This window comes from Thermobia domestica, chromosome 1 (assembly GCF_964235325.1).
Source record: "Thermobia domestica chromosome 1, izTheDome1.hap1.1, whole genome shotgun sequence".
NCBI lineage: Eukaryota > Metazoa > Arthropoda > Insecta > Zygentoma > Lepismatidae > Thermobia > Thermobia domestica.
Genome location: NC_137454.1, coordinates 92337935 through 92410023, shown reverse-complemented (window position 1 = coordinate 92410023; position 72089 = coordinate 92337935). Strand labels below are relative to the sequence as shown.

General features: G+C 36.4%; 1 protein-coding gene across 2 annotated transcripts; it reads left to right on the top strand.

Annotated features, from left to right (window-relative positions):
• The first annotated feature begins 17626 nt into the window (after window positions 1-17626).
• Window positions 17627-70913, top strand: LOC145666306 (uncharacterized). 2 transcript variants are annotated; one of them, XR_014127712.1, is made up of 2 exons: window positions 17627-17801; window positions 70799-70913. XR_014127712.1 is itself a non-coding variant. In XM_081733396.1 (2 exons), the coding sequence occupies exon 2, from the start codon at window positions 59486-59488 to the stop codon at window positions 61493-61495; it is 2010 nt and encodes a 669-aa protein (XP_081589522.1). In that variant the 5' UTR covers window positions 17627-17801; window positions 59464-59485; the 3' UTR covers window positions 61496-61682. The 2 variants fall into 2 exon arrangements, 1 of the variants encoding a protein (XP_081589522.1); XM_081733396.1 differs by lacking the exon at window positions 70799-70913 and adding an exon at window positions 59464-61682.
• The last annotated feature ends 1176 nt before the right edge of the window (window positions 70914-72089 follow it).

Sequence of the window (72089 nt, the reverse complement as noted above, 5' to 3'; positions counted from 1 at the left end):
GGGCTCGCCCCCTTGCCTCCCCCTCTGGCGTCGTCACTGTTGTGGAATTAATTAGATAATAACTAATTATCAGCAGCTAACAAAAAATGAAATATTTGAAAACATTACTAAAAATATATGAGCGCTCAAATCTGTCACTGACAGGATTTATAATTACTCTCAGCATCGGATTCCAACTCGTTTTATTAGCATTTTCTTACTTTTAAACATAATTTCATTTACAACTAGTTTCCTTTTTACTTTCACTTTTATAGTTCTATACTTCTGGTCACCTTTCGTAAATGGAAGTATGTTACGTCTTAGTCAAATCATGGTAACACTCTACTGTACCGATGACCGCCTCAATCATCCACCGCCCGAAACAGAGAGTAAAAACAGGTTACATTTGTTTTTCATAAGACTTTCAGCCCTTTGCACTGTCGTCTGCGGAGTGGGGAGGCCTAGGAGGGAAAACAGTGCAGCCACTACATCCAATATTGCAAACGTCCTAATGACGTTGCTCAGTAATTAGACATATTCCAATATAATCACATAGATTAGAAAATAATAATATAAATTAGGAAATTTTAGCGATTCGAAAGGTTTTTGTACCCAATGTACGTAAATACGGGACATTTTGGCGTCCCGAGAGAAGTTTTCGGGACACCGGGAATAGTAGTGAAAAAACGGGACAATCCCGTTTTTACGGGACGGTTGGTCACCCTAGCTAGATGAAATGGTGGAAGCGACAGGCAGGCGCTCAGGCGGCGGCCGCTTGTCTCATTTGGCTAAATAAACTGGGATACGGGCAAACTCATTGGCTAAACAGGAAAACTGTCCAACTCATTTGGCTATACACCCACTGGTCGACCAATTTTTTTTTCTGGGGGCACAAGCGGGTCTGGGCGGGGAGGGCACAAGCGCATGGTCCTTTTTGCAGTGTTTTGAAGGTGAACTTTGTGCCTTCTTTACGGCTCTTTTGAGGCTTTCGGATCCAGGTCTGGAACCGGTTCCTAAGATCCGGTTTTGGAGCCAAGTTTTCGGATCCAGGTCTGGAACCGGTTCCTAAGGGTTAGCTCAATACGGTTGCCTTTTGAACATCTTAGGCAAAATATTTGAAAAAATAATAGCCAAAAGAATTTCAGACAAAAGAGGAAATTTAGATAATTGCAAATTACAATTCGGCTTCAGGAAAAGCAAAGGAACAAATGAGGCAATTAACACACTTTTGGAACACGTTGAGAAGACGAAAGATGTGGGAGAGAAATATACCATTGCCATTTTCGTGGACATTTCAGGCGCCTTTGATAATTTGTGGTGGCCGAAAATGTTCCATGAACTACAAGAATTAAAGGTGGATAAAGAGATTCTTATGTTAATTAAAGATTACTGCACAAATAGGATTGTTATTTACAAAGATCAAGACAATGTTGTCACCAAAAACATTTCTAAAGGGTGCCCACAGGGCTCAGTTTTGGGGCCACTTCTGTGGGATGTAACATTGCAACCTGGGCTAGGAAAACTAAATAACCTAGAAGACACTACTGGAATTGTAGCCTATGCGGATGATTTGGCCTTAGTAGTCAACGCAAAATCCAGATCAAAACTCGAAGAAAAAGCCAACCGAGTAATGCAAGAATTAGCAAATTGGACACATTCAGCTAAACTAGAAATCTCTTCAACTAAAACCAAATACGTGCTCGTTAAGGGAAAACTGGAAAGAGATCCTATCATTAAAATACAGAACGACAATATCAGAAGAGAAGAGGTCTTCAAATATCTTGGCGTATGGTTAGATGAGTCGTTGAAATTCGAGACGCATATATCTAAGCAAAAGGAGAAAATTATTGGCCTCGCTAATAAAATATTTTATGTCATGGCAAAAGAATACAGACTGACGCCCAGACATTGTCAAACATATTATAAGGCAATTTTTCTAGCCATAGCAGCGTATGGCTCAAGCGCTTGGGACCACAGACTTAATGAAAATATTAAACTCAGAAATAAAATTGACAGTGCACAGAGGCTAATACTTCTGAGAATGTCTGGAGCCATGGCCACAACATCAGTAGAGGCTCTTCAAGTTTTACTAGGAATAGAACCCCTACACCTATCAGTTTTACGACAAACTGGTAAGTATTGGCTTAAAAAAGGAGACCAACAAAAATTAGTGAAACTTTTTAAGAGAAGAATACAATCAATGGATGAAATAGATATCTTGCTCCATGAGAAATGGCAAAGCAACTGGAATAATAGTAATAAAGCAAGAAGAGTCTATGAAATATTTCCCAACATTAGGCATAGACTTGAATTGGGCCAACTTAATTTAAACAGACACGCCATTCAATTCTTAAGTGGCCATGGCCCTTTTCGCACCACTTTTAATAAAATAGGCCTCCTAGATTATACTTACTGCGACTGTGGAGAAGACCAAACGCCAGACCACTTAGTGTTTGACTGTCCGAATATTCACCTCCAACAAGAAGATTTGGAATTAAGACAAAGACTACGCCAGGCCAAGAATCAGCATGGCATGATAAATATTTTGTGTAACGATGATAAAATTAGCAACTTTAATAGATTATGTACGGAAATACTAGAAATAAATAAGGTACAGATTAGTATAGACTTAAGTAGAAGAAGAAGAAATAACTAGGATTTTCCACCCGATATCATGATAATTCATTTTAAAAAATATAACTAATATTATATAACAATTTTATAAAAGATTTTTAAAGCACCTTAAATGTAGTTAATCTCGTGTTGTGTTGTGTATCGTGTTGTACGTGTTGTTTGTGTTGTGATATTAAAAGGATATGGGTCAAATAATGGAGTCTATTGGAGGACCGCAGACTCAATATTCTCAAGAATTTTAAAATACGACGTATTTGTAGTTTTAATTTTGTAAGAGTATAGATAATATTAATCTGTGTCGGAGGACCGCACAATCACACTGGTGGAAACCAAAACAGGTGAAAACCAAGTTAAAAATAATTATAAAAATAAACAAATGAAAAAAAACAGGAAAGAATGAAAACTAGGTGAGAAACCAGCACTTTACTGCACAGGTGAAAATCCATGAAATGTTGGTTAAAATTAAGTGAAGAATTTCGTGGTTATACAGGGGAAAACCATATCCAAAACTATTTTAGGTTTAAACGAAAAAAAAAAATTAGTTTTATATTTGCAGACTCTTAAGAAATTTTAAGTAGTAAGGAGTTGTTACTGTATGTTTGTGTGTGCTTTGTGTTTTGTATAATTTTGTTGTGTAAATGTAATATTCAGTTTTTTTTATTTCATTTTAGATTTGAAAATAAAGAAGAAAAAAACAGAAGCAAAACAGGGCCTGATATAATAATCAGGAATCAGGCTAATAAATAAGCCCCACCCCTTGCTTTGGGTAATAAGAACGAAAAGAGAGGAAGAGATAATAAATTAAAGAGAGAGATTAAAAAGAGTCAGGGGCAGATGCGTCTGCCAATAAGACCATAAGAATTGGCATAGGCAGGGGTAGTGGAGGAATTAAAAAAAAAAAAGGGTTAGCGTACGCGCCTTTGGTGTGGAAAACCCGGCGAGGTCAAGTGGTTCGGATTCCACGTTAATCAGTAGGTCCCGTCTCATATAGCCTCGCTGCTGAAAGGGAAGTTAAACTCAAAATCAACTCAATTCAACTCAAAACCGGAAGTGGTAGAAATCTTCTATTATTTCCAGTTTCAATATCTACTAAGAAAATATCACGCTATTCAAACAATTTTTTTTTTCAATTGGCACTTCTACTCGTCAGTTTCTAAGTAACTGAATAATATTTCAACTAATATTTGTCCCGGGTTCGATTCCCGGTGGGGTCACTCGGTCGAAAAGTTGTAACAGCTTTTTCAGGCCAGCCACCCTGAATGAGGTTTTCCTGGGTTTTCCTCATTCACACCAGGCAAATACCGGGGTGGTACCTAACTTAAAGGTCCCAGGTCGCTTCCTTCCTTCCCTTTTCCCGGATTGTGTGCTCGCCGAGGGACGCCATCCCTCACATCGTGAAGGGCTAAATGGCCTTAGATGCCGAAAGCCCAGAAATCCAAATCCTAAAATCCCTAAACTAATATTTGTTCAGTCTCTCTAAAATTTCAGTACTGCATGTTCGTTCAAGATTCTCCGCCTTGCGATTTGAGCATCTTTGCTACTATAGGCATCGACTACGTAGGTGCTCCGGAGTTCAAACACCCATTTTAGATATTTAATGCGTGCTGAGAACCAATTGAATGTTTGAGTCTGAATTAACTTCGAAATTACACTTTCATACGTTAGGAAAAAAATTCTGGATCTAAATTGAAAAACATCAGAAAGTACACGTTCTTTATGTTTTCACTATTTTTATTGAGCTTCCTCGTGGTTAAATTGTTAGTGTACTTGTCTTTGGCGTAGGAGACCCAGGTTCGATTTCCCGTAGGAGATCATGTAGAATTTCACGCTAAGCAGTAGGTTCATATCTCATAGCTTCGCTGCTGAAAGGGACGCTAAACTGAAACGAAAATCAAATCAGTTTTTTAATCCTTCAACATCTATGCTCAAAAGGATATTGACTTGCATAATATAGGGTGTCCAATATACAATGCAACCCGAAGTTTGAGATAGTAGAACTTTTGAACCGGAAGCGGTACACAAATAATGGTTATAACAAAAACGAAACATTATCCATGTATATATTTTTAAACTAAAAAGCAACGATTGAAATACAGTAGGAACCACACAGTGTTGCCAGATGTAATCGAAGATGTAAATCAATTTTTTTTACAAGACACGTAAATTGACTCATACGTATGGATGTTTTGTCATTAATTTTCAGTTTGTATAGTTGTAGTAGCGTGGAAACTATGGAATGGAAAAAAAGAAGTTTGCTTTCATCACGAACTGAATTGTCAGTTCTACGGCAGATTCTGTAAGTGCTCCCGAAGCTCTTCCGTGGCTAAGCGGTTAGCGTACGCGCCTTTGGCGCGGGAGACCCAGGTTCGATTCCCCGCGGGAGCTCATGTGGTTCGGATTCCACGTTAATTAGTAGGTCCACGTCTCATATAGCCTCGCTGCTGAACGGGACGTTGAACACAAAATCAAGTCAAGTCAAGTCTAAGTGCTCCCGTTTTGATTCAATGAATAGTAGTATTGCCGGGTGCATGTAAGTAAAAGTTTTATCATGGTGATTTCAAAGTTTCTTTTTCATTCTTTTCAGGAATTGCATAATGCACACAGATCTTTATCACACCTTTTGATGCACTGAAACATCAGTACTGTTGCCAATTCAGAATGTTAATTTATGAAAACCACGTTTTTCCTAGTAACCCCTTACAGAGGCCTCATCCGATTAGTTATCGGTGGAAATGAAAAATTCTTTTTTTTCCATTCCATAGTTTCCACGCTACTGCAACTATACAAACTAAAAATTAACGTCAGAACATCAATACATATGAGTTATGTGTCAATTTACGTGACTTGTAAAAAAAAATTGATTTACACCTTCTGTTACATCTGGTAACACTGTGTGGTTCCTACTGTACTTCAATCGTTGCTTCCTAGTTTAAAAATATATGCATGAACAAGGCTTCATATTGGTATAACCATTATTTGTGTACCGCTTTTGGTTCACAAGTTCTATTATCCCAAATTCCGGGTTGCATTGTATATTGAACACCCTGTATTATAGCCTAAGCCATACTTAAAATCTTATTTTTAATAAGGTAGGTGCAGGTAAATACGCAATGTTAAGGGTGTTGGATTTTTTGGGACTTAATTTTCATGAAAACACAAAGAACAAGACATGTGTGCTGCAGAGTAGCCTTTTCTGTGTCTAGAAAAAAATGTGGCAATGATGGCACTCACTTATATTTTGTACCCAAAGTAAAAGAAAAAAATGTTACAAAGTAGCGTATTTACCAACACATGCAGGTAATTACACCAAGTCTAGGATACTACTAGAAATCTGTAATAAATCTTCCATCTGCTTACATCGTTTCTATTATATGAACTCAAATATTACTACACAACATGGCTGAAGCAAAAAATAGAATAATCAAAGTGCAAGATGAAGATAAAAAGATAAAATGCGAAAACGATAATCTCCAAAGTCGAAACGAAGTTCCAAACTGAAAAGTTTTAATACACAAGAAGATAAACAGTGTCACTGTACTGTGACTTAAAAATTTTAAACCGTTATTACATGGAACATGCGGGACAAATGAAAAATCTTTGTCTTCTGCAGTCTGTCCTGCACAAGAACTCGCGTATTTCGTTGCACCATGCTTTGTATTGATTTAGTAGCCATGGAACCAGAAATACTGAAATTACACTTACAAAACAAAGTGTTCCTAGACAGACACGAAATAAGAAGTAAATTGCTGTAAACAATCGGCAATGTTCTTAGTTAGCAAGGCACTAATAACGGATTCTTACCGCCGCTGAAATAATAACGTCTTTTCACGGAACCTTCCCGAAGCAAACAACACTGCACAGCATGGCGGTCTCAGCGCTGTCTCCCAGAGTACTAATCAAATCGGACTTGTCCAAGACCATGGCACATATTGGAGGCGTATTTCAGCACCCAGCAAACTGCCAACGAATGAAACTGGAAATTCTAGTGAGGGAAAAAGTGCAGTTTTGTTCCAGAATTTATTGCAACACACTTTGCGTTAATTTCGGAAACACAAAGAAAATGGCTAATTCCACTGCAACTTTAACTTTAGAAGGATAAGGTAAAATATCGAATCCAGAAAATGATCAGAACATCCACATGGTCTTGGCCGCCATTTTCAGCAATGAAACGCCAAAGCAACCGAGTGTGCATCCGAAAAATATTTGTTGACATCAAGCAACACAGAAAAAGTGTTGTTCTATTGTCTTATACGTATATCTTACTTTTCAACACTTTGCAACATGTATATCCCATCGTCTTTAGTTCTAAATTCCCTGGAAACTCAACAAGGAGAAAAGGAATTCGAAGACGTGGCAAAAAATGAAGGACATCTGAATCCATCTGGAGTGAAGCACGAAATATTCTTGGAGGAAAGAATATGAATTAGAATCTATTGATATAGTCACCGACAATAGTCATAAAAGCAACAAAGGGTACAATCGCTTGGTGTTTTTCTGAAGAAGTTACTATCAATTACCAAGTTTTCCATTTTATCTTTTCGGTTAAATACAAAAGTAAAATATTTTCTGAAAAGGTCACAAAGAAATAAAGATTAAATAAGTGTCCAACACGCAGAGGTATATTTAACATTGGTAGCGTAGGAGCAACGTTACACCAATGCGATTAAATTCCAAGATAAGACAGGTGGCCAACTTATAGAGTGAGAAGTAATGTATGTCTTAGGGGAAAATGCAAGTTCCATAAGATTGAATTGATTTTTGAATTTAACGTCCTTTTTCAGCAGCGAGGTTATATGAGACGTAGACCTGAAGTTTAACATGGGATCCAAACCACATGAGCCAAAGGGAGGTACATCATCCACATTACTACGAGAAACCTCAGGTTTCATAGGATACAGATCAACATATGCAGGTCGCCAAGTTAATAGCTTTTACAGTAGTAATAATTGTAAGAGATTGGGAGGAACTGTTTTCGATATGTATCAAGCGTCAAAAGAACAAGATCCACTTCTGATATTATCCTTCTATTGTGATAGGAAGTTAAAACTTTAATACTTCCGGCTTTAATGTTGGATTCGCCTAGTTTCGAAGTCTACTGTAGTTCCTCAATGTTGTTACCTCAGAAGCTCACTTGCTACCTACAGTATAATAAAATTCATTTTCTTCACCTTTGTTTTACTTGTTTACTCAAGTCAAGACAACAGAGTCACAAAGACAAGAATTTCGAGAACAATTAAAACATTCCTGGTCTGAGTCACTTGACTACAAAACGATTCGAATTGAAGAATGGTTTGTTTCAAAAGAGGGCTTATTAATATTGTCGACCTACTTTTGAACCTAAAGAAAATATTCTATATCATATCGAAATGCTTTTGTTATCAAATTATTTGTTCCCTACTTTCTCTTAATAAAATAAAAAAAGGAAAGTTGTTGGGAATAGACGGCTTTCAATCTAAAATAATATATTTTTTTCAATCACACTAACCATTTGGGCTCCACACTGATAAGACACCCTGTGTAAAATATATAGGCCTGTGTAAAATATATAGGCCTATATAAAAACAACATTGTCAGTTCAGCAGGCTGTTTCCTTGGGCCCTCTCCGGAGGAACAATACAACCTTATTGGGAAACAGATTGTAGATATAAGACTCCCTCAGTTAACAGTGTGCATTTTTGTGTCCATACGTTCCGTTTAAACAGTCTGCTGAATTGGAAACATTGCTGCCTTTCCAGTCAGGAGCCCAAATGGCTCTTGCAATTGGAAAAGTTTCACTATTTCAGATTGAAAGCCACCTATTTTCTACAACTTTCCTACCTTTTCACTTTTTTCGTCTCTTTACGCATAACAGACGACCCTGGACTTTTGATACTATACTGTATATTTATGTGTGTGTTGGTATATGGTCACGCATAATTTCGACATATATTTGTTCATTTACGTTTTGTTTGAAAGAATATGTTGTTGTAGTGGCTTCATATGAATTTCATTACGATTTAATGATAAGTTTCCGTAGCTAGAACATGACACCAGAGATGGAATAGGCCGGTGGGTCAAGATTTGTGAGTGGGTCAGTGGGTCGTGGGTCAATAGGATGTGACCCACTGCGACTCACCACCCATCGTGACCCACTCTGACACACTGACCGACTCTGCTCACTGCATTGTAGACACTGAACACTGGTGAATTTGTCTACGTTTTACTTTAAAGGCCACTATATTTCTTCCTTTTTCATTTGTTTCTGTTTACTTAACTGAGATGAGTATATTTAAGTGAAAAAAGAACAAACTCTTTTGGATATTGTTATTTGTAATTGTAATAATAGCAATAGGACTTACATTGCTACTTGGCTTTCGAGACACACGGCCTGTGAGATTTTAGAGGAGCTAACTACCGGAAAAAAAATATTTTTGAATTATTATATACACAAAATTGAATGTATAGTTGTTTTCAAAGCTAAACCAACTTTTCTTATCAGCAGTAAAACTGTCATATGGATGTTAGCGGCCACGTGTGGTTTGTCAACCAGTTGGATGTTGCCGGTATTACAAAAGCTTAGCCACTCTCCCTGTCGCCAGGGTAAACAATAAAGTCTCAAACTATTCTCCTTTCTCAGTGTTGCAAACCAATAAGCAGATAAATAAAACAAGAATAACCATTTAAAATAGGAATAAAATACGTACAGGTCATTCAACAAGTAATTTTCTCTCCTATTAATATAATAATAATAATAATAATAATAATAATAATAATAATAATAATAATAATAATAATAATAATAATAATAATAATAATAATAATAGGATAGTTTTTACATCCGGGCTCGACACATTCCCGGCATAAACCGGAATGGAACTCCGGATGCGTCGGGTCGGAGTGAATTTGAGTTTCGGTGGCGGGACGTCGGGTTTCTTCAATAAACAAATATATAAGATCTCGTGGAAATAAATAACGATACGAATCAATTCGAAAGATAACGTGACCCTCCGTGACTCAGTTGCGTAGGCGCCATTTCCGATTTCGGTGCGATGGCGGTGGGACACAACTGACCAGGGCCCACATTAAGTGCTCTGAGTGGGTCCTGGGCCCCAACCCGTTGCTCGAGGGATCGAGGACGTACAAAACAACCGAGGAACATAAATTAGAAACAAAATCATCAAACATAAGATAAACAAGGGATTAGAGAAGAATACACGACAAGGGAATGTTATGAGTGTAATGAGTGTAGTGAAATAGTATCAAGTGGTGTTTTTCACACAGGAGTGAGATAGTGTGCTAGTGTTCAAACTACAAAAAATCAGTGTGGATAGTGCTAAATAGTGATAAGCGATGTGTGTGATTAGTGTTATAATTGGAGAATGTGGTAAATTCTCGCACAGGAGAGAGTCAAATTATACATACAGATGAAACCAAAACAAATCATACAGGGAAAACCTTGAACAAATCGGAAAAAAAGAAGAAGAGGAAATAGTACAGGAAAGGCTAAGTATAGATCAGAAGCAATGAATGATGAAAATGATAGGACTGACGTCAGAATCGAGTCAGAATCAAAGTAGATTAGCTAGATTATATAAAGGAAGACTCATCATTATTAGATAATAATTACTAGTTAGGATCTTGTTTTCTTTTCAAATTTTATTGTTTGTTTTCTTGTTTTCTTGTTCAACGTTGTGGTTTGTCAAATCCAACCTTGTCCTTGACCTTGTCCTTGTCCCCGTTCGTGAAATAAATATGAATGATGAAATAAAGGTTGAAGACTGATATTGCAATGATGATAGCCCGTTTCGGTTCAAATCTTCAGGTGCTGAAACCGAAGAGGCGCGTCTGAAAGAAGAAAAAAAAAAAGTTTTCACGTCCGAGCCGTTTCGGGCTACTGTGCATTTTCGGTAATGCTTGGAAAATAGAATCGATCCTGGACCGCCCGTTGGACCGATATTGTAATTTTACCCGTATGAATCGGGTTTGCCCGATTGAACCGTATGAATAGGGTTGGCTTGTAACCCTGTTTTTATGAAAACAAGCTTAATCTGTCATGATTATAAATGGTGTGTTGTTACACTTTATTATCGTGACACAAATTGTTCTAATTATTATTTACGAACTCATAACGAGTCTATCGGGTTAAACGATCCAAACAGGCCAAACACGGGGCAAACGGGTTTATCAGGTCTAAGGATTGAGTAAAGCAAGCGCAATGGGTATCGGGAAGGTACTGTTTACCCGAAAAGTTCAAGCACTAATTATAGGTTAAAATCATACTTAAGAGCTCTAATTGTTTGCATTCACTTTTTTTTTTTTTTTTTTGTTTTAGCCGACCAAAGAACTTGAGGATACATAAATATAAAGGCTCAAATCTAAATTATTGCATTATATTATTGCAATGAGCATGAACGTGATTTACTATTAGGAGTTAGCGTGATCCACTAATTTTAGTCTTTTATAAATAGCATTATTATTACTATTATTATTATTATTATTATTATTATTATTATTATTATTATTACTGTTGTTGTTGTTGTTGTTTATGCCCTTCATGCAACTTAGAATCAATCTCACGTAAAGCACTATATCAGACCTGATTGAATATTATTTTGAAAATTCTCACATAAATAGATAAAATAAACAACTGGAACTTAACACTCCAAGAGTTTAAAACGTGTTCCAGTTTTCGTTTTCATCACTTTCTGAGGACGATTGATCTATCTGGATGACAACATGAACATTGTCTCCATCAGAAACATTTTGCAAGACGATAACTTTGTTCAATGTCCTGGGAAAACATTATTATTATTATTATTATTATTATTATTATTATTATTATTATTATTATTATTCAACAGGCCATCTGTCTATAAGGCCAATTTAAAACTTTTTATTTTAAAAAAGAAATGATTAAAAACAGGGGTGTCATTTAGGGGGCAGGGAGGGGCATTTGCCCCCCCGAGTTTTATATATATATATATATATATATATATATATATATATATATATATATATATATATATATATATATATATATATATATATATATATATATATATTTCATCAATAGAATAGTAGTAAATCAGTGAACAACGCGAAATTTTACTTATATCAAGGGGTCTTGCCCCCCCCAAGCCAAATCTGAAATGACGCTCCTGATTAAAAAGCATGCTATTAAGTACCTAGATCATCATATTTATTAATATATGCGGGTTAACATCTGAGTAATAAAGCTACCATTATTAATTTCCTGTGTATAGTATCCTAATTTGTAGTTTGTCCAGTTTTTATACACGTGACGAATCATATTAGGAAGAAACTGATCAATGATTGACCTGTCTAACTATATCATAAAGTTAGAAATAATATACTTACGAGCAGAGCAAACAAACGGGCAGAATCTTTATTATGCCTATTACTAATATTATTATTATTAGCAATAATAATAATGATAACTAAATTCCTGGCCCTTAGAAGGCCTGGACTTATGGTACTCATTCCTGTGGGGTGATGTGTTGTCACTGATCGGCTACCCTCGCCGTTAATGCTGGCTTCCTGGACTGCAGGTCGCTACTTTTCTCTTTCAAGTAGCTTCCAATTGTCCTCACGACGCTGGGTGGACGCCGCAGCGCCAACACCGTCTGGTGGGTATGAATAGTCACTCGTGTGTTTCCTCTGACCAGACCCAGGACTGCTTGACTTCAATGATCTCATGGGGAGGATATTCCAGAGTGGCTAGGACGTTAGTAATAAAATAATAAATGCATATTGAAATAGCGAAAAAATTAGCTAGGAAATATAGATAAGTACTAAACTGATTCCCTGGAGCTACGCTCTATGAGGGGCTGTGCCTGCCCAATGTCACAATACAACAAGCATCAGCTACGCACTGAAAATATTCGAGATGGGAAGATCTCGGTTTTTAAACTGTGTTCCTATTCATTTACGCAGTGCTCGAAGTGGAAGATCTAAGAAAGTATACCCCGCATACTCCCCCTCTTCTATTTAGAGCATTGCCTTTACGTCATTTATGACGAAGAAAAAAGCATAATGCAAAGGCTTGGATCGGGAGTAGAGAAGATTTGCTCTATTCGATAACATTACATACTTCCCCTAATTAACATCAAAGTAATTTATGTTTTAAGGTGAACAGAGTAGAATAAAATAACTTTCATATATTGTGAAATGATGTGGGCTGATTGCAAAGCCTAGCTACCGAAATATACGTTCTTCGATCACGCTGTAAAAGTTACAGATGCCAGACGGAACAAATGCTGTACGATGCTATTATGATAACCGCAATGGGGTTAGCCATACTAAGAGCTTTATACAGTTCTACCTGAGCGTCAAAGCTGGAATCTAGTTATAATGAAGAATTTATGGTAGGGACAAGTAAAACCTTAGATCTTGACCTTCGAGGATAAAAATTGTTATGTTTTGTCGCGTACTATAACTATGTGTGTATCATCACCACGGCCAAATTGCAAAGTAAAATGAAAATACTTTAGTATACACTTAAGGCCCCAATCCCAACTGGAAAGTTATCATATTTCTTTCAATATAACACATATCCTAAGGGGAGAGTGGGGATCCGAATTTTGGCGAAAATGTTACGATGGCTGGTAGTGTGAATATCGTAATTAACCAACTTTAGTGTGTGCATATTTACGCACAACTTCAACATACCTTTAATGATTTGGATTATTCTTTTTTGATTTCAAAGAGTATACTTTCTCGCAGGATTCACATAAATGCTATCATAATCTGATGACAGTCTGAGGAGTTAGACCATGAAATTTCTCGAAACTTTACAGTAATAATACTATGAGTATGTTCACGTATGTATAATACTGTAACCCCTAGACTGATTAAGAAGAAAAACATACTATATATATTTGCCCACACATGTTTAGTAGGCCGATCAGTTCTATAGAAAGCAAGTGTCCTACGCTTAGTTTAAGCATTGAACTAAACTACTGGAGTAACGACACAGTCGACCGATATCAAACACACTGAAAAGCAGAAAATTAAAGCTAAAAAAAAAAAAACTAACCTACTTCAACAATAGCACTAAAAAGCAGACAATAATTGGTTACTACTGTCTATAAAAATTTTTCCAAGAAGAATTTTCTGTGCCAAGAAAAACAAATTTATGTGTTACTAGCAGCGTTCACCCCGCTTCGCTGCGGTCACCCCGGAACGCAATAAACTTTGTTACTTAGATAATTTTTACTTTTTCGCTTTCAAGTGATATGATAAAAACCATAGAAGATTGCAGTAAATGTTAACATTATATCGCCTGTCATTTATGTTAACCCGCCCCGCTTCGCTGCGGTCACCCCGGAACGCAATAAACTTTGTTACTTAGATAATTTTTACTTTTTCGCTTTCAAGTGATATGATAAAAACCATAGAAGATTGCAGTAAATGTTAACATTATATCGCCTGTCATTTATGTTAACCCGCCCCGCTTCGCTGCGGTCACCCCCGAACGCAATAAACTTTGTTACTTAGATAATTTTTACTTTTTCGCTTTCAAGTGATATGATAAAAACCATTATATCGCCTGTCATTTATGTTAACCCGCCGAGTGACACGGTCATGCGGGTTGCATATACATACGTTTATTTTTATACCTATGATGAACTAACAAAGGATTTGTACGTAATGGACACCTGAATGGTCAATTATCTCAAGACACTGGTAATTGAAAATTAAAGTGATATGATAAAAACCATCTAGGGTCCAAATCCTAATAACCCCCCAAAAATAAAAGAAATTGGTTCAGCCGTATTAGCGTGATGAGCGGACAAAGGATTTGTACGTTCTCTTTTATATATATAGATACTATCAGACATTAATTTGTTTAACTTGCCACAAGCTTAAAATTTTTTACATAGATAATAGGAATGAATTATTTCCTGTTCATATGCCCTCTGTTATTATTATATTCTGTTTTTTAACGCTTTTATTGTTTTCTGCTTCTTATATATTTTATTGTTTTATGCTTTTTAGAGCTTTTTATTGTTTCCTACTTTTTAAGAACTTTCATTGTTTTGTGCTTTTTAGAGCTTTTATAGTTTTCGGCTTTTTCGAGCTTTTATCGTTTCCTGCTTTTAAGAGCTTTTATTGTTTTCTGCTTTTTAGCGCTTTTATTGTTTAATGTTTTTTTTATCGCTTTTCTTGGAGTCGGTTAATAGTCTGCTTTTTAAAAGTTATTATAATGACTTTCAGAAGAACTAAGTTTTAATGTAAATATGTACAGACTTTTATATGTTTGTTAATAAAACGTGATGCTTATTTTATGTTACGTAACTCAGGGCAGGCCCTAGGTAATTTGCCGCCCCGTGCAGTGGCATTGTTTGCCTCCGTTTCTCCAGAAAGAACAAATCCAAAAAAACACGATTTTAAATATTTTACCCCATCATGAACAACGAAGGGGAGGGAAAGCGCACTTCATCACATAAAGGTTTAACACTAGAAGCACGGACATTTTTAACCCCCTAGAAGCACGAAGCAGTCAATTTGACTGCTTTCGGTTTTTAACTAAATAGAAAAGTACGGTGACACAGGATGACTATTTTATTGACATTCTCAGTGTGACACATCTAGACGTAAGCCTAGAAAGCGTATTATTTATTTTATTTTTATTTATAAACACTAAGGACATTAATATGTAATATTACAAATATTTATTAATATAATAAAGTTAATATCAGTATTTCTAAAATAATGGAATAAACAAAAGATTACTGTCACAGTTAGGTTTTAAATTTGATTGTAAAATAATATTTGCTATGATATCTTTCGAAAATATCTTCTTAGGAGAAGACCATCGCAAAGTCACCCACACTTGGAGCAGATAATTCGCTTTTGGGTCTCTGCAGTATACACTTTTCACAAACATACTTTCGACATCTGTATCATATGTCAGCAGTTTTCCTTTTTACACAATCGTTCTTGACAATTATTTTCGCTTGCGTGTAGAAGCGCAGTGACATTGACAATCAAATCTTCGGAAAAACGTTAGAGATATTGTCACCTACTGATTTTCTCTCCAGTAGCTTCTCTGTACATTTTCCAGGAATCAATAAGCACAATTCACTTTGTTTCTTCACCATTTGATCCACGATGTCTACACTAAATTTCATCTGATTGTAATACATTATAGTTTCGTTTTTTTTACTTATAGTGGCCTGGAAATTGACACTGACTCACGCATGTAACTCAACATAAAGACACTTTTGTTGCTTTTACATTTGTAGACAGCTAATTCATTACCACTCTCATCGCGGTAAACATCACAGTGATACAGGTCTTACAGCTAGTTTCCTTGTTGTGAAGGGGTTATTACATTTGTCACATTTATTCCTTTTCCAGTAAAAGGATTTATCAAACTATACACTAGAATTTCACCTGTATCCCAGCATGACGTTACAAATAATTGCTCAGATATGGAAAGCCATTGAGGATAGACTGATGGTATGTCGGCTAGTAAACAGATTTTGATGCCAAATTTATCGGGTTTATTTGGCATATATTGCAGAAATCGAACTCTGACTTTCGTAGGATAAAGTTGCTCGTCAAGTTCACGTTGTCATGTAGTTTGTAACATTTTATGCCGTTCTCAATAAACTCATATCACAATTCCGACTCGAGTGCGAATTTGTTCCCTTGACGTCATGCAGATCTTGTGCCTTTCCATCAAGTATCAACTACCGTTTTATTTCACAGAACCTCTCCCTATTCATTATTTTCCTATAAATTGTGGATCTGTTGATCTTTCCCACAAGACCCCACTGGGCATTGCCGAAACACCTCCATAAATAATAAGGCCCAAATAAGACTGTACTTTTGAAAGAGTTAAAAGTCCATGCTGCTGACTGCAGTTACCTATATGCTTTAGAAATGGCGCAGTTTAGGATATGCCTCTTCATAGATTAATCGAATAGTAAACGAAAAACACTAATACATTTTTCCTCAGACACTTGCCACTTGGCAAAATTTGTCGGTCCTGGAACTTCGCAAACAATATTCTGCTTAGATGTACGGCCAACGTCACCTTGTCCCAAATCCAATCTTTTCTACAATGTCCCATCTGGAGCAATAAAATTGTCACCAATACTGGCGTTGTCATCTTCATCGCTGTCTCCCTCTCCTTCATCACTTGAATATAAAATGTTCTCTTCAGGTTCAAAATCACTCCAGTTTCCATACCCTTCAGTTGAATCCTCAGACTCATCTTCTACGAGATTATGTAAAACTCGAAGATTTCTTGAGTTCTCATCGTAAAATGTCAATGTACACGGTTCAGCTCAAACAACTCCAAGTGCACAATAACATGTAGATATTGACCGCATGAAGTTATAGTTGGAACTATGTATCGCAATATACCCAATAAAACAATAAGCTATCTTAAATTTTTCTCTCTCAAATTACAATGAATAAAGGTTTCAATGTTTCTTTTGTCTAAAAATAAGAAGTACTTAATACTGCCGTATGTAACTTACAAACAAAAACACTAATTTCCTATACTCTTTATAAGGCAGTCAAAATGACTGCTTCGTGCTTCTAGGTATAACTGACAATAGCGCCCCTGTAAAAAGAGGCATGAACTTATTATTAATGTTATCAACAAGTGGGCACAAAAATATTAAAAGTCAATGAATTTCAGGGCCTTAGCGAAAACATTACAGAAGTGATACAAAATTATGTTTCTCGAAGCAGTCAAAATGACTGCTTCGTGCTTCTAGTGTTAAAAACTACAAATACAAACTCGTTCTACTTGTTTTTTCTTTAAATAACGATCTATTATGTTAGTGAAAGATAAAGCAAAAACATCTGCAGAGGAAAGATGGTGATCTTTTTTAAAGAATTCAATATCGAGCTTCAATCTGAATAAATCAGTTTGCAATTCCAGCACAATTAGTTCTTTTATCTTTATTTCTTGATTTTGCTTCTACGTCTGTTATTTTTTTTCTTTTTTTTAAAAAAAGAACTTGTTTCCACATTCAAAGATAAGGAACTGGTTTGTAACAAAGACTAGTTTTCATGTCAAAACCGTGACAACTAACTAAATGGAACAGGTGTTCGCTATTGTTAGAGAATTGAGTTCTTGCATTTGACTACAATTAAGCAATTCATGATGGGATTTGTTTGACAATTTGCTATAGCACTGTCCATGTGACCTTAAATTAATGCGACAGGTAAGCTTAGTTAATGTAACAACCACCATCATGAAGTCTGTTTCGAATATAAAAAAAAAAATATTTCTTTTAAATAACATAATTATGACAGATTTCGCCGCCCCGTGCAAATGCATGTGTAGCACATATATGGTAGAGCTGGTCCTGACTATTGACTAGCAATCTTGATTATTATATTTCTTTTCAACGCACGATAAAACGAGAATGTTTTAACTTTCATGTTTAACTTTGTAAGTTTCTTTCAGCTTAGCCTCAGACCAAACACTTCGCATTGTTTTGTGTAAATGTGTCAGTGCGTACGGTCACACGTTAGCTATTCTAATGCAAGCTGACACTACATCATTATTTTCACATGAATGTGAACATATTCATACGTTCACATCTTTAGATCTGTCTTCTGAGCGTTGCAAATTGTTGTCATGAGAAGCAAAAAAAAAAGAAAGAAAGAAAAAAAGACTGATCGATGGGGCGAGGCGTATTGACAACGTATCACATAGGAAAAGTACAAAAAACATATAGCTATCAGTGGTGTGTTCTAGCTTGACGGCTTGGGGCATCACTGATCTTAATAATGCATTAATAATACTAATAATAATACAGAAAATATGCCTAACAATGAACAAATAGTGGTTGAGATGGCTTTGTTATATATATATACTTGTAGAAATAGGTGGACACACGTCGAGTGCCTTTTGAAATTCCTGCTTAAAAGAGAAAAAGTGGCATTTTCTATATTTTTAGTTACATTCAAAGAGATGTTTTCTGTTGTTTGTGGTCATATCACTGGAAAACGAGGGAACAGTTTGAGGTTTATCTTTAAACACAGTTAGTACTTGTCTCAGGGGTAAGCATTTATTATATTCTTGCTGTACTGTACTGTGGGGTTACAACCACAGTTATTTGCTCTATTATCAGTTCTTTACTGAAAGAATGTGGGGATAGCACTTCGCATGGCAAGAGAGAAAGTATGTGGGGATCTGAGCAGTACAGCGCTGAAGTAATTAATTGGGGATGAGCGAAATGAAATGCATGTTTTCTAATAGAAGAAATCACAGAGACGCAAAGGTTAGGAAAGGAAAAGGTTTACTGTACCTCAGCCATTTCGATGTGATGAGCCTCTTCAAATATTGGGTGAAGCCTTATCCTCCAATCCGTTGAGTGGTTCCGTCTGGTATCGATCTTGGACCTCACGTTCGAGAGTGAAGAACCTCTCGATCTCAGGGCAACAGCTCCCAGATGTCCTGGCCTCTTTGGAATGACACCTCTGTCATGCAATGGATGGTGAGGGCCCAGGCGTGCCGACCGTCTCTCAATTGCTGCTACGACGACTCTTCTGAATAGGGTCCAAAGTGTGTTTCTGGCGGCTCCTGTCACACTTCTTACCTGGAGGGTCCCGTGTCCCCTGGTTTTATTCTACTTCCTAGCTTTCGCTTCTTCCTGGTGCTCCGCACGTGGATGACTAGCTCATCACAATTATGTTGGTTAATAGGGAAGTTTAATTGCTGAAACGGCGTGGCTGAGTTTGTTTTGGTGAAGTTACGGAAACTAGGAAGAGAATGGTAAGCATGAATTTGTATTGGGATGAGGTGACAACATAGGGAAGTCTCTTCTTTATTATTTAATAATTACAATTTCTTGTTTGAAGAACAATAACAACATACAGGGAGAATTCAAAATAGGCGCTAAGCCTGATATCCTCTACACTCCCTGCTCTATTTCTCCACGACGATTTTGAAAAAAATTCGGAGTGTTCTCCTGGAGAAGAGTGTTGATGACCCAAAGATGCTGTAGTAATTCTCCAATGTCCTTAAGATGGCGGTCAGGTATGAATTAATTATAATATGTTGTCGAAGGTTGCCCTCTGGCGGACGCTCCCATTACTACGTAGAAACTGAAGATGTAGAGGGATAGAATTCAAGGTTGCGCTGATTCAGATTTTTTTTTTTTTTTACATGAAAGAAAAATAAAACGAATTAGTTAATAGTAGTTCAGGAAGTGTGGTGTTATGCAATCTTAATGGGAGGTAAGTGTAATAATTCTAATATGGGATTATTAATATAGATTATGGCTGAGATACAAGTAAGGGGTTAAGTGGGAAGGAAAAAAATGACATTTGAAAGAAAAATTAATTGTAACTTGTTTATATACAATAATTATATGATTCCTTAACCAAATTGTGATATATAAAATAGATATATGAATATATGTAATATAATAAGATAAATTATAAATAATAAATAACATATAAGATAAATAATATATATTTTATACATATGCAAAGTAAAATCTCTCTAAGTTTAGGTATTCGTAAAAGTTTGTGTTAGTTAAAATTGATATTCGTGGGAGTGTTAGAATATGGGAGGATACAATTAGATTAACTAATTTGGTTAGTAGCATTTCCTCTACTAAGTGCCTGAAAAGTCCGATATACCGCGGACTACTCGGTAACGGTATATGAAGAGTAGCACTATTCCAGATTAGTTAAATGACTGGGATACCACGAGCTAAAATACGTTACACATAAGGGATATAATTGTTTAAATACGATGCTGAGATATTTCTCGGAGTAAGTTCCAGCGTGGAGTGATGCAAGTCCTCGCGTGTTTCTGTCGAGGCGTTGTTTCTAGCAGTAGCAGGCAAAAATCTTGGAAAAGTACGATGAAGAGATGATGGTTTCTTTTGTAATAATCGGAAGATTTTTATTAACACAAATAACATGAGAACTAGGGTTATAAAGATGAGCAGGTCAGTAATTCCTAAAAAGCTTTGAAACGCTGAAGATAATTCCATTGCTCTCACAGGCTTGGAGCAAAATGGCAGAATTAACATTTTGTTTTGTTTGAGAACGTAAATCACGTAAATGGTAAGTATTAATTGCCAAAGAAAAATGATTCCGGGAACAAACCATTCATGTTCAAAGATAGGACGTTCAAATGATGTTTCAACCAATGAAAAAGGTGTTACATTCATGTGGCTAACAGATGAAATCCATAAATCATTCACTAATGTATTGACATTAAAGAAAACATTGGGTTTGAATTTTTGTCCAACGAGAAATAAATCATTGTTTACAATCATTGCCGGAAATAAATGTAGAAGTTTAGGTTTTGATAAATCATTATCGAAGCAGGGAAAATTTGTTTTTACGAAGAGATGCTGAGTGACTTCCAATTTGATGTTACACGGTAGAGTTATCTGTACAGCACCAAAATTCAAGTGATCAGGTAATGAGAGGTTGGTTGGGATACTATTATTCCATAGGGTAACAAATTTTGGAGGGTGCGTTAATAAATATTGGTGGTCATCTAATTCCATTATTTGAACTGTTGTGACTGATTCACATCGAAAATCGCAAGTAGAAGTAATATCCTTTACAGTTTGTCCTCTATATCCGTGCGTAATACATTCTGTTTGGCGAGAATTTGTAATAACGTGGTTGGGAATTTTACATAAGCGAGTAGTTCGAAACTGGCAACCAAGTATATCAGATCCTATTATGGGAATTATAGTCTTTTTGTTTTGAACGGCTACAATGACAGGTTCCAAATTGACGACACATGTTTGGTTTCTAATTGCGAACGGTATACTTCTTACAGAAAAAATTTCAAAGCTAGAATCTTTTTCCAGGATAGGAATTTTCAGTTGCAAAAATATGTAATTTTCTGTTATAGAGCATGACAGCGTTGAAATAGTGTAATAAATTTCTAATAGGTTTCTATCAATGGCTAAAACGAACCCAGATTTAATAAGAGTAGATTCTAAAGCTAATAGTTGTGCATCAAGAACATCATATGGTATAGTATTGGCATTGAGTTTGCCATCTCTACAGCTTTCTACTAATAAATCATATTTATAAATTTCCAAAAATTTCAAAAATTGTGCCGTGATTTCATAAAATTCGGAGATAAAAGCATACGATTCAGCCGTCACTTTAGAATCTAGCGTGTTAAGAGATTTGCCTAATCTTTTTTCTTGTTCTACAATGTGTTGGGAAAAATTTCTAATTCTCTGAAAGTTGTTTTGAATTTGAGCCTGAAAATTTGAAAGTTCTTGAGATGAGTTCTGTAAAAATATGTTATTTTTCATTAATTGCTTTTGAACTTGCAATACAGTTTCTTCTAACTTGTCTTCCTTTTGATGCAAAGCATCTACAGTTGATGATTCAGCTACATCACAACAATATCCTAGAAGATTGCCAATAAAACCCAATAACGCTCTCTTAGATTTCTTAGGTGCCGGCTTATGAAACATAGGTTTCGGTATATGCAAAAAGTTTTTCAAAATGTGATCGTGTAATTGCTTAAGCGTATCTGCGGCTTTGCACACATCAATGTGATAATACTGTTGTGTATTGCAGTGTAAAAATTTATACAGCGTAGAAGAGTTTAATTTTTCCGGGAACACAAAACTAATATTGAAAGTTAATGGTACTGAGTGTTGATAGGTGATCATATTACTTAACTTTTTAAAATAAAATCCAGACGAAATACTGAATTCTAAAGTTGCTACAGTAGTGACAGCAGTTATCGTCACAAAAAGCAGAATGAGATATTTTGCCTGCAACAAAGTGAGAAAAGTGGCACATTAGAATAGAAATCATGCCTAGTTCTACAATTAAATATAGATTTGAAGCAGTATTCCTGTGTTTACTTCTTAACTTCATGGTGAAGAGCTATGAGCAATAATAAAACAATATTAAAATTATCTACTATATACAGCACTAGAAACATTTGAGTGCTTCTTTCCCTTATTTCGTCTAATATGTACATATATATTTTTATTTATTTATTTATTTACATGTTACTTGAAGGTTCACTGATAGTGAAAAAAACGACCAACAAAAAGGTCAGGAAAGAATATGAAACATATTCAAAGAACACTTGTCATGCAACCCACTACTCATACACAATAAATAATACTCAAAATAAAAGGATTATGAAAATATCCCACAGAAACTAAAAAGTAGTTTCAAAATTATCAAAAATAGAGTATCAATACTTCACTATACATTACTAACGTATCGTAATAATAAGATTAGCTTATTTACTCATATGCTCAAGCTCACTTTTTTTTTTTTTTTTTTTTTTACACCACAGGAAAATATTCATGCATCAAATGTTCATAGATTCGTTTATTCTGTACATCGTAAACACAAAATATAATTTTATCTATGGAATCCAAATTTTCCTCCAAGAAATTTCTCACAGTTCTTAAGGCTATGTGACATGCTGGTGTTTTAGGATATAAAAATGCACCTGTTGAAATGGTGGGCAATGCAACTGTACGTAAATCATTGTTTAAAACACTAAATAAGATTTTCTCGTAACAAGACTGTAATGATTTGCTCTTTTCACCTTTAGGTCCACAAGTGTGTATTACGTGTTTAGCTGGAAGATTGAAGCCTTCTGTAATTATGCACGAACCTTCTTTTAATTTCCCAATGCGTGCACATTCTTGAGTTAATTGTGGCCCTGCTGCTAAGTGTATTGCCCTGTCTGTGCCCCCTATGGGTAGTAAATCCGTGTTGCTTGGGTTTACAATGGCATCACCCTGGAGTTTTACAATGCTTCCATGGTACAAAGCTACCTTAGAATTGATCTCAGTATTCACACCAAATTTTGAAGGAACTTTAGGTGCATTATGTAGCGTACGTCTGGCTGTGACATCCCACGCTGGTAAATGGAGCATAGAAATGGCCTTAACAATATTTAGGCACGTGTAATTGTCAGTTTGATCATCTTTTTCTTCCTTTCCCTCTTTCCTTCCAGTGAATTCAATAATAAAGCTAGATGTTGGTAAGCCTGTTTCGTCTTCATCATTCCGTGGAGACAGCTGATTCCGGTCCTCCTCATCTTCTGTACAGTTCTCTTCAGGGGGTACGTTCTCTCCTTGAATGGCTGAGTCTCTGGCTTCAATATCGTCACTGGTGGGAGGCTTCTTGCGTTGATGGTCGTGATCTCCTAACTCGTCCAGAGGCGACGGAGGGTAATATTTCTTAAGACGGTCAACCGTAATGGAGTCTATCTTCTGTCTTCCTGTGCCAGTAGTGAATTTAACGAAGTAACTATTTTCGTTATTCTTGCCCTGTATCTCACCTGGTCCAATGTATTTCCCAGTGAAAGCACGTGTCTGGCCCCGTTTCATATTATCTACATATATCCAAACAAGATCTCCCTTCTGAAATTGCACTTGTTTATGACGCTTGTCATATGATTTTGCAGAAGTTTGGAACCTTTTGAATAATTTTTCAGCAGCCTGCTCTCGAATATCATTAAGATGAGATAGCCTGACTGCGTTGTCTTGAAATTGACACTGTGTGTCAAACATAGCTTGATGTATTAACCTTGGTTTAAAACCATGAAGTAATTCAAAACTGGAGTATCCCATACTTGTGTTAATAGAAATATTGTGACTGAATGTAACCTTGGGAAGTAACTCCACCCAGTTTCCTGAATTATCTGGGTCAATGTTGAGCTTCAATTTTTGTTCCAAATTACGTATTGTTACCTCAGCAAGCCCAATAGAAAAATGTGCTTTCACGTCTGCAAATTTCAACGTAACACCACAAATATTGCACAATTCCTTAAATATGGCGCTTGTAAAAGCAGCTGCCCTGTCTAGGCAGAGTTCATAAAATAACCCATATTTTAAAATGACGTCATTAAAAAGGAATGATGCCAAAGTATTGGCAGTGGTGTCTGGAATACTAGCTGTTATACAAAATCTTGTGGCTTCATCCACACAGACTACAAAATATTTGTGTTTCAAAATATTGTTAGTGCAATAAGGCCCAGCTACGTCCAAATAAAGCCGGTAAAAGGGCATAACACTAGGGTGAGTTTGCAGCTTACCATAACTCAAACCAACTCTTTTCTTTAACATTTGGCAGTGAAGACATTCTCTACAGCGTCTATATACAAAACGTTTCATGTCAGGAAAATATACACTGTTAACTAATAATTTATATGTTTTACTAAAAGCAGAGTGATTGGCTCCCAAAATCTCCTCATGACACTTCTTAAAAACTGTTTCCCGCAATGACAAAGGAATGGCAAGCAAGTAGTTCATACCCATAGGTGTTTTGTTTTTTCTGTAAAGAATGTTATTGCGCAATTCATAACAGGAAGCTTGTCTTTCATACTGATTGTCTTTAGATTTGCCCTCAAGCCAGTCAATAATGTGCTTAAGAACATTATCTTTTCTCTGAGCGTCGCTAATATTAATATCGGTGTTATCTTCTAGAAAAAAAACACAGGGGTCCTCTGAACTTAACTTTTCATCTTCGAGATCTCTTTTATTGGAAGCAAAACGACTGATATTATCGGCTTCTATATTGGCGGTTCCTGAGACATGGGATATTGTAAAGTCAAATTGCTCCAGTTGAGAAAGCCACCGAGCTAGCTTGCCACTAACATTTTTAGATTGTTTCAGAAATGTGATCGCTCTACAGTCTGTTTTTAGAAAAAAATGTCTTCCGATGAGCCAGTAACGAAAAGAACGTAGTGCATATAGCACCCCAAGAAGCTCAATCTCATATATTGAGTATTTTTTTTCTGTGGCGTTTAGAGACCGGGAACAATACCCAATAGGAACTAATTCACTGTTAGGGTTATCATCAATTGGTTGCTTAGCAACCGCCCCCACCCCAGATTTACATCCATCCGTGTACAGAAATAATGGTCTGTTGGGGTGATAGTTCATTAAAGTTGGTGAATTTATGATTGCTTCTTTGAGTTTTTCAAAAGCATCCTGTTGTGGCTTTTTCCAGCTATATTTAGCATCACGCTTAAGTAATTGTAAGAGAGGAGCTGAAATTTCACTGAAATTCTTTACAAAGCGTCTCACGAAACTACAAGTGCCGAAAAATGACTTGAGTTGTTTCTTAGTTTTAGGACGTTTGTAACATTTTATAGTGTCAATTACTTTGTCAGACACAGAAATACCATATTTATTCACTTTATGTCCAAGAACAACTACAGAAGTCTGTGCAAACTTGGTTTTCTTTGGAGACAATTTTAAACCTCGCTTGCGAAAAGCATCAAAAAGTAATGTGCATAATTCTAACATTTCCGGTATGGTGTCAGCTACTATAAAATAGTCATCTAGGTAATTCAATATATGGGGCGATGGAATATCGGCTAATGTCAGTTTTATGAGCCGGTTCAACGCCGCAGAAGAACAAAGTAATCCTTGAGGAACCACATTATAATGAAAGGATCCCTCCCCCGGAACAGAGAATGCTGTGATTGGTTTGCTATCTTCTGTAATGCGGATTTGGAAGAAGGCATCTTTTTGGTCACACATTGTAATGTATTTCTTTCCAGAAACGCGATTTAACACGTCCTCCATGCTAGGAATCGGAAAGGAATCCACCCTACAGTTTACATTTACAGCCCGAAAATCAGAAACAAAACGATAATCACCTGTTCGTTTTTTAACTAAAAGAATAGGTGAGTTCCATCGGGATATAGTTCTCGAAATGATCCCTCTTTGTAATAAATTATCCAGCTGTTTTTTAACTACAGCGCGCAAATGGTACGGTATAGGTAGGGCTGGTTTGCATATAGGCGTGTTGTCTTTGAGCTGAATTTGATATTCATAATCCTTGGCAAAAGAAAAATCTTGGTCGTGCCACATGAAAATATCACTATAACGATAAGCGAGATCATAAAATTTCTCTTTATCACTTTCAGAAAGTTCGGGGTTAACCTGAATTTGTGACCTGTCAAACAGTTTTCTTTTTTCTAAAATTTCCGGTGACAATTCCTCCTGAATTTGACCTACTAGATAAGCAGAGTCTTCCTCTGATATTTCTTCAAATACTTCGGCTAACCCTATTTCTCGACCCTCGTTTAACGTTATGTCATTAATAGTAGGATTCGTAATCCATACACAAGGCTGAGATGGTGACAACACACAAAAAGGAATAAAAATTTCTAATTTATTCTGCAAAGAAATATTTGGCACTAAAAGATTCTTATTTCCTCCTATATCGTAACGTTTAGTGAGAGAAACTCGAGTATGTGTTTTCGCTGGAAGCACTATTCGTTCAGAAAGTGTGTAAACAGCTTTAGAAAGAGACGCTAATTTCTCTTTTAAAGTTTCAGAAATTACACCCTCATTGTTATTACGTGGAAGCTGGTTTACAGGTGGTTTCCCAAATCTATTAACTGAAAAAATATTGTTTTGAAAATCCAGGAAAACATTGTGGGATGTTAAGAAATCCTGACCAAGCAAAGGCTTAAATGGAAACCGAGGAATTATTCTGAACGGATGCGTAAAGCTCTTTTTTCCTATGAAGAAACGCAAAAAAACAATATGAGATACTTCAATTGTGTTGCCCGTCACTCCCTTTAATTTTGTAGTAATTGCTATTTTCTTTGCTCCTTTAGGAACTAAATTTTCAGGGAGACAAGAAACTTGTGATCCTGAGTCGATTAACAATGGAGTGTACACGCTCCCTGCTCTAATATTAATGTATGGGAGTTCTGATTCCTTGAATATAGGGACTTGTAACACAGAATGACGAATAGTTGTGTCCCGACCAACTATTCCGTTTCTTCGTTTAAAAATGCGCGACAATCTCGGGCTATATGATTTAATCCTTGGCAGCGCCAACAGACAATAGGAGAACGTGGTGGTTTAGAAGTTCCCACAGCGGGGCTTGAACCCTGGTCACTCGAGTTATTGTCAATCGCGTTACCTCTGTCACTCCCTTGATTTTGAGCATAATTGTTGTAGTAGCGAACTTGGTTTCCCCCTCTTCCTCGGCCTCTTCTTCCTCTGTTATTACCACGAAAAGATGAACTTGCATTTCCTGTGTTTGTCGATTGACCTTGATTTGCAGTGAGAGACGTAATATTTAAAGAAAGTTTCTCTAACTGTTGCTGTATTTGCTGCAGTGCATTGGAGTCAGGGACCTGAGAGTTTACATGCGCGTCAGCATTTTTCTGAGCAGAAATTTTCTCAACAGCTCTGGACTGTGTGGTAGGCTGAGAGCAAGAATGCGTATTCATCGGGTCAACATTCGTATTACTAGAAACTAATGAAGACTGCAATATTGACGAATTACGCTTAATGTATTTCTCGATGGTTTTCCGTTCTAATAAGATCTTTGTTTTTTCCTCAGTTATTAAGTCTGATATCAGTTTTTCAACTGAATCATATTCCTTACGAATTACGGCCCTAAAATACTCAGGTTGCAAACCTTCTATGATTAATTGTGTTTGTTTCGCTGGGGGGGCTTGAGGGTCTACCCTCAAAATGAGGTTGAGTTTAGAATAAACATAATCAGATATGCTCTCAGTTTCTCCTTGTTCGCGAGCACGCATTTCACTTTCTGTCAACTGAGGCATGGTGTTGCTCCCAAAAGCTTCTATTAATTTCGCTTTGAACTCATCGTAAGTCCAATTAGCAAATTCGGGTTTTTTGGAAGTATTGTCCATCCAAAATTCAGCCGGACCCTTCATCAATGTACATAGTATTAGCTTTTTTCTTATGCCTGTCCAATTATTGATGGAGGCAATAGCCTCGTATTTCTGCAAATATCGCCTGATGTCTTCTCCTAATTTAGCATAAAATGGTTCGGGCCTAACTATCGTATGAATCGAGGTCAATGAACCTTCTACATTCTCACTATTATTCTGGGCCATGTTTAAACTGTCCGGTGTGAAAGAATAAGAAATACTTGAAACTGGGGTAGATAAATGCAAATTGTCTTTAAGATTGGTATAAAAATTTCTAGTAACCGGAATGGCAATCGGTGATGAACAAATTATAGGTTCAAAGTACTGCGTAGTGGAAATATCGTTTAGATCATCAAAAGGCTGTAGATACTGTTCAGCTAATAATCGAAACATGCAGAAAATGCTAAGTAAACATGCACATAAAATCAGTGTCAACACAACATACTTAAAGTTAAAATAAACCCAATCTTTGCGTCACTTCAAAAAAAATAAATAATAAGAAAGACATGGTTTGATGTAACAGAATTGTAACAAAAAAATGATACGATAAAAATCGATGGATTGACGTTAATTTAAAAGTCTTACGGTTCGGAATTTATAATAACAATGTCTCACAGAAGCTGCATTTCTATATTAGGAGAAAAAAATTCCTAAATGCTAGGCAAAGGCCTGAAAAATCTTCACAAAGTGAAGGTCCACATCTCCACCATCTTGCTGTACTGTACTGTGGGGTTACAACCACAGTTATTTGCTCTATTATCAGTTCTTTACTGAAAGAATGTGGGGATAGCACTTCGCATGGCAAGAGAGAAAGTATGTGGGGATCTGAGCAGTACAGCGCTGAAGTAATTAATTGGGGATGAGCGAAATGAAATGCATGTTTTCTAATAGAAGAAATCACAGAGACGCAAAGGTTAGGAAAGGAAAAGGTTTACTGTACCTCAGCCATTTCGATGTGATGAGCCTCTTCAAATATTGGGTGAAGCCTTATCCTCCAATCCGTTGAGTGGTTCCGTCTGGTATCGATCTTGGACCTCACGTTCGAGAGTGAAGAACCTCTCGATCTCAGGGCAACAGCTCCCAGATGTCCTGGCCTCTTTGGAATGACACCTCTGTCATGCAATGGATGGTGAGGGCCCAGGCGTGCCGACCGTCTCTCAATTGCTGCTACGACGACTCTTCTGAATAGGGTCCAAAGTGTGTTTCTGGCGGCTCCTGTCACACTTCTTACCTGGAGGGTCCCGTGTCCCCTGGTTTTATTCTACTTCCTAGCTTTCGCTTCTTCCTGGTGCTCCGCACGTGGATGACTAGCTCATCACAATTATGTTGGTTAATAGGGAAGTTTAATTGCTGAAACGGCGTGGCTGAGTTTGTTTTGGTGAAGTTACGGAAACTAGGAAGAGAATGGTAAGCATGAATTTGTATTGGGATGAGGTGACAACATAGGGAAGTCTCTTCTTTATTATTTAATAATTACAATTTCTTGTTTGAAGAACAATAACAACATACAGGGAGAATTCAAAATAGGCGCTAAGCCTGATATCCTCTACAATATTACTTTGATTAAAGGGTGTATCCGAAAAAAGATAAGGGGTTTCAAAATGTATACACAAAATAATGTATTTTATGATTTTTTTTTATAATTACAGTTTGATTGAAATACGTTTGTGCTGATGTATTCTAAAAAAAATAACTAGAATTTTAGGAATGATCCGAAAAATGGAACAAAAGATTACGATCTTAACCAAGAATTTTAGGAATGATCAAAAATAATGCACCAAAAGATTGCGATCTTGGCCAAGAATTTTAGGAACGATCCAAAAATGCATCAAAAGAATGCGGTCTTGGCCAAGAATTTTAGGAATGATCCAAAAAATGCATCAAAAGATTGCGATCTTGGCCAAGAATTTTAGGAATGATAAAAAAATGGATCAAAAGATTGCGATCTTGGCCAATAATTTTAGGAATGATCCAAAAAATGCATCAAAAGATTGCGATCTTGGCCAATAATTTTAGGAATGATCCAAAAAATGCATCAAATGATTGCGATCTTGGCCAAGAATTTTAGGAATGATCCCAAAAAATGCATCAAAAGATTGCGATCTTAGCCAAGAATTTTAGGAATGACCCAAAAAATGCATCAAAAGACTGCGATCTGGGCCAAGAATTAGTTTTTGGATCAGAGCTACAAAATTTTTGAACGGCCTTAAATCGAGTTTTCTTATTTTCTACGGAATAACCAGATCATAGTGATTTAACTGATAGTTTGGATTTGGTTACACTGTATGTAGTTCCCCAGATATAAGGCGTACAAGAAAATTTTTGAAGGGCCCCTAATTCGAGTTTTCGTTTTTTTAACGGAATAAGCACATCATACCGAGTTTAATGATAGTTTGGGTTTGGCTACACTATATGTAGCTCTTCATGTATAAGGCGTAAAATGAAATTTTTGATTCAAATATATTGGACCTTTTGTTGCATGTTTGGATCAGGGTCCACAAAAGTTTTGAACGGCCTCTAAATCGATTTTTCGTATTTTCCGCGGAATAAGCACATCATACTGAGCTAAGTGATAGTTTGGGTTTGGCTACACTATATGTAGTTCTCCAGATAGACTATAAGGCTTACAAGAAAATTTTTGTTTGAAATATATTGGAGCTTTTGATCCAAAAAGACATCTGTTACATCATATCAGAAAGACAGATGATCGACTGAAATTAATTTTTGAACATATTTAGTACTTATTTGGATTGAGTTTTTATCATCTCACTTTTTAAAAAAATGCATATTCTAAGGGGGAGAATGTTTTTTAATGTATGTTAAGCGAGATAAAACTTGATATATGAGCGACGTTCCGAAAGTAAGTTTCGTCATTTGTTTTGAACGAGAAGATGGTACACCAGGTGAAATAAACAATCGCAATTTGAAACCACACTCGTCACTGGTTTAAAGACTGAAGGAGCGTCAGCGGAGATGGAATGACGCATGCGCTCACCGCCGAAGAAGAGAGAGTGCCAGCAGAACGACGGGCCCGAGGTTATTCGAGTACAAATCATGATGACAAAAGACAGACGTGTGCTGAGAACGTGGTCGCCAATAGAAGTGTGTGCTGTTATCCAGTATGAATGGGCACGTGGGACTAGTGTGTCCGTCATCCGCGAACGCTTACAGACCGTGTATGGCTTAGAGGTCATATCACGTCAAATGATTTCCTGTTCAGAATAACCACAGGCGATGAGGCATGAATGCATCACTTTACCCCAGAAACTAAGGCCTCCTAAATGACGTGGAAGCATCTCAATTCACCAATGGGGGAAAAAATCAAAGTATCTCCCTGCGCAGGAAAAGTTGTGGCCTCAGTGTTCTGGGACGCAAAAGGTGTGGTTCTTCTTGATTTCATCCATGAAAGGACCATTAATGCAGCACGCTATTGTGCCTGCCTACAGTCCCGATCTGGTTCCATTGGACATTCATCTGTTCCCTGCATTGAAAGCCACACTCTCGGAACGTCATTTTTAAAACAATCCTGGTCTCGTTGAACAGGCTGTTCGACAATTCCTTGCATCGCAGGACACCGAGTTTTACCAGAGTACTTTCTTTAAACTGATTGCACGCTAGGACAAATGTCTCAATACCAGTGGCGACTATGTCGAAAACTAGTGCAAGGTGTATTGTTCATGATATCATGGTGTGTTTGTGTTTGGCAATAAAGTTTCCGTGTGAAAGAAATGTCGAAATTTACTTTCGAAACATCTCTCGTATATACCATTTTACACGACAAAATTTCTTCAATGTGCTGTATTAAGAAACGAGAATGCTTATTTGTTCATATTGTGCTTGATGAACTCTGAAATTAAGTAACGATAAAGAAAAGAATGATCATGTTTATTAAGACAACATAATGAACACAAGAAATGAATTGAAATGAAATGAAATTTAACGTCCCACGCCTATACCGTTTATATTAAGGGAGAGAGTGATTAAGGCAAGTGAATGATAATGGGAGATTCGGTGGAATGAGAATGTGGGAGGAAAGAGAAGTATCCCGAGAAAACTCACAGACACGATGTTGTCCATTACAAGCTTACTTTTCCGGGGATCGAACTAGGGACCTCTACTACCAGAGCTAATTGCTATACCAATGAGCCATCGTGTCCTCTAATGAACACAAGATAAGATAGAAAGAAACTTATTGACATTACGAGACAAGAAAATAAAAGTCATATAAAAGTAATTACATTTGATCATCTGTCTTGTGGGATAATAATGGTGACACTGAAAATAAAACGTCATATAAAAGTAATTACACTTGATAATCTGTCTTGTGAGATAATAATGTTGACACTACCTTCACACACTTCAAACAAGTTACAGCCATTAGACAAAACTGTGCTCGAAACATTTAAGATATATTAAAATAAATATTATTTTAACCTCTTTAACACAAATTGAGTAATTAATATGGAATGTCAAATAATGTTACCTGTAAATTGAACATTTGTATTAGCAAAACACGTACGAGATGGCTTTTTACCAGATACAAGTTTCGACGATGCAACTTTGTTAGTTTTATTTGATATATTCTGAAAGAGGTATTTATTTTGAAAATTATAGTTTTGCATGAAACGTACACAGAAAACTTGACTTCATTTATTGATTATGATATTAAATGATTCCTAAGAACACGCACTCGTTGCAGTAGTAAAGGAGATAGTGTTTAAGTCAATATGCGTCAGCAAATTATTTAGTTGGACGTTCAACACAATAGACGTTTGTGTTCGCTTCTTTTCTACAGAAATTACAATCACAATCAGAGGTAGGAGGAAAATTGGAGTTCTATCCTTTTGACAAAACGTTTTTACTGTATCGTAATCTTTTATATTGGAGGTTATATTTTTAGTGTTATCTTTACTTTTAATAGTACTTATTACAGAAAAATCTGAAATATGAACGAGAAGTAAATGTGAGGATAGGAATGCTGAAAGAAGCATTTAAAGAAAAAGGAATAAAAAAAGATTATTAGATACTTATATGAAAAGAGAGAGGAGAGGAACGTATAAACTGTAATTGTGCCTATAACTATTCTTTAACTTATATTCACTACTGACAAGGGACATCACCCAATTGTCCGGCTCCGATTTCAATGATTTTTTTCTAGCTGATAGAGGACATATATGTATTATTTGTGATGACAGAAATTTTTACCATGATGCATGTTTTCTATTTTTTTTTTTTTAAATAATTTTTAAGAGTCGTGATGTGGTTATCAGAGATTACTGCAGAACTCCCTTACTAGCCTATGTAAACGGAGCGTTAATGAAAGAACAACCATGTAGATACATATAGGGCCTAGGGGGAAGTTGTATGGTAGGTATGACCTTGATGACAGCCATCTTGAAATCCGCCATTTTCAATTAAGGTCAAGTTTTTTAAATGGGAATAGGGTAATATGATACATAATTTCGGACTAAAATTTAATCAGGAAGACAATGGTGAAGCTAGTTTTGAGATACACAAACTTGGGGAAAAGTTACAGGCATTTAATTGTTCACTTACTACGTGCGAAATTCCCTTACCTCCGCTTCTAACCCGCTTATTAATGATAATAAGTGGATAAAAACTTCGGTAATACATATTATGCGTAGAGGGAAGTGATATGGTAAGGGTATCCTTGACGGCAGCCATCTTGAAATCCGCCATTTTGAATTAAAGTGAAGTTTGAAAAATGAAACCATAGCATGTGACACCTCATTTTAATTGCAAATTTTCCCAAAAAGCCAATAGTATGCATATTTTTGTTCTGTAGTTAACCAGTATGAATTTCTGCTTCTAATGTGCACCAAACGTCCATTATCCGATCTTTCAAACTGGCAACACTCCTAATTTTCACCGCATGTTTTAAGATTCCAACTGGCACTTTCTAATTGTTGCCATGGGTCATGTTTTCTAAATTTACTACATTTTCTTAAGAGTTGCGATTTGTCAGTTCATGAGTAGTTTTGGTATAAGCATCCAGCAATCTTTCTGAATTTTGAAGACTTGTCATGTAATTATTTATTTTCTATACCTGCCCTTCAAAAACTCGTTTACTGACATGAATCATCGCACAACGAAACAACTCCAACTCTGCATTCAGGTAATACCGAAGACGTAGTAGATGAGACGAAAAATCAAATGAAAATTCACTTCAGGAAGGAAAACGAAATATGATTGTTGTGTAAATCAAGGATCGTTTGTTTTGTTTTATATTTATTTCTTTATTGTATATTTATTTATTTATTTTCTATGGCAATTTTTTTAACTAGTCAGACAAAAAGTCATTCGTTTTCTAGCGATTGGTGTCGATAATTCATGTTTGTAAGATTAATCAGTATTGATCGGGAACTTAATTAAGTTACACCTCTTTATAAACAAGTTGCCTGCTTTCATATTATATTCGTGGTACAAACAATGTTTTGGGAACAGTCATATTATGCCTCTTTGATATTTTCTATCATTGCTGCTGTTCCTTTAAAGTTGTATTTATTAAAAATATTTTATTGTTTGTGGTTTGCGCAAAATGTAGGCCACATTTCTTGATAATTTTGTGTTCGTATAACGCCAATTTGTTGTTATTTCATTTTTATTTCTTTACGTCACATAGGTCCATAGGTTCTTCATGTATTCTCGTTTAAAATAAATAACTACATTGCAAGTCTTCAAAATTCAGAAAGAGTGCTGGATGCTTATCCCAACACTATTCATGCACTGACAAATCGCAACTCTTAAAAAATGTGATAAGTTTAGATAACATGAGCCATGGCAACAATTGGAAAATGCCAGTTGGAATCTTAAAACATGCGGTGAAAATTAAGAGTGTTGCCAGTTTGAAAGATTGAATAATGGACGTTTGGTGCACCTTAGAAGCAGTCCTAAATTCACACTGGCTGCCGTCTAATATACCTTTACCATATCACTTCCCTCTAGGCATAATATGTATTACCGAAGCTTTTATTCACTTATTATCATTAATACGCGGGTTAGAAGCGGAGGTAAGGGACTTTCGCACGTAGTAAATGAACAATTAAATGCCAGTAACTTTTCCCCAAATATGTGCATCTCAAAACTAGCTTCACCATTATCTTCCTGATTAAATTCTAGCCCGAAATTATGTATCATATTACCCTATTCTCATTTAAAAAACTTGACCTTAATTGAAAATGGCGGATTTCAAGATGGATGCCGTCAAGGTCATACCTACCATACAACTTTCCCCTAGGACTTATATGTATCTACATGGTTGTTCTGTCATTAACGCTCCGTTTACAAAAGTTAGTAAGGGACTTCTGCAGCAGTCTCTAATAACCGCATCACAACTCTTAAAAATTATAAAAAATAGAAAACATGCACCATGGCAAAAATTTCTGTCATCACAAATAATACATATAACAATATGTCCTCTATCAGCTAGATAAATTTCATTGAAATCGGAGCCGGACAACTGGGTGATGTCCCTTGTGAGTACCTCAACGTTCTTAAGTTCTGAGTTAGGCTTAAGCATCTGCACAAAACCAAACATAAACTCTATTTACTCAAAAGATCGCTGAGCAAAGCGAAGTTTATTTAAAAAAAAAATATATATATATATATATATATATATATAATAAATCTGTAACAGTTTAGAAAACTATGTGAACATATTGGCTTCATCAGATGTGTGATGAAGTGAATATATTCAGATAGTTGGCGAAACTGTTACACATTTGTTATTTTTTAAAAAAATAAACTTTGTTTGCTCAGCGATTTGTATTTCTAGTTTGAGTTATTTAAGATAACAAACAGGGGACTCTCAATTCATCCTTTCTGCCCTTAATTTTTCCAGGATACTTTGTGATCGGTGACGTCACGTGGAAGTATCGCCAAGGACGTTATAAAATATAGGATCTGCCCATACCACAAAATCGTGAAGCCATATGTCACAGCCATCCATACGTGTCCTATGATTGGTGATTTTCTTACCTGTGAAAGGTTATTTCGGGTAATTTCTTCTCACTCCAATTTGTACACCCCGTAACTATTGTATAATATAAATCTGAAGCAACGATTTAAATAAAAATAAACGACAGACACACTACATGACTACATTAGAAGATCGTAATATTTTGAGCCAACTTATATGGCGGTCATACAGTTACCTAATAGGATGAAGAAACATATGGGCAGATCCTCTATTTATAACATCCTTGGAAATCGCGAGATATCGTTCAACAGAACAAGTGAAACACTGTATACGCAAATACTCTAGTTGGCATACTATTTCAAGATGGGCAAAAGTTCCTCCGCAAGACGTCACGGACAGGGAGCCAATTAGAACTCTAAGCGCGAACTGGGGCTACCTGTTATTTTATATACCTTGATATCAAAGCTAGTATGAATCAGTTAGTTACTCAAAAGATATTTATTACTCTCTACTTTCATATTCCACAATAGAGTTTCTGTTCCTAATCGTACTCAAACTAACCATCATAGTCATATTAACATAATGAAAGAGATTCCAGTACATGAGAGAACGTTAAAGATTCCTTGAATCCTACTCCATCTTGAACTGGATGCAATCCGAAATGAATTGTTTGGACAGTATCTAGCCTGACAAGCAATATTCAATGTATATACATGTGCCATTATTCCGTAACATTACGTCTCCGTAGCTTTGTAGCCTCATTCCCAACAAGTATTTTGGGAGTACATGAATAAAGAGTTAGAAAAAGAGCTCTATGGGAGAAGAAAGTGGATCATTTAAGGAACAGTGCTAAAAAAAATGTAAGGGAAGGAAATTAGAGAAGATTAGAAAGAATGAAAAACTGGTAACGAGATGTTAATAAAATTTGATGAGAGAAGAACGATTCGGCATATAATTAAGAAGAAGAAAATGAGTTCAGAATATCATTTCAGCTGCAATGTCGTAGTCTGGTTACCACCGTTCTATCCAGGTTCAGACCGTAGCGAACCCTAGATAAAGGTTGGGCAGTTGGGATATATTTAGAGGCCTCTGAAACTTTAGTTGTTTGTTTAGATACATATAAGCTCAATAAAAAAAAGCAATCATGAAATCCTTTATCTATTCTATTTGAATTCCTATTTATTTTTGAAGCGAAATAGTGGACCGTATTTAAAATGTTAGGCTTTCCAGCCCAGAAGGAGATAAGAGTTTCTTTTATTTTCTTTGTTTTTTTAGAAGGTGGATTTCATTCTTTCATTTTTACTTAATTTAAACTCAAACAATGGTGATGATAACACCAGAATCGAATATATTACAAAAGTTACCGGCCAGCATACGTTTCAAATAGAAGTGGGGAGTAATTTACCCCCAGACTTGGATAAATTAATTTCCATTCTTGAATTATTTTAATTCCAAGCAGAAAACCTTCAAAATAATACACACACACACACACACACACATATATATATATATATATATATATATATATATATATATATATATATATATATATATATATATATATATATATATATATTGTATATACCAGATTGCATAAAACTCGAATAATTTCCACATTAGTTTTGTCGCATCTCTGCCGCTGGTGGCATAATTTTCAAAACGGTAGAGGGGCCACCGGGGATCGTCGCTGCGGCGCCGCCAACGTTTGGCGTGATGTCACTAATTGCCCATTTGTGGTCCACCGACGCTTACGTCATGGGGACAATTCAGTGTGAGTGGCGAAACCATTCAGCAGCACCTTCATCAACTGAGGAAACACTGGAAGTTGGGTCGATGGGTCCCACATAACTTGATTCCGGGTCAAAAGGCAACGCAAGCAGACACCTGTGTTTCTTTGCTGTCTCATCTGAGGAAGGAGCCATTTTTGGACAAGGTGTTGTCATGTGATGAGAAATGGGTCCTGTACGCAGTTCCACGGCGCCGTCATAATTGGTTAGCATCCCATGAACGGTTCCAAGACAGCCGAAACCAGTACTACACCAGAAGAAAATCCTCCTGTGTGTTGATGAACTGCTCGTGGCATCGTGCATCGGGAACTGCTACCAGCTGGTCATCGCATCAATCCAACTGTGTACTGTCAGCAGTTGAGCCGTGTTCAAGAGAAACTCAAAACTCTGGAGCCAGCACTTCTGAATCCCAAAGGGGTCCTTATGTTACAGGACAACGCTAAGCCCCTCGTGGCTAGGATGACCCGGGACACCATTTTACGCCTTGGATAGGAAACACTATTGCATCCGCCATACTCCCTGAACATTGCACCGTCCGATTATCATCTGTTCCCTTCCTTGGACAATCACTTTAAAGGATGCCAGCTTAAATCCCAAGTAGAGGTGCAAAATGCACTTGATAACTTCTTCACTTCACGGAACACCAACCTCTACCGCAATTGAATAAATGGCCTTCCAGAACGTTTGCAGAAGGTTGTCGATCTATTCTTGATCTTCCAGATACGTGTTAGGTGATATATGAATGTCCGGAGGTGGTGGGTGAGAAAGCGATAGAACTTTCTTGTTTATCTATATAGATCGGTTCTGTGTATTGAAATAGTTATGCACAAAGGTATAATGTTTGGTCGGGGGCAGTAGTTGTTGGTTAAACATAATACAAACTATCTGTAATATAATTTATTAAATTACTATTATTATTATTATTATTATTATTATTATTAATAATAATAATAATAATAATAATAATAATAATAATAATAATAATAATAATAATAATAAGCTAAAACAGTGTTTTTAGTTTTCCGGAAGGAAACCAAAATTTTCCAGTTTTTTTCAGGCTTCAAAAACACTAGCTGTAACACATTTTTTCTAGATTGTAGCTGCCCCCCTTCAAAAACGACGGGCCCCTCCTACAGAAACCTGCTGGCTACACCCCTGGTCTTAGGTGACATATCGATGTTCTAAGGTGATAGGTCAAAAAGCGACAGAACTTTCTTCGTTAATTTTATACATACTATGTAAAACTACTGTATAAGTTCTAGTATCTCGAGTTCGGGAAGTCGGAATGTCAAAATTCCTTAAGATTCGTGTTCCTCGTGCTCTACTTTCCAAAATATATAAAAATCAGGTGGGTCAAGTTTGCTTCCCTGCAACCGAAAAGTACCTTGGAAGTGTCATCAAAGAAGTAACTAAAAAAAAAGTGCAAATGATCCCAGGTCAGTATTTGTAAGACACAAGTTCACATCAGTACTTACGGAGTTCTAAACCGTAAGAAAGTGGGAGGAAACGGGAGCAAATAAAAAAAAAGTTGAAACACAGACATAAATCAATACAATTGTCTCGATCGATAGATGCTTTCACAATTGTTAAAAGGTGTAATTAAAAACATTGGTTTCGGTTTTGAAAACCGCATCTGCGGTTTCGGTTTTGAAAACCGCTCTTGCGGTTTCGATTTTGAAAACCGCTTTTGCGGTTTCGGTTTTGAAAACCGCATTTCCGGTTTTCGGTTTTCAGAAAATCGGTTTTCTCAAAAACCGAAAACCGCAAATGTCACAAAAATTCAACAGCACTACTTGCTACCTTACCCCAAACGGTTCTTGGTTGCCAAGGTCGTGAAATATCCGATAAATGTGAAGTGTAACTATTGAAAATACCGCCGCATGTTTTATATTCTTTTCAATCTGTGTCTTATTTTCTAATAACATATGTAAGAACTAATATAATTTTCACTATACTAACCGCATGTATCATGGGTTTAAGGCAGGTCGGCGTAATCCCAATTTATTACCAACTCGATCGTCAGACTAGTAAACTGAAATCCTATTATAAAATTACTTTTAATCCCATCCCACCTGTACAAATCCTGAAATTCAACCCGTATTTTCACCTTGATAAATCGTGCTCTCATCGACGAAGATCCTTCTGGACTTGAGAATTTCTCATTCTTAGTTTTTTTTTTCTTGAGTTGTGCGAATCTACAGATAAATGTGAGTATTTCATGATGTAAGGCGATAATAGTTCAAACCTGGTGAAGGAACTAGCAAATCAAGTGAAATGATCAAAGAAGGGAAATAGTCGCCGTAAAGGTAGAGACGAAATTTTGTTTTTGTAATCCAAAAGTGGATGAAATATACTGACAAGTATATTTATAGACGGAATAAGTGTCGAGTGCAATTAGTAACCTAATTTCATGTATGCGTACAGAAAATAAAGTGAAAGATTTGGACACCATGAAAGGGTGCTTTAATATTCAGTGGAATACTAACGCTTATTGCTAACTACGAGACAAGACTTACTTAAAATCTTCATAGGGTACAGCGGGGTAATTTGAATAATTTCAGACATTTTCTCATATGTCTCAGAAACTGTAATTGCTATTCAAATACAAAATTGTGAATAAAAACTTTGGACCTTACTATTACTTAACAATTTTTCTTAAGATAGTATCTGAGATACATCGTTGTGAAATTTGGGTATTCAATTTCCCCGCCGAAATTTCGAAAAGCGTAAATGAGAGGGGCAATTTGAATAGCCAGTGGGGTAATATGAATAACCAACAAAATAAGCAAGTGTTATAGAAATAATGTATAAACTATTTAATAGTTGGACTGCAAATTCTACGTTAGTTGAAATATGCTAATTTTGAATGAAAAGAAGCACATAAGTTGCAAATATGCGTTACCTGTAGCTATCTTTTTGAATGTAGGCCTAAAATAAAAAAAATGTTAGGAAAACTGTCTAAGGCAAAGAGCCGTAAAAGATTAATTCATATTGTATCGTTCGTATTTAATGACGACAACAGCAGTGGCGGCGTAAGGGCGGGGCGAGCGGTGCCCTCGCCCCGGGCCCCACTTTGCGGGGGCCCCAGACGGTAGGTAAAAATAGTTACTTAGGGCCGTCAAGGTTTATAATCCATACCTTCCCAAAATGTAAATGTAATTAATTGTCAATCAATATTACACCAAATAACGGATGAAACAACAGAAATATCTAATAAAGCTAATGAGTGCTGGATTTCCGTATAAGCTAAACAAATTATAAGTTTCGGGCCTCACTCTTTGGGGGCCCGAAATAAATTTAAAGAAAAACTGAATATTGATTAAAAATAAATAAATAAAAGGTTTCATTATCTTGGAGGCTCCCAAAGAAATTTAAAGGAAAAAGCTCTGAATATAGGTGAAAAATAAAGTAAATGTTTCATACTCTTGGGGGCCCCAAAGAATTTTAAAGGAAAAGGCTGAATGCAGGCGAAAAAATAAAACAGACGTTTCACTTTCTTGGGGTCCCCAAGAAAATTTTAAAAAAATGAATGTAGGTGAAAAATAAATAAAATAAAAGTTTTACTCTCTCGGGACCCCAAAGAAATTTAAAGGAAAAATGTAGGTGGATTAAAATATGAATAAAATAAAAGTTTCACTTTGTTCAATGACCTCATGGAAATTTAAAGGAAAAGCTGAGTGTAGATTAAAATATAATGAAAGTCAAAGTATATTGTGATATTTACATTCTAAGGTCTTATGATGCAAGTAATGGGGCCCCGTCTGCTATCCTGCTTCCTAAACTATCACTGTTTATTTATTCATATATCAGCTCAAGAGAAGGATAGAAAGAAGGGATCAACGTATATAATGCTTTATTAGGGTACTAGCTTTCTGTTCCTAATTAAAAGCTCTTTGGTGCAGACGCTACAATCGCTGATTCACTTGTTTTCCTTCTGTCTGTATTCTTCTGCCCTTTACAAGTCGAATTTTCAGCGAGCGAAACCCTTTTGCTTAGCTGGTTTCCCCATTTCTGCTCTTGTCTTTTGGCGTATGAATTTACAAATCAGCCTACAAATTTAGAGTGAAGAAAATATTCAATAAGAAAACAAGTGTTCAAATAATTAAAATACTTCAGCATTATATTTAATTCGACTCCTGATTGTTCTCATATGGAGCACTTGTCACAAATCATTCGATTTGTTGACATACAAAGTGATTCTGTTCAAGTTCGGGAAGCATTTATTGATTTCATCTCTGTCGAAGGAAAGACTTCTGAGAGTATTTCTACTGAAATACTGAAGAAACTTCAACGTGATAGGCTTGATATTAAGATTGCCGAGTCCAGTTTTGTGATAATCAGGCTATAATGGTCGGTCAATATTCTGGAGTTCAAACTTTGATACGGAATATAAGTCCTTTGGCCATTTTCGTTCCTTGTAACAATAATTCATTTAACCTTGTGGCTTACATGCTGCACACGTTAACGTTCTGGCGGCGACTTTGTTGGAAGCAATGGAATGTTTGTTGGTATTCTTCTCTAGATCTACTCACCGATGGAATGTGCTGCAAAATCACGCAAAGATTGGTCTGAAACGTGAAAATGACACTAGATGGAGATCAAAAGCAGAAGCTTTGAAGGCACTTTCTAGTCAATTGGATGAAGTAATTGATCCGTTGGAAGATCTGCGTGACACTTCAATTGAAACGTGGCTCCTTGATACTACAGGAGATGCTGGTCTTCTTCTTGTAATCATCCGTAATTTAATTTCATCGCTTTACTATATTTCTGGTCTGCAAATCTCTCATATATTGATCGGATCCAAAAATGCCTTCAATCTCAGGATATGAGTTTCAATCAAACTCTTATTCAGTTACAGAGCCTGGTTAACACCATTAATATCTGGAGACTTGAGCTGGACAAGAAAATCATATCCACAGCTGAAAGAAGTTGCAGGGCATGAAACATAACTGTGGGTACACACAGTAGAAGGAGATGCATGCCTGGAGAAGCAAAGAATGAAACCTGACTGCACAGGCCAAAGAGAAGCGCTCTATCAATGAATCTAGATGAGATGAGACAACAAATGATTATTTTACTCATATGCATGACCTGAACGACAGATTTGGATTCCTGTGTTCTATGGCCAACTTTGTGCAGCAGCTAGATGATGAGAGCGAGGAAAGGCTAAAAGCATGTTGCTCTGATTTGGCTTTGTTCTACTCAAATGACCTGGATGGCTTATTATTATTTCAGGATTGTAAGGATTTAATCCGTTCACTAAGGTGTGCTCAGAAAGCTAAAGAACAACTTGACTTTTCACCACAAGGTATCCTGAAATATGTATTTTTAATGGGGCTTGAAATTTACTAAGGTTTGGCAACCGCTCTTCAGATTTTGATAACACTGCCCGTATCTGTCGCACATGTGAAAGGTTTTTCACCAAAATGAAATTGATAAAATCATACTTGCGTTCCACAATGAGTCAGGAAAGATTCACGAATCTGGCCATTCTTTCTATCGAAAATGATATAGCATCCACTGGATTCTGATAATATAGTTGAGACTTTCGCTGCTACTAAAGTAAGGAAGGTATCATTCTGAATGTTGGTGGAACATAGGCTAATATGGTAGTGGAACTACTGTCGAAAGTAGTTTAGTGTTTCAAGTAAAGGCAATAAAAATACAAAAGTACCAAAAGAAAATAAAGTCTTTGTTTTACGTTCCACGGCTATGTCGGTTAGGCTAAAGGGGGCGGTGATGATGAGAAATGAATGAAAAGGTGGAATGAAGAAAGTGGGAGGAAACGGGAGAACCCCGAGAAAACCCACGAGCACGGTGTTTATCCACCACAAAGTCCACACGGCGCGAGCTGGGATCGATCAGGGACCCCACGCATCGGAGGTGAACGCGACCCCGCCCCCAAAAGTACCAAAAGAGTAATAACAAACTGTCAAGATTTGTCAATTGACTGGTGATAGGTGGTAATGAAAAGTAGGATGGTATAACCCGTACTAGAATTCTGTGCTCACATATTTAATCTGTAATATCCCCAATTATTCAATATATTGAGGATTTTTTGTATAATATATTCTAATACTAAGTACCGGTATGTTAGTAAATGGTAATGGAAATAGTCATAAGTGACAGAATATAAACATGACTGAATTATTAAATACAAAATTATATAATCATAAAACAAGTGCGAAATCTGGAAACAATAGTAAAAAAGACAATCAGGAGAGAAATGTTCTAGTGCTTAACTATTCATTGATATTTCGGCAAAAGTAGCAGGACTAAAGAGATCGTACATTTTTACTGGAGAGAAACCGAAGGTTAAAGTGAATGGGGCTAATTGTAGGAAGTAAAATCTAATCAAATAAAACCCATCTAACGCAAATTCAGACAGGTAAGAAACTTTGAATAAACTTAACCATATAAGAAATTGCGCAGGAGAAACAGCAAAGGCGAGAACCGGACAAAAATATTCTAGAAAACATAGAGCTTACATTTAAAAATTCCATCGGTTATATTATTATTTGCAATTTTTGCAATATCAGCTCATTGTTATGTTTTGTACGTAAATTTGTCTCTAACTGTATTATTAGGAGCATTACTTTTACTATTCCATCTAATTACAATATGCATTGATACTACGATAGTATAAGTGTAGGATAAATTCTGGATTCTTGATTGTTTTGTTTGTTATTTCTGTTGTGGGTTGTAGTTTCCGTTACGCTTGTATCCCTAATCCTTTTTCTATCGTGTCCTTTGTTTAAAAATGAATAAAAAAGAAAAAAATTGCAATGATAATTGTGGTCCAATTTTATTTGTATATATTAGCCTGAAGGCGGTTCTAAGCAATTAAAAAATAGACAGGGATGCTGAATGTCAGCCCTATTTGTTTAATATATCCCAGATTATAATGATCTAAACACACACACCAACGGGAAAGGCGGAGGAGCAAACAGAAAGAATGATTATGTAAATGAATGTCAAAAATAGAAGTGTATAAATCACGATTGTTTGAAAAGGGGCCCCAACCTACTTCACTGGCCCCGGGCCCCCGTTTGGCTTACGCCGCCACTGGACAACAGATAAACTGTTTTCGACCTTCTGACCGACCATACTTCGTAGAACCATGTCTTACAACGCTGGCAACGAATCCAGTCTCCCTTTATAGCAGAACGTTCTGAATAGTAATTAAGAAGGCAAAAACAGCAATTCCATGTTTGACTTTCATTGCCTGCAGCTATCTTTAGACTTAGGCCTGCATCTTCGTCACTGGAAGGGGTAGAGGATATCAGTTTCTTTCGAGGTTTTATTTGTTTTTTTCTTGACAGGTTCTGTGTTAGCACTCTTCTTTCTTGTAGTGTCCTTGGATTTTGTTTACCCGATGATTGCGTCTTTCCTCGGAGTTGTTTTATTCTCATTACCCGAATATTTTGAGAAGTTGAGTGGCATGATTTTCCTGTGACACGACGTCTCTTCTGCACACAAACTTTTTTCTGGGCAGGGAAGCACTTATTGTATGGGTTCATCTATACGCTTCGTTGGACAAAGTTTGGAGAGCCATGACCGAAAAAATAAGGCGCGATGTTAAGATCTTATTCCCGAGAAGACTGCTCCTCAAAATTTGTAACAAGGTCATACGTTTCCGAAGGGGTGAATCGAAATTCTTCAATAGCTTGTGGACGAAAGGGTACATGAATACCGGTACATGAAAACCCATTAACTGAAAGTTCAACAGAAGCTGTCCGCTTCCAGGCTTCAGTGAACAAAATGCAGAACTGAGATTTACTAATCACGAGCTCGAGTTTTGGTGAATCCAAATAGTTGCCTTTTGATGGTAATTGGCTGTAAGAGCCTTAAAAACAGAGCAAATGAATGGTTGTAATATTTCTGGTTCAAGTTAAACTGAAAACTCTGAACTTTATAATGAATTTTGTTATAACTTGTTTTAAGTACATCTAAGCAGGGGTGCCTACAAGGGGGAAAACATGACTCCAATGGTGTCATTAAAATTCTTAGGGGAGATTTTTTATGTAAAATTGTTAAAATTCACTCATTTCACGCAAAGACAAAAAAGGAAAAACTAGCTACTCAGTCAATTACTACATTATTATAGCTTCGTTCTTCCTCCTCACCCCACGCCGCCATAATACCATAACCATTTTAATGAATGTTTTTCTGCCTTGTAATCTGATTTTTCCCGATTAAACACAGAACCATATTCAAATATAATCAAATTCCTTTCTCCCAGAGATTTCAAAGTCTACCATAAATTATTGTCAGTACGGGTAGGCAATAATCTTCAAACACACACATAACGAAAATTCACTTAATACTTGTTTATATAGGAGTGATAAAATAATTTTGCAAACAGGAAAACAGAACTATTTTAGGGTTGAGTTGATTTTAGTTTAGCGTCCCTTTCAGCAGCGAGGCTATATGAGTCGTGGATCTACTGATTAACGTGGAATCCGAACCACATGAGCTCCCGCCGGGAATCGAACCCTTGTCTCCCACGCCAAAGGCGCGTAACGCTAACCGCTTATCCACGAGGGAGCTCAGAACTATTTTCGAGTCAAATGAAAGCTCAGCAGAAATGCCTCGACTATTAAAACGGAGATACAAGTATACATGCCTCGAACTACTGTGTAATACAGTACATCGGCAGGATAAGTGGGTCGAACACTGCAAGAAGAAGCATTGCATTGCATTTCATTTTGAGTTTAGCGTCTCTTTCAGCAGCAAGGCTATATGAGACATAAACCTATTAATTAACGTGAATTCCGAACTACATGAGCTCCTCTGGCAATCGAACCCGTGTCTCCTACGTCAGAGGAGTGTACGCTAGCCACGAGGGAGCTCTGCAAGAAGCATTGTTGTAAGTGATTATAAGTTAATATCGAGGTTTATAGGGAATTTTAAGACAGTTAAAAAGTAAAATAAAAATAATTTTTAATTAAATGTACCGGAGAAAGAGGAATTGCTCTGATAAAAAAAAATTAAAAGTTTAAATTCATAGACGAAGAATAATAATTCTTGTTGAGGATAGTAGAGCATCACAAAAAGTCGTCACTTAGCGAAAAAAAGAACGGATTACATTATTTAAAGCTGATTAACATATGTTTTGCCTATCTTACTATCTATTAATCTCACAAGTAGGTGTCTAGTTTTAGTATAAAGTTTGTGATGTCTAGTTTTAAAAATAAAAGTAATTAACATTGAAAAATCATATTCTTTGTATACTTTTACAATAATGATCAAAGTGTCAATTTCTTAATATGATCTAATCTTCTTGAAATTTGTTATATATATCTTTTACATCACTGAGACTCGGGGCATAAGGAAAGTCTGCAAAAATTTCACATTTTATATTTTTTATTACAAAATAAAACATCCTAAAGTGTATAAAGATTAATTATTAATTTTACGTTGGAATAAACTATACATTTAAATTTAAAGTTTGTGAAATTCCAATGTGGTTCTTGAGGATTTTTTTTAACCAATGATCTTACGTGTTGTGATAGCAAGAGCTGTAAGACAGATAAGAAACTTGAAGAACTAATATCAAAACACAAGATTCCTCTCTCGTAAATCCAGTCTAGGGGTAACAATATTCTGAAATGTCAATATTTGGACATTTTGCACTGGGTAACTCTATTTACAATATATCACCCTTCTTACAAGGCAGACATGTTAATAGCATATAATACGACAATAATAAGTCACAATATACCTTGACTTATCATTTGAAAAATATAAATCAAATCTAAATCAAATCAAATCCCACGCATATGCCGGCTACGCTAAAGCAGGCGGTGATGATGAGAAATGGATGGAATGGTGAAATGAAGAAGGTGGAAGGAAACGGGAGAACCCCGAGAAAACCCACGCACACGGTGTTTGTCCACCACAAAGTTCACTTGGCGCTATCTGGGATCGAACCAGGGTCCCCAAGCACCAGAGATGAACACTACCACTGAGCCACCGCGGTCCATGAATCGTTTGAATATTTAAATATGACAATATGTTTGAAGTTTGTAAGCGAACGGATATTTTTACTTTCAAATTGCATTTGTCTCAGTATAAATGCTGACATGTGATAGTCCTAATCCAGTCGCCATTAGGGTAGTACCGAGACGAGACAAGAAAAAAACCGTGCACAGCCTCGGTCTCGCCTCAGTTCACAAACAACGTTATCTCAACTGGAGTCGAAATCGATGTATCAATGTTGATGTTGTTTCGATCATTAGATGCTTGTTTCGATCTCAGTCTCAAAGACCAGAGCATCGGTCTCGAAATAAGTGAAATCAAAAATGCACAAAGTGTCACCATTTTTGCATAAAGCTGATATTTGCTCTTGTTCCCCCCACCATTTTTGTTTGGAGAATTATTATAGGCTGCGTACCTATACATAGCTAAGTGGTTAATACTTGTGATTTCTGTGTGCTCGCTAGTTCAGTCGTCAGTGGGTGTATCAAGCTTTGAATAAAACTCGAATAATGCTGAATATCGTACTTTACCCAGACGATATCTTCGACGATATCATACAAGTATTTTATTATTGAAAAGGTCAGTACCCGTAAGTTAATATAAACTTTGCTCGTGGATAACAATCAATCTGCAATGGTTCATCTGTATATTATTATTAAAGATTGTAATTTGTGCACTACATCAAAATAACTTATTTAAATGATGGGCTAATTATGTCTTAATATATCACTCTTTGGTGAAAAGAAACACTTAGGTTAATTATGTAACATACAACATGTAACTAGTCTAAACTATCCGTTATTTTATTTAGTTATACGAAACTACATGCAACTTATTGCTAAAGTTAAATCACGATGACTTAGTCGTTAAGGCGTTTATCTATCAACGCGACAGCCCAGTTTCAGTTTTCATTCAGGCGGAGCCTTATTTTCCCGTTTTAACCAAGACAAAATGTTCATTTAAAATATCATCCAACCGAGACATGTAAACCTAATTGAAAACGACCAATATTAGTATACAGTCTATAATTGTCTGACCAATTAAACGAATAGTGACATTCCCGATTGTGTTAGTAGAATAATAAGATCCTGAGAGCTACCACTATTTGATATTTATTATTTTTTAGACATTAAATATTTTTCTTTAGCTCAAATATTTTGAAACATTTGCATTCCGTCTTTGGGCAAAGTATTTATTAAATTTTCAACTTGCTTCTTACTACAAAATCACAATAATTGTAAAGAAATCCCCGCGTTTGCATTTTAGAGATTTTCCTATCCGTTTCAATGATTTTGAACATATTTTCAATAGTCTTTAAACCGAATTAGGTTTTGAAATGAGTATCTCTCAATGACACTATCTCTCTTCTATGAATCAATTAGCAAGAGAATGAATCTATATGTATTAGACATATATTTTTATGATAATGATTCTTTTGCCTCATGTGCAGGTAATGTGAATGGTATTTCACAACAATTGAAAAATATGACCATTGTAATGAAAATGAGGATTCCGTAGATTCAGACTCCGCAGAAGATAATAGATTTCGAACAGTGAAAAATAAAATTAAAGAAACAGTTTTTCAAACATCATCATGTGTAATTACGTACTGCTAGAAATATTTGCTAGACTAAGTCGTACAGCATTGTATGAATAGCTCTCGAGTCATGTGTCGGAATATTTATCTTGATCGCGTTTTTGAACATTTCGTATCTTTTCGTCACCTACGCTTACTGATCAACATTCATGCCAAATTTGGTTTTCCTACCTTCATCAGTTTGGAGTGCCTATACTTTATGTAGGTTTTAAGCGGCCATCTTGGATTCAAGGTGACCATAGACTTTTCAAGTGAGTTTGTGTTTACATTTTGACCCTCTGTCATTTGGCACAGATTATCGTAGAGAATCGAGAGTCGTCCTAGATTCTTTCATTTAACAACAACTTTCAACAGCTTGGACCCCACCTGGGAGAATGCAGGTGGCCTGGGACAAGACGTTTTTACTTTAAATCGTTATACTTTGAAAATAATGATTTCCTATTTTCACATTTGTTTCACCAATTCCAATTTATAGGGGTGACCATGGACTTTTCAATTAAGTTTTTGTTTACATTTTGATTCACCGCCATTTTGCATAGGGTTGTCACAGAGGGTTGAGACTTGCTCCATCTTGTTTTATTTAACAACAGCTTTCAAACAATGTGATACTTAGCCCCCTTGACATTTGAAACTTTTGAGTTGGACCCCGTCTGGAATCTGCGGGAAACCCTGGGACAAACCTTTTTACCGCAAAACGTCCCTTTGAAAAATAATGAAATACGTGTTCACTGAGTTTCCCTTATACCTAATTGTTTCCGGAAAACCGATCCGGTTCAAACTATTCTGCCAGCTAATAGCTTTTACATTATAAAATATGTTCTAACTCACGACATACCGACCGGTGGCACGTATAACTTTGGAATTCGTCTAGTTATAACATATTAAATGCAAACACAATGTCTCGTTCGGATCTCAGCGGAGCCACTTTGTGACCTTCCTTTGTCAGAGCTTCATCAAAACATTTTCGACCGAGTTTCCAGTCTCTGTAGTTATTTATAAGCCATCTTTAAGAATTTTAAATGTGGGAAAGAGGCCGCATGAAATAAAATCTTATTTTTGAATTTGATACGAAATTTTCATTTTATTGATCGTACTTCCATCAAATATGGAAAGGACTTCAATCAGCGTATATAATCATGCTATATCAGGAATTTGCAATGACATGAATTGCTTTTGAATATTTTATTTCTTTTTATTGCCATTTCTTTGAGTAAACTAGATCTTGTTAAAGATGTTCAGTTATACATAGATACGGAAGCGAAAATGTTATACCTTGTTTGTCTTTGTAAAGAAGAGGTAAATATAATTAATATTTTATATTCTTTTGTGACGCTAGACGTGATCAGCTAATTGTGTAGCGTATTGTGAATAAAGATGCTTTAGGGTCTTATTATATTATAATTGATTTGTGTTTAGTAAGTATATTTAGAGCATTTGACAGAATAAGCGAGATGCATTTGATTGAATGACATTATTTAACTAATATATGATCGAAGGAATATGTCGCGTACGCATAAGTTCGTCAAGCGGGGTTCAAGTTCCCAAATTAATATCAATTCAGGCCTTTGAATACATACTTTAATATGGTAAATACTTATTTTTGCTTAATATCTTGCTCAAAGGAGTTAAAATCCCGAAACCACCCTCTTGCATACACCACTTAGTGAAGTCATCTTTATTTCCTTGAGAATGGAGAGATTAAAGATTAGACTTCATGTCCTTGTTATTAGTTTAGTAGGTGTGCGGTTGAAAAAAAAAATGGTATTTCATTATAATTTTCATTCTTACCAAACGTAAATTTGAGCAAACACTGACAACTTAAACAAATGCCACTAAAGTAAACATATAATTTGCATGATATTATACATATTGAAGACGGAATTACTGAAATATCATCTTCGAAATATCAGGCTCTTTTTCACTAGATGGATATTAAATAATGTTGCCAAGAGAAAGAGCATCGCTGTCGAACTCCTCTTCCAACTGCACTCTCCTCTGTCGTTTCGTCCCCTACTCTTAACACAAAGCCATGGTGATTGGAAGGCGTCGGTCGGTGTCAAATATAGAAGTAGGAGGGGACATTATAGAACAGGTTAATAGTTTTCGATACCTGGGTAGTATTATTAGTAATGATATGAAATGTGAACGTGAAATAAAAGCAAGGATAGGAATGGCTAACGAAGTCTTTAGGAGAAAGAAAAGTCTATTTTGTGGGACCTTGAATAAAAAGTTGAGAAAAAGACTCATAAAATGTTTTGCGTGGAGTATTGTGGGTCAGAGACATAAACATTACCCAAAAATGATTAATAAACGACTGCAAGCTTTCAAAATGTGGGTGTGGAAAAGAATGGAGAGAATTTGCTTGGTCGAGCGTAAAACGAATGAGAGGGTGTTAGAATTGGTGGAGGAGAAAAGAGCAATTTTAAATATTATTATTAAGAAGAAGAGGAACTGATTCGGAAATTGGCAACGACCGAACTGTATCATGAGGGATATTCTAGATGGTACGTTGGCAGGAAAAAGAGGGAGGGGCGAAGGGGACTACAATTAATGGACGATATCAAAACAGAAAAGTCGTATGCGAAAACGATGCTGTTAGCGGAAGACCGTGGAGCATGGATGCTTCTCAGCTGTGGCAACTGACCTGCCGATACTGGCAGAATACCTATGATGATAACGACACAAGCCTTATGTAGTCGTAAGGCTCCACTCTCCATCTACTTAAGTGTAACTATATGCTTCTGATTTATACTACTTTTGATGGATAACATGAAACATTAACATACGATAAACATACCAGAATAAGTAGTTGAACGAAGCGATCTCAATTTCAGATACCGGTACAGGTGCATGGGTGACCCGTTACGGTCTTCAGTGCTTCGTAACTAAAATGAGCTTCTTCGCCATAGCTGCTACGTAAAGTTACGTTGAGTATCTGGGGCACATTCAACTTGGTGATGCTTGATCTACAGAGCACTGATTCACAGCACAATATTTCTTAGTCCTTAGATATGAGGGTGATTTGGAGTTTTTGTCCCGTTCAGCGCCGAGGCTATGATAGACGTGGACCTGCAGTTTAACGTGGGATCCTGACCACATGAGCTCTCATAGGGAATCGAGCCTATGTAGCCTGCACCGAAGGCGCATTCGTTAAGAATAGAGCCATAACGGGGTTCACCTAGATTGGAGTTCTGTATCCCAAATCTCAGTTCCAATGCCTGGTGATGCTGGGTTGAATCCAAAATAATCCTTTAATAATTGAAGGTTATCACCAAGCACTTTACCTAATGGACCTAGAAGGACCACTCTCATTTCTACGTATTTCACTTTAAATAATGCTTATAATCTTATGCACAGAAACTTATCCCTCTAGTTCATAAATAATCCCTGGCAGTAGATGTGCTTATACCCCCAAGTACTTGGGCGCCATCACTCCCAAAATTATTATTCTCCTCGTCCCCTACAAAGATGCTAAGAGAGGAAACGAAAGATTGTGACAAAATGAAGGCAAATTGCTTTGTAGAGGTAATTTTAGCGTTCTTAAAACCATAATTAAAGTTCAATTTTTAATGACAAATTTTCTCACCCTAAATTATTATCGACAGAATCTGCGAACTACAACCCACCTGTTGGCACACCAGCCTGGTAGTTCTAAGAAAGACAATAAAGAGACATTATTTGGAAAAGATGAGTACTGATATTGAAAATCTAGAACAAATTTTCAATAAACTTTATCGCTAAAACAAAAGATAGACCGTATAGATGAAGTAACTCGCGACTATCAATCCTATCCTAACTATATATAAAACTACATGAACTGACATAAAATAAAGGGGTACTTCAGGTTGACGTGGAAAGTGGACATTTGGCATGATTGTAGCTTTCCGGGACTAACTCACAGGAAAATTCCCAAAAGTTCATTTTTTTTAATTTTTAAGTGCTCTAAAGGAGGCATGAAAAAATTCGCTATGTTAATTAAATGTTTTTTTTTTTTTTTTTTTTTTTTTTACTTCTAATCTCATGTTTTAGGTACTTGAAATTGGAATAAAAGCTTGAAATTCGGTATGCTTATACGTTTTCATTAGCGTTAACTAAGTAAATCGCCAAAAATAAAAATTTCCAACTATAGAGGTAATTTTATGGGGAACTGAAAAATCTTTCCCATGTTATTTATATGGGACATCTTCTACACACCCAAAATGTTTAGGCACTTCCGGCAGGATTAGAATAATGATATTTGGCATGATTATTGCCTTCCGGGACTAACCCAAGGAAAATTGCCAAAAGTGGATATTTTTAGTTTTTAAGGGCTCTAACGGGGGGATAAAGAAATTCCTATGCTATTTAAATGGGTATTTTCTTGGGATACAAAATCTTATCTTTTAGATAGTTGAAATAAGAAAAGAAACTTGAATTTGATAGAATTATGGGTTTAAGAGGTGCGATACTGTAGGCCGAGTAAACGCGGTGGGCAGGCGAAGCCTCCAGCTGGACCAAACTCAAGAAATGTAATTAAAGAGCAAATGCACTCTCTATGCAAAGGCGATGGATAGGAGATGCGAGGCCGTAGGCCGAGCAAATGTGGGAGTCTGGAGGCTTAGTCCCCAGCTAGCTAAAGGCTAGTCTATATTATAAAATTCAAAGTGGCTATGTTTGTGACTCTTAATTTTTTGAACCACCCGACCGATCTCGATCAAATTTTCAAGATAGACGAGGTTCGGGCCTGGGAGTGTTTTTATTATTTTCGTTTTGACGGTGGAACCTAGGGGAGGAGGAGTTATAAAATGTAAATAAAACTTAATAACTCTTCAGAGTCAGTCCATTCTAAGTGATCAAACATGTGCCGCTCGACCATTTCCAAAAAATCTAATTTTTTCATGAATGTTTATACTACGGTGTATCAGTGTACTTGAAAACCACGATCATTGGATTCTTAAAACATCTCCTAGCGACGCAGCGGCTGCCACCATTTTGTGTTTTCTCACTGACGAACACTCACTTAATGCAATCACTGACTGGGGAATACAGGTGAAACTGAAGGACAACAGTCTCCTGCATGAGTTGACAGTTAAAACAAAAATAATCATGATAGAATATCATTGATATGGTGAACAGCAATGAGTACTTATGGATTTTTCGCCAAGTATGCATTTTGACTTTTCTCGCATTTTGTTGATAGCAGCATTTTTCATCTGTAGTGATAAGACAGTGAGTCACAACTAGAGGAAAGAAACGAGCTTGAGAGCCTTGACTGGACTAACTAGTCATTCTACTTTATTATACTTCACAACAACGAGTTTCCAGTTGAATTTATGAACAAAACACCTCATAGAGTATGACGTCATTCCTTAATACTTTGACCCCTTCTGCTCAAAAACACAAAACGCTCTGTTGTGTGTGTTATGGTGTACTAAAGGAGTAACTACTCCCAAAGTTTCAGTTTTTTTTTTAAATCCAGGCCCATTGGAGATATTGGAAGGTGAAATATGCCGAATTGGCATAATTCTCTAACTTCGATTTTTTTTCAGGCCGTTGGGAGCAGCTTCAGGCCTGCAAATTTTTGTGTATAAACTTATGACCCCGTACTACACGCACACACAAATTCAGACCTCTACGTCAGTTGTTTCCTCTTCCCAAACATGTATTCAATGTCGAAAAATGTTTCTACTGTATCCCCTGATTTCACCTCCTTTCAAGTTGTTTTAGGCAAAAATGTTAAGAGATGAAAGTTTTAGCTCTGCACAAGTGGGAGACGCCCAGCAATTTTCAATTTGCTAGGACAAACACATGCTGAGATATTCAAAACAACGTAAAGGCCTGAAATAGAGAAAATACAAAATGGCGGCAGCCGCTTTGTCGCTATTGGATGTTGTAAAAAATAATTAATTGTGGTTTTGAAGTACTTTTATATCGACAACATTTCTGAACAAATTGGATTTTTTTTTTCTAATGTCGAGCGGCAATGTTTGTTTTTTCTCGATCCCTTGGCATCGATTGACCCTTTAACCACCCGACCGATCTCGATCAAATTTTCAACAGAGATCGGACCTGGGATGATCTTTATCATTTTACTTTGACGGTACAACGTAGAGGAAGGGGGAGATATATCGCACCCTTGCTACAAAAGTGCCAGAACACAAAAATTGTCAATTTTAAATTATGTATATATTCGAATATGTGAGTCTGCCCTGTATCCGGCAATATAAGAATCATGGCTGTAGCTAGAGCGCTAGTTTCGTTAGTGAACAACATTGAAGTGAATGTACTACCAACACTTTCAAATGCGATTTCTTCAAAACTAATTTTTTTGAGTTGTGCCACTTTTGTAGCAAGGGTGCGATTTGTAAATATAATAATAATAATAATAATAATAATAATAATAATAATAATAATAATAATAATAATAATAATAATAAATAAATAAATGAGTGATTGTCTTTGTGACTTCATTACCCTTGAACCACCCAAGTGTTTACGATCAAATTTTCTATATCAATGAGGTTCGGACTTGAATTGGTTTTTGTCATATCACTTTGACGGTGCAACTTAGCGGAGGAGGAGGGGTAGAGACATTTATAAATGATCAAAAATGACCGATATTAGTGTCGAATTTATAGTTTTCGAGGTTGCTGAAATGTACAGTGACACTTCAGATGCTGTTTAATTAAAAATTCAGGCCCACAGCTTGTGAATGATTAGGGAAGATATATAAAATGGTTTAAAATGATCAATATTAGTGTCGAATCCATGGTTTTCGGAGTCGCTATGATGAACAGTGACACTTCCGATCCAGTTTAAATCTAAATTCTGCCCCGCAACTTAAGGGAAGGAGAGGTATGTAAAAATGATCGTAATTACCAATACCAGTGTCGAATCCACAGTTTTCAGTGTCGCTGAGATGAAAAATGACACTTCCAATGCCTTGTTCCGCAACATGGGTCAGGGGAGGGAGGAGATAAATAAAAATCATCGAAAATGACCGATATTAGTGCCAAATCCATAGTTTTCGGAGTCGCTATGATGAACAGTGACGCTTCTGATGCTGTTTAAATCTAAATTCAGCCACGCAACATGTGAGGGGAGGGGAGAGAAATATAAAAAATAATCGAAAATAACCAATATCGAGGAACGCTTTAGTAATAGTAAAAAGTGACTGACTAACGAAACATATTACTACTTTTTCTTAATTTAACTCAGCGAAGCCAGTAATTCATGCTAGTTCTGAATATTTTTCAAGTACTCCAATATTTAATTTTGTTCAATAGCACTAATGCTATTATTCTTACTAATTTGGATATGGTACTAATATCAAAATTGTAATATCCTTAGATTTTTAATTGAATGTATGCCGTTTAGGCTACAGGAGACGAATAATTAATTAAAGTGAAAGACTATGAAAGAATTAGTGCAGTGTGATTGGGAGACGAAAGAAAGAACCTTCGGAAAACCCACGAAGATGTTGTCTAATCACGAACTCCATTCTAATTTCTCTATTAAAGCTGTAAGTGGGAGAAATCTACTATCACTTCCGGTTTCAATAATAATTAATAATATATCACGTCATACAAACCAAACTTTTTCACGTGGTGTACATGTGACATTGCTGTTTGTTTGAGTAAGAGAAGATTAATCCCATCGAAAAGAAGGTTCTCTACGACAGAAGGGAGCTTGTTTCATCCACCCAAAATGCGCTTGCTGAACACGCAGCCAAAAACTAATGTGCGTGGAAAAAAGGAGATACACACCGCAGAACCGTATATTCCAGAACCCAATCGAATAGAAGTGGAAGCCGCTATAAAGAAATTAAAGAAACACAAATCTCCGGGTGTAGATGAAATTCCGGCTGAGTTAATTTTAGCTGGAGGCGAAAAATTGTGGAACAAGATACACAAACTCATTCTCCTTATCTGGAACAAGGAAGAATTGCCACAAGAGTGGAAAGAGTCAATCATTGTTCCAATTCACAAGAAAGGCGACAAAACTGACTGTAATAATTATCGAGGCATTTCTCTTCTGTCAACATCCTATAAAATCCTTTCAAATATTCTGTTAGCAAGATTGACCCCATACGCAGATGAAATTATTGGAGATTATCAGTGCGGATTTAGACGAAATCGATCAACTATCGACCAAATATTTACCATTCGCCAAATACTCGAAAAGAAGTGGGAATACAATACCCCGGTACATCAACTATTTATTGATTTTAGAAAGGCTTACGACTCGGTTAGGAGAGAAACATTATACAACGTTCTTACAGAGCTTGGAATACCGAGAAAGCTAATTAGATTAATTAAGATGTGTTTAAGTGAATCCCAAAGTAAAGTGCAGGTAGGAAAATTTTTGTCCACGAGCTTCCACGTCGAAAATGGCCTGAAACAAGGAGATGCGTTGTCGCCATTATTATTTAACTTTGTGCTGGAATACGCCATAAGGAAAATCAAAGATAGCAACCAGGGCCTAGAGTTGAACGGCATTCACCAGGTTATGGCATATGCTGATGATGTAAATTTAATAGGGGATGATAGGAGAACAGTAGAAATAAATGCAGAGATATTATTAAGCGCTTGCAGGGACATGGGTTTAGAAGTAAATGCAGAGAAAACTAAATACATGGAAGTGCGTCGGGACCGTAATACGGCAAATTGTGGAGGTGTTAAAATATTAAATAATACTTTTGATAAAGTGGATACTTTCAAATATTTAGGATCAATATTAACAGACGAAAATCATATTCACGAAGAAATTAAATGTCGACTAAAAGCAGGGAATTCGTGTTACTATTCGGTTCAAAATCTCTTGTCGTCGCGAATTCTGTCAAGGAATTTGAAGCTTAAAATATATAAAACGATAATCATGCCTGTTGTTTTGTATGGTTGCGAAACATGGTCGCTTACTCTGAGGGAAGAACATAGACTGAAAGTATTTGAGAACAGGATCCTGAGAAGAATATTCGGACCCAAGAGGAACGAGAATGGGGAATGGCGGAAGCTTCATAACGAGGAACTACATAGTTTATACGGTTTACCCAACATTGTTAGGGTCGTCAAGTCAAGGAGGCTTAGGTGGGCAGGTCATGTAGCTAGAATGGAAGAAAGTAGAAACGCTTTCAAAGTCTTGACTGGTAGACCCATAGGAAAACGACCATTAGGAAGACCTAGGCGCAGATGGGAGGATAACATTAAGATGGATCTCGCAGAGATAGGAATACAAAGTAGAAACTGGATCCAATTAGCTAAGGACAGAAGTCAGTGGAGAGCTTTTGTGAACGCGGCATTGAACCTCCGGGTTCCATAGGCCATAGAGTTAGTTAGTTAGTTAGTCTGCTTCTATTAAAAAAAAAAACAAAAAAAACTCTCTCCTGTCACTGAAATCAATTTGCAATATGGAGTAGCATACTTATCACTGTTATCACTGCAGCCAATATGTAAAATGGGATAAAAATTTTCGATTTTACATGAGTTCTGTGAAACATATTGCTCTTTTTTCTGAAGCATGTTTCTAGTGGCACTGTCAGTTTTATACTGCTGCTCTGCTATAACGTAATATTCCAACCTAATGCTGCAACGTGTCAATCACTCTTCAAACCATTGATGCAAACTTCCAGGACATTTTTTCCACTGTTTCTAAATTTCAGTTCACTTTCGTGGGTTTCCTTTTACTTTCTCTAATAATTGAAAAGATAAAAGAAATATTAAAAAAAGAAAAACTTAGTAAATTTAAATGTTTTCATAAGTTATATAATAAAATTCCATGTTAGGTTTTTCAGTAATTTATAAGTTTTCATAATAATATTAATAATGCATTGTGACATACTCTATCAATGCAAATTTTTCTATTTGGTATCTATGTATTCGAATGTTTTAAATATTTTTCTCGATCTTCTTTTTAGATTGACTCTTCTCTGAGGAAGAATGTGTGATAATAAGCAACCAATGACCGTCAGCTTAGTACTGTTGATCATAAAAATAACGGCAACAGACACGCGAATACATGATCATTCATACTCCAACATTGACTTGTGTTACCTGTCCACTGTTTCGTGCGTATTTGAAACGCTTCATTCTTACTATTCCAGTAACAAATACCTTCTAATTTTGCATGAAGTCAGTGACAATCTTGCTCAAGTATTATTAAAGTCGTTGCAAAATGAGGTGGATATTCCTCTTTTAATTCAAAGTGTTAGCGTTTCTCCAGAAGAACCCAAAACCTGTTTGACTAGTGAGGAAAAAGCTAGGGTTGTTCTGCTATTAGTGCAGAACAGACAAATTATGGAACAGTTACTGAAGACAATAGTAAAATGTCCCGTTTGGAACTCTCAAAGTAAAGTGATTATATTTATTACAGGAAACTTCACAGAAGAATATTTAAGAAGTATGCTGAAATACTGCTGGAAAGTAAAAGTATTAAGTGCTGCTCTTCTGTACATGAAAGAACTTGAAGGCCTACACATAACTAATGTTAGTGTTACGGTGTACAATCCTTTTTCAGGTATTTTTCTTAATTACACTGCTTGCCGCTGTGGACGGCACGGTTGTTACAAGAACCACCAAGTGTTCAATATATTTCCTGATAAACTACAAAATCTTTATGGATATCAGTTGAAGGCAACTGGCTATGAAATAGAACCGTATTTAATGACTCGAAAGACAAACAATGGGAGAACGTTAGAAGGTTTAGATTGGTTAGTTCATCAGCTACTAATGAAAAACATGAACTTCACATATGATATCTCCTTGGAGCATTCAATACTCGGATTTAAATTAGAAAACAATACTTGGACGTCAGCATTTGGTGATATTGTAAGTGAGAAAGTGGATTTAATTTTGGATCGAGTTAGACTTACTACTGAAAGGTTACAAGCTATGGATATTACTTTGGGAACATTTATATCAAGTGTAAATTTTTTAGTTCCTAGAGCTAAGGTTTATCCAAAATGGATGGCCCTTATACTGCCTTTCCGAACTTCTCTCTGGCTTTTAATAATTTTTGTATTAGTTCTAATTGAATTAGTGTGGCGAATATTTGTAAAAATTTACGGTAGAGGAGAATATTCAATGTCTACAATTAACCCATTCCTTTTCGTAATTTCCCTTGTACTCAAAATATCTGTTCCACAAAAACCATTGCATTTCTCATTTAGATTTCTGTTTGTTGTCTGTGCATTTTCTCTTCTGGTGCTGACATCCCTCTATGAAACATCACTGGTTGGGTTTCTAACACATGATACCCATTATCCTGATATAAATACTTTAAAAGAGGTACTAGAATCAAAGTTAAAAATTCTCACGTTTGAATACCACCGAAATTTGTTGGCAAAATCTTCAAATACGTTTCTCAGGCAAATGATAGCGCGACACCTGTTAACTGCTAACTTGACAGACATGTTAGACAATGTAGCTATCCGTGGTACAGCTGCCTGCTTATATCATTATATAATTCTTGAATATAATGTTAATTCAAGGTATACAAAACCATCAGGTGAATCATCTGTTTCTATAGTAGATGAACCAGTAGTTAACTATTACGGTGGTTATGTATTCGCTAAGAATTCTCCCTACGTTCCGAAAATACAGCGATACGCTAATCGGGTATTTCAATCAGGACTTGATGTATACTGGAGAAAATCACTTAACTATGAAGTAAAAATAAAGAAAGTGCTCAGTAATGTTAATAGCTGTGATACAAGTCTAGCTCTTAGTTTTGCACAAACAAAGCCAATTTTCTTATGGTTTGTAATAGGTATTATATTAAGTACGGGATCTTTCATAGTTGAAATAACTTTCTTTTGGATAAGGTATAAACAAATCCATTCACATATTATATTCTTTAAAATGTTACACTTAGATGCAATTTATAAATTCATTTTTCGTGCGTACAAACACTTTAAACACAGGTTAAAAAAAAAGAAGAAGAAAGGCTGAAATAGCAGCATTCTTCGAATAAAAGTTGTCAATGAGTGTATTTCTTTTAGTTGGAAGATTATTTCAGTGAGTGTAAATTTTTGTTAAAAATTGTAAGATTATTGTTTGGATGTAGTTTTATAAAGAACTAATCCACAATGTAAAACTTTTGTAAAGAAAGTAATCAAGTAATTATAATAAAACTTAATTAGGGTAATTTTTGTTATGAAAATTGGTTTTTTTTTTACATCTTTAAGTTATGGAATATATTTGCCCAACGAATAGTGGTATAGCAATTATAAGTTCAAAGGATAGCACGATGCGAAGAATCGAAACTCGACATTTGAGTATTCCACAAATTATCCTCAATTAATCGAATTGCGATGTACGAATGATCCAGTGGATTGCTAAAGCAGAAACAGGAGCAGCGTCTTATTATTTGCAACTTTCAAATTTGTGCGTATGATTCCAAGGTCGAACAATATTGCAGTAATCTTATTATTATTATTTTTAATGAGTAGGTCTAGTGTTTCGGATTCTTTCATTCCCAGGAGCATATTTAACATTTTCGCCGCACCAGGTGATTAAAAAAATGACAGCCCATTAATTTCAAATACTACTATAGAAAATTTAAGAAAGTGAAGGTTATTATTATTATTATTATTATTATTATTATTATTATTATTATTATTATTATTATTATTATTATTGGCGACGTGAGACATAGTTTTTAGCGGCACAAGAGTTTAATTTTGTCCATTTTGTTGTAAACTAGGAATGAAAGTTTACCCAGTGATGCCATCCCGTGGGAAAAATCTCATATAGTAGGATTTTTTCACAATGATTTCTCCAAATGGGATAAAGGGAATTTTCCTTAAAATTGCCAGGATTTATGGGATTTTTCATGTATCTATTTCATTGATGCCACAAAATTGGCTATGGGCGAGGACTAGACAAACGAGTCTTCAATAAAGTTGAAATTAACGCTAATTATTAAATTTTGTTATTGTAAAATGCATGTTGGCGTTAAAGTGATTTATGGAGTGACTTGTGTATCTTAAAAAAAATTGCCAAGGAACGTTAATTATATTTTTCTATTAAAGTAAAAAACAGAAATGGAAGAAAGAACAGCGTATTAACCCTAGTACCAGAGACAACTTACAAGCCACTTGTTGTAAGCTTGAATTCGAAGTGAACCAAACTTGCATCCAGCTTGATTGGAAAGCGTGCAAGCATACCGCAAGCTGGATTCAAGTAACGAAGTTACATGGGGACAACCTTTCATTTAGTCTTCCATTGAAGCTTGGCTCAAGCGTTTTACAAGTCAAATCAAGTCAATAGCCAATAAACGGCCAGTGGTGCTATGACGCTCTGCGAAGGTTCTAAAGCTTCGCTTGCAAGTACAACAAAAGGTAGATTGTATGAAAGCATGCGCAAGTGCTAGCGTAGAAAGTCAAAAGCCAACTGGCAGAAAGCTTTCTTGCTACTAGGAAACTGAAGAAAATAAAACGAGCAACGTCCAACTTCCAAATCTTTCCATACGAAAAACTTAATAATGAAGTCAAGCTTAGTTTTACTACGTTCAGCACAAGCAGTTATGGCACAAGAGCGAGATGAAAATACTAAACGAGAACCAAATGTAGGCTTCTTACTTTTATGAGCGTTTTCAATTGCGGAAAATACGTGTTCATAAACTGTGTGATAAATCGGGATGTTTGAATAATTCACTCACATATTGAAGAAAATGACTGTATCCACTTATTTCACTGTTCACGTTTTCAAAGTTTAGAAAGTCTATTTATTAGTACAGCGTGAGAATAATCAAGAGCAAGATGAGAATTTCTAACTCTACTTCATAATCAGATATTTATTTCACAAAAGATAACAAAGAACAGACAGACCACTTATTGTACGAGCTCGTAAACACTTGTTTCAAGAGAACATTATATTAACATTTGTAGTTACTACTGATAAATATTTAGATAATGTCAAACAAAGTATACCCGGAAACATTTGTGAAGATTAGTTGAAAAGATATAATAATACTGTTTCGTGTTATATGTACTTTTCGTTTTCTTCCTTCTTCTACCGTTGCAATCTTTACTTGTATCGTAGACACTTTTGGAATGTAGAGAAGCTACTAACAACAAGGTCATTCATTTCGTGTATTCTTCTAGCCTCCAGGTGACCTATTTAATCACGCAATCGCTCTTGTTATAGCTTTGAAACTACTATAAACACTGAATAGTCTACATGCAAACTTATCAGGAAATAACTAAAGTTTACATGGTGAAAACTGGTTTCACCCCTGTTGAAGATTTTGTTTTTAAAAACTATTCCAGTTCAAAGAATAACAATACTTACTACCATTGCCGTCCGCAGTGTGGGCAAGGGGCAGTTGCCCCCTGGAGTTTCAATAAAAAGTTTACTTTTTGGAAATACATTTCAATTTGCTCTACTTAATATATTTATGTTAAATACTATCAGGCGCGTACCCAGAAATTTTTGTTGGGGGGTCCAATACCACAAGCCACTACATCTAGTGTTGAACAGGTATTATCCTACCCTGAAAAGAAAATAAGTAATTGTAAAATACTTCCACCTATATTTTCAGAAAAAAATGATATAACTAGATTTTTTTTATATAAAAGAAGGAGTACAGATGAAGTATAAGATCAAATTTTCATGCTACATGAATCATTTCCCTGTTAAAGAATTATACGAGGGCCATCCGGAAAGTGGTACCCGTTTGTACAATAAAGACACAGTAGTACATATTAACAAATATACACATTTTTATTGGAAAGAGCATACTTTACACTACTTCTCCACATAATCGGCAAGCAAATTGAGGCATTTGTCATATCGCGTGACTAGTTTTTGCATTCCAGCGTCATAGTCCTCCGCTGCCAGCGTATTGAGATACGTAATCACGCCTCGTTTAAGTTCTTCATCGCTGTCAAATCTTTTTCCCGCCAGAAAGTCTTTAAGCTTCATAAAGTGATGAAAATCCGAAGGGGCCAAGTTCGGGCTATACGGTGGATGGTCGAAGGTTTCCCACTTGAATTGCTGCAGAAGTTGTTGTGTTTTCGCAGCTGCATGGGGCCTGGCATTGTCATGAAGGAGAATGACGCCTGTAGACAACAGACCTCGCCGTCGATTTTGTATTGCCCGCAGAAATTTCGTTAATTTTTCACAATACGCATTAGCATTAATTGTGTCTCCACGGGCCATAAAATCAATGAGCAGTACACCTCGTCGATCCCAGAACATGGTTGCCATGAGTTTCCTGGTGGACGGAACTGTCTTGAATTTTTTTGGTTTGATTGGTGAATGAGCGTGATGCCACTCCATGGACTGTCGTTTACTCTCAGGTGATGCATAACAAACCCATGTTTCGTCCCCTGTAATGATGCGATTCAGGAAAGAGTTTCCTTGATCGGAATAACGTCCCAGAAACGTCAGTGCTGCAGCCATACGCTTGGTTTTGTGCTCATCTGTGAGCATGCGAGGGACCCACCTTGCACAGATTTTTGAATAATGCAGATGGTCTTTGACAATCTCATGAACAATTGAGCGGGACACATTAGGAAAATGTTCACAGAGTTCATCAATTGTGACGCGCCGATCGTTCCTCACGCATTCGTCTTCTGACCTCAGCAGTTCGTCTATAATGACAGATGGTCTCCCTGAACGCTCCTCGTCGTATGCACTCCCACTCCTCAGGTTGAAGTTGCGACACCAGCGCCGAACAGACGACTCTTCCATCACATTGTCTCCATACAACTCCTTTAATTGGCGATGAATTTCACAAGGTCGAACGTTTCGTGCATTAAGAAATTTAATCACGGCACTCACTTCACAACTGGCGGGGTTCTCAATTCGTTTAATCATTATAAACGAGCACAGACGTAACACAGGTACTGCTAGCGTCACGCAACCTCGCACAGAGCAGGCAGACAAGCAACTGACGCGGTCTGACCTTGCCCAGCGGCTCCCCGAGTCATCAGCGCTTCATGCGGCCACTTTCCGGATGGCCCTCGTAGGTTTATTGAGTTGAGTTCATTTTGAGTTTCAGCAGCGGGGCTATATGACACGTGGACCTACTTATTAACGAAGAATCCGAACCACTTTATCTCCTGCCGGGAATCGAACCATGGTTTCCCGCACCAAAGGCGCGTACGCTAACCGCTTAGCCACGAAGGAGCTCTATAGTTTTATTGAGAAGTTACGGAACCAGTGTACTCCCCCGTGGGTGCGCCCCTAAATACTATGGTTTATTTTTGTACTTTAGTTTATAATAATATGATCATAAATAACTGTTATTTGATATGATGTATTACGTGGATGCGTGCATCAAAGTGTGTGTGTGTGTGTGTGTGTGTGTGTGTGTGTGTGTGTATTGCGTCTCAGTTTTTTGTCCTGGAATCGGTCCTTGGAAAAGTTCTGTGCGGGTTCCTGTATACCACTAACACTGTGAAATGCGACTGGGCAAAAGGAAAACCACATTTTGCTAAATGTACAGTCACTAGCAAAAGAATGTTGTACAAAGCAGCAGCAGAAAGTCAGGGGGATTTACCCCACTCAAAAATAGGTGACTATAGGTACAGATTCTTGCTTGTCTCTCTCAGGATCTGGATGTTTTTGTTTGGATATCTGGTAATGAAATAGACATAGCCGAATGGCTCCTCTCTCCAAAGTTATTTAGAAATCAGCGCCGCTGTAAATGACTCACATTAATTATGAAGAAAGAAAGAAAAACATGTTCCGAACAACTATTATTAATAATTTTTCATTTAAAAATTGAAAAAAATAGGCTAAATAAAACCAACTTGAACGAACCTTTACTCCCTCGTTGATTAATCTAGATCAGGGTTCTTTAACCTGGGGGCGCGACCCCTAAGGGGGTCACAAGAGAGTTTCATGGGGGTTGCTAAGATAAGCGGAAGAGAGAGATCTAAATATAGAATCTAATACTGGAAAATACTTTTAAATATTAATTTGAATGTTGTTCTGATATGCACAGTTTTATTTTTATACATAGACCCTACTGTTAAGAACAACAAAAAATAGGTCTACTAAACATTTTCAACAGGTGCAAAGATGTTTAAAAATCAATTTAAATAAAAGAGATACGATTTGAAACTAATGAGAACAGCATATTCAAATACCAGAAAAATACAAATGCAACAAAATCTGCATATTGAAATACAATTAAAATTGAAAACTAATGAGATTCCTCAGCATTGTATGATTTCCTAGTGCGACAATGTCCGGTTAAATCTTCATGACGCACATTATCAAGTCAGTTTCAACTGACAAGCAATTTCTTGTCTTTGTTTTAATTCTTACCATGGAAAGAGAAAACACTTTCGCACGGGTACGATGTAGCAAATGGAATTATTACATTTAAAGCAGCAGATACCAGACCAGGATATTCTTCTTTCCTCATCAGGCAGAACTTGTCCAAGTCTTCCTTACAGAAAATCAGTTGCAAGAACTTGTCGCAAGATAATTTTATTAGTTAGTCAAGAAGTTGTGGGCTGAGATCAGCTACTTTGATGGGCTCTTCAATATCCATCTTGATATGGAAGTGGTTTAATATCCATCTTGAGCCAGCACTGTCATCGTAAGGAATATATTACTGTTACGGTATCCATTATACACAAGAAGTAGATTCTACTAGTATAGAAAGATGGATATCGTGAGATCTCCGCAATAGGTATATTAAATATTCCACACAAGCTTATTACAAACTAGAGGGGTCGCTAGAAAAAGGATGTGATAAAATGGGGGTCGTGATATTAATTAGATTGAGAACTACTGATCTAGATCTATGTTTTTTGCAGTAGCCTGAGTATCCGAAATTCCGATCTCCGAAATTCCGACTTTTCTGTAAATTTAATCTAATTTTAAGAATACAATTTATCCTCATATTGAAATTGGATCCATCCAAAACACCACCAACAATGGCATATTGGAATCTTGCAATGATTTATAATACGCTTACAATTTTACGTAGGTTTCATTGTCCATTATGATACACACACACCAGTTTTGGAACGAATTGAGTTGTATAATTCTCTGACGCAGACTTTCATAGCTTCTTCTTGTTTTCCAATCGGTTTCTCCCCTTATTTTTTTGTATGTTTGTTATTTCACCATTTGGATTTATTTTGAGTTTAACGTCCCTTTCAGCAGCGAGGCCATATAAGACAGGACCTACTGTTTAACGTGGAATCTGAACCACATGAGCTCCCGCCGGGAATCGAACCCGGGTCTCCCACACCAAAGGCGCGTACGCTATCCGCTTAGCCACGAAGGAGCTTATTTCACCTTATAGCATGTTGTAACATCCCAGTAGAAGTACGCATTTGATGTTTGCACATCTCACACAGCAGTGGCGTAACTAAAGATTTAGGGGCCCTCCCTCAGACAGCGTGGAGTGGGGCCCTTCCTTACTTCCCACTTCACGATTTGGATGTCCCTGATGGCTTCAGGCACTCCCCGAATGCGGGGTCTGCGGGGCCCTTATTTGCACCCATGTCACACAGAACGCTCCCTCTTAGATGCAAACAGTTGCATTATATTTTAGTTTTCCAAACTATGCTATGCAATATTATTGGAAGTCTTATAGATCAGCTATGTCTGTCTGACTCTATGTCGATCTCTTACAGTTATGAAGGTCACTCTGAAAGTTTTGAGACTGAAAGTTAAAAAGGAAAATACATTGTCCAAACTCTCACATCTTGAATTATTCCCCACCACGCTGTATGCGAAGTTCTATCCTCTGAAACTATTTTTGAAATGTCCAACGCCATATTTCTTTAAATATGGTTGTGAGGTGCTCTTCATAAGCAGCCACAGCACTTTCCGGTGACTCAAGTCGATGAAAATTATTTTTTCTTTCATTTTAAGGAAAAGGAAAAGTCACATAGGGATAAATCAGGATTGTAAGGGGTGGGACAAAGTTTTTACCCTTGACTTCACCCTTGAAATCAGAAACCTTTGTTTTTCCAGTCATGTGTGCAGATGCATTGTCATGGTCCAAGAGGAGGCCGCGTAGACCTGACTTTGGACGTTTCATTGTTATCGTTTCAAACAATTTGAGAAGGCATTTCGTCACGTGCCATATTGCCATCTCTGTTTTTTGTTTTTCAAGCAAAACTGTCACGATAGGACCACTGGGTGAGAAGAAATAGCAAATCATTTTCTACCTTACGCTTTGAGATTTCTTCACTTTCGAATTCATCTCGAATTCATCTTCCGTCGAATTCATCTAACTTTTCACGGCACCAAAAAATTCACTCGTATTCTCAACTGTTCATCGGTGAACTGGTGCGGTATCCAACGATTGAAAAGTTTCCTAACATTAAGCTTTTTATGCAGGATTTCTCTAACTGCTGCCGATCCATTGTTGAGAGAGTACTGGATCTGCACATATGTGCATCTGGGGCGCACTTCCAGTACATTAACATTTGTAGTTGCCGTTGTGGGCCTACCAGAACGATCTTCATCTTCGAGGCAGTGGCTTGTAAAGGACAACTATCCCCAAATGCACATCTCAGACTTTCATGGGATCTTTTCTTGTCTAATCCTACATTATAATCATAGATAATCATTGCACGAAAATATTATCTTTGCACGTCCATTTCATTAAACGCGCATCGATAATTGCTTCCATTACAAAGGATGTCCTGATTCAGTCGGTTGTTGAACCTTTTTTTTTTAAAAAATTTAACGTGTTTCTTAAACACCACTCAAATAATGATCAAAATGTCAACGAACTAAGATAACACATTGTTGTAAAGTCTTAAAACCTTCAGACTGTCCCTCATATCAGAGCAAAAAGGATGAGATATCGATAACTTTTTTTTTCAATCCATTCAGCATCCAAAGAATAGATTCCATCTCCTCCGTTAACCGTCTATTTTAACAGCATATGGTAGAAATAAAAAATTTCCAGGTTTCAACCTTGATCGGCATTGAACAAAAACGGTAATACACAGCGATAATGGTTTCTTAGAATTGATTAAAATCTCTAGAAAATATAAAGGGCCGTATGCAGAGTCATTTTGATACGTGATTAGTGTCATACTAAAGAGTTCGACTAACATAAGGTTCCTGTAGTAGTCAGGCCTTTAGTATGACGCTAATCATACAACAAAACGACTCTGCATAAGGCGGAAAATCTTTATCCGTATCCGTAACACTCTACAACTACTATTTCCGGTTTTAAATATTCTTCTGCATAGGGCAAAAACAATAAGACATAGCGACAAACAGTTCTTTGAAATCGATTGAGAGTCTCAAGTGTAGGTTCCATCTCCTTTGTTAATCTTTTATTCTAAATGGAAGTGCTAGAAATCAACCGTTTCCGTTTTATAACGTTGATCGCCTTAAAGCAAACCAGTGAGTGTCATTTCATTATCCGAAGCTACGGTAGCCTTCCAAGTTATGCGAATTCAGTATTGAAATAGATCTCTTACTTCCACGTGGAGCAGAGGAATAACGTGTGATGCTGATTCCATATCGAAAACAGTTTCTTGATATGTCTTACAATTATTACTATATAGGAGTCAAAGAAGAAAGCCGATATGAAATATTGTTTCAGATACTGAATCCATGTAACGAAAAAAAAGGTGGGTTTGTCGCCTTCTATTCCCAAAAAACCTTTTTAAATAGAGTTTTCCTTTTGATTTTGGAGATAAAACTACTCAGAAATTCAGAGAGTAGACAAAATTTGCAAACGAAAACGCTCGTATGACATTTTGACGTAGAACGAAATTGGGAGAGGCCATCATATAAATCTGTAGTTGTCGTGATCTGCCTATTCATCGCTCTCACGAATTTCGATCTTCTTGGGGCACCCATTCCTTGTCATGATCCTTGAGCTGCCATTTTGTTGTCATGGGGTCCTTCCCGTTTTTCACCCGGACCCCTTCACGACTCACCCGTGTATGCTAATCGACAATTCCGGTCTATACTAGAAGTACCCCATTATTTTCTTTATGGTAATTTGCTGGCTTTGACTCATGCAACTATTTCATTTCCAACGCTGGGTGAAGTGGAACTCGAACTGTTGACTGAATCAGGGGCGGATCCAGGACCGACTTCTTCCCTTTCTTGGGAGGTTAGGTAAAAAACCAAACATTTTCTCAACATAATTTGACTAATGGTTTTCTTCGGCAAGATTCGATAACTACACAATCATTAAAATCGATCAGCCAATACACTTAGAAACGAAACTTAAAATAAATTAAATGTGTGACAAGCATGCACTTAATGTTTACCTTAAATGAGAAATATTTCCCTATGTTTCAGATTTGGGCGAACTTACGAGGCAATATTTACTAACGCATCTAGTAGTGATCCAAGTGGCATAGATGAACCAGGGCTTTCGGTTGCAGCCAAGCAGAGAAGAAAAATTTAAATTTATACCGAAAATCACTCAGATTTGACAAAATTTTAAAGTACATTTTCTTCTTTGTTTTCAAAAACTTTTCATTAATAGGAGAAAGTATGTCCTTTCTAATCTATGATGTAACAATCATAAATTCAGCTCTGTCGCATATTTCTTATTTAAGAGGAAAAGTTTAACGAAAATAAGATCCTGACCTGTACAAGTGAAATAAATAATACGAATAACATATGCACCTCTGTTCTCCATTTTTTTTATTTTCGGTTAGACTTGGGCCAAAATACTAGACTCAGAACTGACAAGTCATGTTTCAACTGCCTTGTAACATTATATCCAAGTATGTATTTTCTTGGTTAACTAGAGATCCCAGACATTCGTTTTAGCATGGCCAGTACTGGATTTACATTGTCTGTTCCTTTGTCCCGAAAAAAAAAACGGGACGCCAAAATGTCCCCGTTTCCCTTTAAAATATAAGATAATATCATTCTTGCAATATTAAAAAAAAATCATCGCCCCTCAACTGAGAGAAAAGATCTCACTGTCGTTAAACGAGATTATACATCTGAACATTCCTGAAAATGTATTAGATTCTTAGTTTTTAAATGTTACTGTAACCCCCCTTCCATTACTCCTATGTTTAAGAAAAATGACATTTAAATCCTTCAAATTTTCAGTAGGATGGTAAGCCCATGTACCAAGTTACTGCCCTTATCCACAATTTGTATCAGGTCTTGATCTAATATGTTCACACGGTGAAATAGTCGTTTATTAAAATGTCTAATGTGAACCTGCGAAAATATGGACTTGAAACGAGAAGTAGGTATCAAAGATTTTAATCTTTTAAGAAGATGAAATAAATCAAATTTACAGTCCAGTACGACAATAATAATAGATTCAAATATGAGAATATACATGAGCCGTTCGGTGGGGATGAACGTAATGGTAAGTGCCACTTACGATGAAATTGAGTTATTAGGTGAAATACGTCAGGGGCGGATCCAGGATGGACTTCTGGGGGGGGGGTTGTAATGGTGCTACTTAGAGTTACTTTTAAGATGGATGGTAACTCTGGGATGGGTTTTATTTATATATAGGCTTAATATAAAAAGTTTTCTCTTCTGGGGGGGGGGCGATTGCCCAGATCGCCCCAACCTGGATCCGCCTCTGGAATAGGTTGTAATTTAACTATAGAAC

Coding starts and splice junctions, on each gene's coding strand:
- LOC145666306 (XM_081733396.1), top strand. CDS start 59,486: ATGTGTGATAATAAGCAACCAATGACCGTCAGCTTAGTACTGTTGATC.